The following is a 71,703-nucleotide window of genomic DNA, read 5'->3' on the forward strand; positions in this document are numbered from 1 at the left end:
TCACCACAGCCCACTCACTGCATGACGGGCCGTCCGTTCCCCTGTCTCTAGCAAATGGTCGTTCATTCCTCCAACTGTCAAGCGGCCAACTTATTTCACAAGAGTGGTGTTTTCTGCAACTGCCACAGAGCACTAATTCTTTTATCGTTTTCTTCTCGGATGTTCCCGCTTGGCTGACACTGAACTCTGCTTTTCAGTCTTCCACTCTCACAAGCTTCTGGAGGTTAAGTATCTCCACCCTCCCCATTCAGCAAGGCTGCACGTTATGGCCACAGAATGTAGTGGATGTAGCCTGTGATTATCAAAACAACACTTTAACACAGGCCTAACAATGGGGCCGGCCCCTTATCAGGTTTAATCAGTTGGGGATATTAGGAGGGTAACTTGGCCATCTGCCCTGGGTAAAAAAATCAATTAGGCTCTGGATGAGAAGACTAAAGATGCCTATATAAACCACATCATAAGGGAAGAAGCGTTAATGGGGATTTGGCCTCGTGAGGCTTTATGGATGGGAAATTTCTTGTTAGGATCTTCGCAGATTATACATAGGCTTCTGTTGAAGCCTATGTATAATTGCTAGAAAGCTGTGTGCATTTCGTATATATGCCTTGCTATGGATATATACAAACCCATGTACATAGATTAACAAGGGGAGGGATTATTTTTTTTTAAAAAAAAATGTGAGTGCATGCAGGCACGATGTTGGGGAGCCCCTTCACGGGCACCACTGGAGGTGCCTGCATTGGGGACCCCCACCCCACCCTGTTTTAAGCATTTGCATGCTCCAAGTCCCAGCTGGGTTCCTCACCATACCTGGACATCTCATTGCTTTCTGATAGTTTCTTCTCTCACTTCCCTAATAGCCTGTCTACAAGTGTGACTATAAGCGAGGTAGGAGTTACATGCCACAGATCTATCAGCATTGCAAATTTAATCAGCCATAATAACAATCCAGTGGATGGGCTCATCATGGAGCTGGCAAGCAATTGCTTAAGTATCCCTTCTTGTCACTTGTCCTGCTTTTAACAAACCGGGGGGGGGGGGGGAACCAGAGCTTTGATTAAAGACTTCAGTCTTCAGTCATGTGAACAGGCCACGATCTCAGCCTCGAATGCGAACGCAAGCAGGAGAGCGTGTTTTCCGAAAAAGCTTACAAGTGCTCGAACATGTGTTGATGCTTGAAAAATGATGCCTCTTCACATGCGCACTTACTCTTACTCTGCGAGGGGAAAGTGCCCATTTTTAGCACGCTTTCTCAAAAATAGGGGGGAAATCCTGTTCAAATTCAAAACGCACACTTTTCTCACTCATCCAAAACAAAAGGAAAGTGCATGAATGAATGCAGGAAATGAGATTAACTTCAGACTGATTTCCCGAGAATCTGGGCGATGGCAAAATTCCCTTGGTTGCTCATTTCCAATATGGACTTTTCTTTTCTCATCTGTGTGTGGGGTGGGTGGGTGGAGACTTGTGGTCCCCAGATCTTGTTAGGCTACAACTCCCCACCCCTTCCTATTTGCTGAGCCAGCTGGGTGCCTGGGCATCGCACTCTGGCAACGTCTGGAGGGCCACACATCCCCCACCCCTGGGTAAGGCTGTTGGCAGTGGAGGCTGGTGGCTCTGAGGTCAGTGGGGCAGATGATGGTGGTGATGATTTATTACATTTGTATACCACCCCATTGCCAAAGCTCTCTGGGTGGCTTGCAAAGATTAAAAACATTGAACATTTAAAAACCAACAGACAAAATTTAAAACCATAAAAAACGTAAAAACAGACTACATACCAACTATCCAGGGGTGAGTTAACAAACTCGACATATGTTGAGAAATGCCTGGGAGAAGAGAAAAGTCTTGACCTGGAGCCGGAAAGATAGCTATGTTGGCGCCAGGTTTGCCTCATTGGGGAGGTCATTCCATGGTTTGAGTCAGACCCAGTTAGGACTCTTAGGAGCTATCCAAGGTGCTGAACCTAGAGAACCCGGAACAGCTCCTTTAGAGTTCTGGCTGAAACCCAGAGCAGATTCACTGCCCCGTGACATGGGAGCCTCCAGCCTCCGCTGGATGTCAGACTAGAACCAGAAAGACCTGAGCAAATGTCTTCACTGACCCCAGAAGCTCATTGGGTGATCTTGGCCTGTCACGATCTCTTAGCCTAAGCTACCTTACAGGGGTGTTGTGAAGATGAGAGTAGTAGAAGGAGAGCCATTTAAGCTACCCTGAGCTCCTTGGAGGGGTCAGATAAACACGCAATAGAAACTTCCCTAACCTTGTGCCTTCCAGATCACCAGGCCAGGGAAGGCTGGGTAATAAAGCAAAGCCAAAAATCCCTTCGTTTGAATGACGTGCATTTCTCGCCTCCATGCCCCAATCCCTTTTATAGTCCGGTGACAAGAAACCCAAGGAAGTGTTTTGCATGTCTGCTTATGAAAGGAATCACAAAGTTTATTACCAGCTTTTCATGTCCCTTGGCATGTTTTCTTTAAGAGGGTCATAAAACAAGATGGCTGGAATGACCGAGAGAACATAGGAGCCCAGACAAAGGCGGATTCCTTCACCCTCTAAACATTCCGAGACATTCAGCCAAGATCACAGAAAACAAAGCAGAGATCAGCCACATTCCAACCGGACAAGCTCAGAAGAGAGGAAGGAAGGAACACAGACCCCCAGGGAGGGGGGGGGCTCCATTTCTGGCATCTGTAGGGGGGGCAGAGAGATGTCAACAAGGAGCAGGATGAATCCAATATACCAGGAATGGGGAATTGGTGGTTGAGTGTGGGTTGTTGAATGGTGGGTTAGCGTGTTGTCTGAACCCAGGACATTTCCTGCAGGGTGGCTTGTTAACCTTGCAGTGTGGTGTTTTTTTTTATTCTTGAACAAGTCACCTTGAGAACCCATGGTTTGTTGTTGGGTTGTGCAGGGTGGTTAATAAGCCACCCTGAGGAAACTGCACTGGACTCAGACAACACACTAACCCATGGTTCAAGAAACAACACACGGTTCAGAACAACCCTCACTCAACCACTGAGCATTTGTTCGTGTTTTGCTTATACCCAGCCAGTGGACACGGAATAATGGGCTCAAGTTAAAGGAAGCCAGATTCCAGCCGGACATCAGGAAAAACTTCCCGACTGTTAGAGCAGTACGACAATGGAATCAGTGACCTAGGGAGGTTGTGGGCTTTCCCACACTAGAGTCATTCAAGAGGCAGCTGGACAACCATCTGTCAGGGATGCTTTAGGGTGGATTCCTGCATTGAGCAGGGGGTTGGACTCGATGGCCTTGTAGGCCCCTTCCAACTCTGCTATTCTATGATTCTATATGAGCCACAATTAAAAAATTTCCACAATGCTTTGGCATACCTGATGTAGCAGACCATTACGTGAAGTTTAAAAATTGCAATGCATAGTCTTGGCTGCTGGCTGCCCTTTGCAGAGCACCACTGAGTAGGCTTCAGCACCAAGCCTGGTTTGCTGAATCCTGTACCTTCAGACCGACCCCTGGGCCCAGAATTCTTCCAAGCGATTATCACTCCCCATTTGTTTTTTTAATGTTTGCATACTGCCAGTGACTTATTGGCACAACTTATTCAAGATAATTCTTCTCATCCCAGTGTTTCCCTTTCTGATTTGATTTTTGCAGGTTCTGCCAAATATCTCAGCTAGAAGTTCATTTACATAACCATTTCTCTCCTCCCTGCCCCTATCATAATCTCATCATTAATTTCATTTTTGGCAGTTAACAGTTTTATTTTTAACTTGCAAACTGAATGCAATCAGGAAGGCTGCATGCCAACATTTCAAAAGGGAGTTGGGTGGGGAAGAATTAGGAAAGCCCTAATTCTTGGCAAATATCCATGCAAGTGACACTTACCCAGAACTCAAATTATTATTATTATTATTATTATTATTATTATTATTATTATTATTATTATTATTATCCTGCCTTTTCCCCAATACTGGGACTCAAGGTGGCTTTATAAATTTAAAACATATACAATTAAAATATATAAATAGAAATATACACAAGTTAAAAATATAATAAAACCTGCTGCAATATTAAAACTTTTAAAATACAAATAACAATTTTAAAAATCATATGCATAGACAGGTGTCCAGACCATTCGCCAAAGGCCTGCCAAAACAAAAACGTTTTTGCCTGCCTCCGGAAGCACACCAAGGAGGGGGCCAGTCTGGCTTCCCTGGGAAGGGAGTTCCAGAGGCGTCGGAGGGGCGTGGGCCACTTACCTTTTGTGATGCTTCTCTTAGCCAATGTTTTTAGGAGCTATAATGAGAAAGCATCAATTGGCTACATTTCAGGGAGTCAGAGGGGTCTCGTGGGTTGTACTAAGGTTCCCGCTGCCTTTCCTCTCTCCAGCTGTGTTCATGCTGCTTGCTTCCACCTATTCTCTGCCTGGATTTTTGTAAATAAGCCAAATATTGCAAAATGCCTCCAGTCTCCAGTGATCTTGCCTCCAAAAGGAAGTCTAGATAGCACTGCTGTCTCTGTAACATCCTACTGGTTGGAGAAATGGGATAAGAAAGGCACAACATAGGGTCTTTTGCAAAATAAAAAAGCAATCACCTGTATTTTGAGGTATTTCCAAAGTCTAACTAGGCCTCCGGATCAGTTATCAGCCTGTACATCTAGAATGGTGGGTTTATGGTGGTTCCTGCATCATGAAACATTATCTCTGATACACTGTGCTCAGACGTCCAGCTTTTTCCTACGCTGTGCGCAAACCAATTTTTTAAAAGCATTTTTTAGGTTGAGGTGGGGATGAGGCGGCCGAGGAAAGTTGTCCTCATTTATTTATTTATTTTTAAAAAAGAATCCCCCTGAATATTGCAAATTTCTGGATTATTGGTTTGTTTGTTTGTTTGTCAGATACAATCTCTTTGTGGACCGATGCAGCTTGTCCTGGCTTTCAAGTTCGCAGACAGCTCCAAAACCTCTTCCTAATGGGCCTCCATAAACATACCTCATTGCTGGAACATTCAATTAGCAGTTGTGCTGAAGCCTCCCTTCTCCGGGTAATTGCATGATGCAAGTAAGAAAGTAAAGGCTACACAAATGAAAACCAATTTGTTGGGGCCAGCCGTTGTAATTCACTACAGATTTTACTGAAGCATGGAGAGGTTTGCTTTGCTTTACTGCATTTCTCTCTCGCCCACTTCCCCCATCCTGTTTTGATATGCTTTTAGACCACAACTTATAAATTTGGATGAAGAGGGAAATTACATAATGATTTCAATTCATAATCTTAAGTCAACTTCCTGTAAAACTCAGTAATCAATTGTAAAATCAAGGAGGGACTAACAATAGAACCTTAAAGCATTTCTTTCTTTCTTTTTTGGTGGGGGTCTGCAAAAAAAGAAAATGTGGAGTGGATTCACTGCCCCACCAGCATAAGAGCCACCAGCCTCCCCTGTGTACAGTGCTGATCAATGCTTGTAATAAAACATCTCTCTCTATCTTCTTGTTCAGGAGGATGCAATGCCCATTGTGGACCATCACTGAGAAGGTGCCACTAGCAGTTCAGTTGGACCTCACTAGGCAGCACAGCTGTCCCCAGGTGCCGGCAGCTCCTGATACGTGGAGAGCAGGTGAAATGTTGCCTGGCCGTTTTCTCTGGGAACGTGCATCCAGAACATGCACACGGTGCTAGGGGTCCTTTCCAAGCCGCGGAATTATCCCTTCTCACATCCCCACCGACAAACTCCAGGTATCTCCACTGCCTTTTAGAACCTGAATGGCACAGAAGAGGCCACTTATATGCCCCAGCGCTGTCCATGGTTCTGATCACCCCGGAATAGTACTTGGACATTCACAACAGCCCCTTTGTGCGTCCCTTGTGAGAAGGGAAGAGAAAGGGGCTGGGGGCACACCTCTGGCCCCTCCCCATGACACCTGGCTCCCCTGGGCCCACCTCTGTTTCCCATGCATCAGCATGGACGTCAGGGGGGGGGGGAATTCTCCCCGTGTAGACTTCTGCTTGTAGTGGCGTGCCCAAGTCCTGGGACTCTGCTGCAGCACCAGGGTGCAGGGATGCAGAGACTTCCCTGCCTCAAACATCCACGCTAACCCATGAGGACGTGTTCCAGGGACAGGCGGAGCCATCAGGGCCGGGCCAGAAGTGGAATCCTGCAGCCACATACAAAACACTTATTTGACTTATTTAGTGAATTGCTTACTTAATTTATATCACACCTTTCCACCAAAAAAGGGGCTCAAGGCAGCTAACAATGAAATCTAGATTAAAAACAAAAACTTACTTAAAACATAAAGCAATTTAAAAATCAATTAAAAACACAACAATAAAAGAAACAAACCATTGCCAACCAATTGAACCCCCCTTCAGCAACAGACTATATGCCAACAGCCTGTTTGAATAAATGTGTCTCTGTCTGGTAGCAAGAGGGGGCCAACATGGCCTCCATCAGCAGGGAGTTCCAGAGGTTGGGAGCAGCCTCTGAAAAAGCCCCCTTTGCTTCTTCATGTGAGTAACACTTGAAGGGGGCTGATGTCATGTAAAGGACAAGAAATGGCGGAATACAGCCCTATGCATGTCTACTCAGAAGAAAGACCCACTGTGTTCCAAGGGGCTCATTCTCTGAGATGTGAGGATAGGAAGGCAGGCAGGCATGATGTTGGAAATGGTCCCGATGACCAATCAGTCCCAAATTCCTAGGAATCCCTTAGAATACTCTCTGCTTTCAGAGGCTTACTTGCTGACAAATGAGCACCAGTTTTACCCACCCTAGGATGGATGCTGCTCCAACTCATTATTGGAATGGATTATGAAAATGATGGCTTGAATGGAGGGGACACAACACCACGGATTTAGTATCAAATTAATGCATCATGGAAAAGGTTGGACTCAAAGGGTTAGGGCGGGAGGAAAGACTGGTTCGAGCAAATGTGCTATTTACCTAGGTTTGATGTTGTATTGCATAGAAGTGAAGAGGTGCAAAAATAAGACAAATTAAATCAGCAAGAAGTTACTTTGCCTGCACATAGTGGAGCCCAAAAAGACCATCTTGCCTGCATGTTTAGAACCACAAGACTCTTAGCACTGGGTTCTATGGTGGACCTGACCAGTGCTGTGGGATGGGATTGGGAAATTTCTTGCTGCTATATTTTTTTGCAGAAAATGTCTCATTTCCCATTGTTTTATAGCGAGGGGACAGTCTTTTTTCTTATATTAGCAAAATTATGGCTTTGAAGACTATTCAGAAACTGCAGTTAGTAATCTACAGCCCCAAAGTTTGCAGGAGTACAAAGCAATAAGCGTCTTAGCAGGGAGGGGATCAAAAGGGCGGAAACGCCCACCCAAGACTGAGTGTCCTGTCTAGCCACAGAATATTGACAGACTGTTGTGGGATGGGGGGAAAGGAAAAACGAGGTATGGAATAGAGTGGCTGGAATCCTGACCAGCATCACTCCATACTGCAACATTTTTTTTTACAGTTTCTACACCGGTCACTATCTAAAAACTGACTTCAAGCTCATTAAACAAAACAAAACAAAAATCTTCCATCGAGATATGCACACCAGTCTATGCAAAACTCAAACTATAACAGTTTCACAAAAAGTTTAATTTTCAGAGGGTTTGTTATCTGTGATCTCTTTCACTAATGAAATTACTGTGGGGAGTTTCTCAGGAGAGGAGAGACATCACAATCTCATTTGATGCATGGGAATTCTTTCAAGGCAAATTGACTTCCCTTCATTAAAACCAAGGAACGCCATTAACTATCCAGGCTCCTTCTTCTCTGTCAGTAGAATATAGATTCAATAATAAACACAGCAGCCTATTTTCAGAGGAAGCAGGCGATGATATCATTGAAAAGCAGGGAAAGACACACTCCTACAGAGAACCAACTTGGAACATTTAGACTGTTGGCCTGCAGGCAGGAGCCACTTTTGTTGTTTTTAATTTTTGTACAGCTCTTATTGATTTTGGGCATTCTATAAATGAAGAATGGTAATAATAATAATAAACAGTGCAGTGAAAGGAGAGAGAGAGAGAGAGACAGAATAGACTCTCTCTTGTAGAAGATAATACCATAGTTTCCCCCCAATCCATTTTGAGTTGGTCAGAACCAAAACACATTTACCCCCTAACTTTCATATAGCACCCCAAGAACGTAAGAAAAACCCAGCCAGACAGTGCAGGCTGGTGGCTCCGATGTCCGTGCAATGGTGAATGTGCTCCAGGTTTCAGTCAGAACCAAGCAGAAGTCTGAAGGAGCTACACAAGTTGCTTTGTAAATAGGAAAATTTGTATATATTTTCATATTTGTGGAACTTTTATTTCCCCTAATATACACTTAGTTTTGCAAATACATTCCTCAAATATATGCTTTTTTGTGTGCATTTTCCCCAAATGAATTCAATTTTGTATGCATTTTTTTTTAATCAACTGCACCATAGAGTTTGGAGAAGTGCAAAAACTTCATTAACTGGGTAATTGTGTTCCAGTTCATGTAATACTTGAGGAAGTGCGAATTTGGTTGGTTAGAACAGGAAGCAGCTTAATTCCTCCCCCATCCCTACATCCCCCTCACCTGTATGCTGAAATGGTACAGTCCCTTCTACTGCCCTCTCCTCTATTGACTGTGTGTGCTGAGCTACAATGATTTGCCCTGCTTGACCTGCTTTTCTTAGAAAGCTCTTCCCAGAGATGAAGGCTTTTGTCAAAGCAGGTGAACCACGAGCACACGGAACGGAATGGAACGGAACAAAACCCCACAGATCTCTTAAAGCCACTCTCACCTCCTTGTTCTGCCTCACCGGCTCAGATGTTGCCTCAGGCTGAGCCGATGGCCTAGATATTTGGGATTCATGTCACAAGATCAAAGGCTCAGGCAGGAAAGACTCCCAGAGAGAAGAGCCGGCTGTTTGTCTCCAGGCCCCTGCTAGGCTGAGAAGGAAAAGTTCCATGGGTAATTCAAAACCAGGGACCAGCAATTTAAGACAGAAGAACTAGAGCATGGTGGCCCTCCTTTTGTGTATGAGGCAGCTGCCCTGTGGAGCAGAGCAAGAGCCCTGTGTGGGAAAAGCTGGGCTTGTCACAACAGGTTCGAGGAGAGGAGGAATGAGTTGCTGTTCAGGAGTAACACTCGGGAGCCCGCTGTGGCAGAATTTGCTAGGCCAGGGGATGCTGCTGGGATGCCAGGCCGCTGTTAGTTTCCATCCATGGTGGAAGTTGCAGGGAAGCAGATTTTGCCTAAACATCTCTATATATAAAACGCTTAGGTATGTTTCCGTGAAGGCTTCAGCTGATACAGGTTGCTAAGCAACAGTAACGTGTAACATCAGCTGATACAGGTTGCTAAGCCCTTCGCCCAACTCCTCCAGGCTTTCCAAGGTAATCCTACCCCCTTTCTGCCTCTTCGCTCCCCCCCCCCCCACGAAGGGGGCAGCACCATGGTCCGGAGCATGAGCGAGGCACAGCCGGGGTCCTTGATAGCCAGGTGGGAGGCCGCTCGCCTGCTGCGAGCCCAGGCCCCGGCCTAATCTCATGCGAGCTGGGCAGGCGGCCCAAGGCTGACAGGAACCCCGGGGAGAGGGGGACACCTGCTCCCCCTCCCCCAGACCTCCCTGCCCCCCAGGTCTGCCAGACAGCGCTGTATCAGCGGCCTCCAAGCAGCCCCTGCCCCTGCGATGATATTTAATTAATAAACTTTAAGATATACTACAACAGCGTATGTTACACCGGGTACAGCTAGTTAGGAGAAATGCCCTAACATTGAGAGCTGTTCACGAATGGAACCCACTGCCTCCGGAAGTGGCAGGCTCTCCTTCGCTGGAGGTATGTAGGCAGAGACCATGGCCTCCATCACACCTACTCTCTTTTTTTCCTGGTTTGCCTCTGCGACTTCCACCTCTGTTTCATTAGCACGTCAAGCTAATGGTCCCTTTCACGTGTGTTTGTGGTATCGCCACCGTACCGGTGAAATCTCCTTTTGTTTGTTTGCTCTCCCGCTCCGCCCTACCCCACCCTGCCCCTTCTCCTTCCCCCTCCAGGTCATTGGTTCTTGTCATTCAACTGACTCAGCACAAGCCCGTTCATTCGACATGGCGTGCTGGAGGGGGAGAACCGCCCTGCCTTCCTCTCTCATCAGCAAGACCTCCCTTCAAAGCTCATGCCCCCAACAAAGAACATAACATGAGGATGGAAATACAGTACATGGGGGGTAGAAGGGCCCTTTAATCCCACATGGAGGAAATAAACTGGACTTTCCCCACTCTAGAAAAACACAGAAAATGGAGGGGAAGAGGCAAGGTGACTGCAGGACAGGCACAGCATCATGTGAATACCACGCTGCAAAACAGCCAACCAGCCATGACAAGAGTGCGATAAAATGCTGGTGCGATGGAGCCCCATACAAACATCGGAAGAGCCTTGCTGGATCAGACCAAGGTGGTCCTTTAGTATATGATTCAGCTGCCAGGGTTGTTGGGTTCTGCAGGCACCATCTTGTCCTTCACCACAGGCAGCAAGATGTCTCAGGCAGCCCTGCTTCCCCGAAATGCCCGACAAGAATTCCTTTGCTTTATGGAGTGGAGAGTTGTAATGTCCTGCAAATAACTTTTCCCATGACTTCGTTTCATGGCCATGCTGGGATCTGAACCAGGATCTCACCCATCCACGTCAAACAGTCTACCCTCCAAGCACACCAGCTCTCAGACTTCTGCATGGGCCACACACACACACACACACACACACACACAGAGAGAGAGAGAGAGAGAGAGAGAGAGAGAGAGAGAGAGAGAGAGAGAGAGCAAGAACAGTCAAGGAAGCCTCTTGCACTAACAACACATAAGCAAACAAAGAAGATGAAGGCTTTGGAATAAAAACAAAACAAAACACTCAGTCCGTCTGTTAAGTCAACAGCCGACCTATCTCCGTGCAACCTTTCCATCTTTATTTTGATCTTCTCTTTGCTGGAGCTGATTACTAAAACTCTGCAGGGCTGCTGAGAAGCTTGTTCCTTTGTGTCCTTGGAAAATAAGGCACTTGGGTTAAAATTGAGTAGTTTTTCTTCCCCAGGAATAACGCCACTTTTTAAAAAAATGTTCAGAGGGTGTTTTTAGGGTTGCCGGCATAACAACAACTCTATGAAATGGTCCTGCACAAAGCCTGCAGGGAGACCAAGTGAGTACCAGCATGATGATATCATAATCAACACAGAGCAATATCACATCTGAAACCCAAAGCAGATGTGGAAGGGCTACATTCTAGTAACACTAGAAGCAGCAAGCAGACCAAGTAAACAGCCTTTGGGGGAGAATCGAAAGAGGCCGGCTGGATTGCCTTTCCAAGCTACGATGCAAAATGACACGGGGGGGGGGGGGGAAATGACCAAATTAGGGATAGAAACTTTAGGCTGAAATCCTAAACATGGCTGCCTGTTATTGTATGGAGTAACTCCCATGGAACACTTCTATGCATAGGATTGCATGGTTAATCAGCGTTCTGATTTATTGATAATTCTAGTCTGGGCGATGGAGAGTTTAGTGACATTTCTTTTCCTTCTAGGGATATGTTCATATTTTACTACTGCTATTTGTTCATGAAACACAGAGGTCCCCCCTTGCATTCTTCCTTCCTTCCTTTTTTATTCCCAACATTTAAAAACAACTCTTGCTATTTTTATCTGCCTATGAAAACCAGGAGTGCACACACCTTGACTATCTAAGAAGCTCCTCTTGTAACAGCTGAGCAAGGGATACTTTGCCCTTGATTGATATGCAAATTTCAGCTCAGCTAATTGCCTCCAAGGATTCCATGCATTATTCATAGAGTTCCAGAAGCTGCTGAATTGGCTACGTTAGAACTAATGTGCCGGAAGCCCGGGCCAAATTCAGAATGAGCCTGAATGAGCCTGGCCACAATCTCTGTGGCCAGGCTCGCGGGATCTATCGTTAAGCCAAGTGAGGTGGTCGCCTCAGGCGGCAGGTGCTGAGGGGTGGCTGCAATGCGTTGGGGAAGAGAGCTGTAAGTCCAGTGGCCTGCCACGTGCCCCTAAGATAGCTTTCAGCCTTCAGGCATGGGAAGGAATGCCGTCCAATCATCAGCATTGAAGAACAAATCAATCGCATCCTTTCAGCTTTTAAACATGGAATGGGAGAGGCTGCCATCTTGTTTTTTGCCTCAGGTAGTGAAATGACTTGCTCAGGTCCTGGATCATGGACAAAATAACCCATCCCTGATTGAGCTGAAATGTTAGGAAACCACTGGAAATTGTTGCTCTTGAGCCTTGTTCTGGCATACATTTAGGTAGAAATCCATGTGTCTGTGGTGTGTGTATGTCTGGTGGTGTTCATGTTTGCTGTTGCAACTGAAGTGGTTACACACATGAAACCCAAACATACCTAGGCTCTTGGGTTCAACCTGTATCCTCCATTTTTCTAGAGTAGGGCTCGCTTGTGTGGGAGCCTTCACACATTCAGGTGTACACATGTATGCTGTCTGAAAACAGGGCACCTGAAAGGTGCAAGTCAGCCTAACCTACCTCACAGAGTCGTTGTGAAGATAAATTGCAGGGGTACCATGTACCCTGCCCTGAGTTCATTGAAAGAAAGGTTGGATTAAACATAAATCATGTAATGCATAGTCCACTTCAAATGTGGTGGGAAAACTCCATGATGGAATGAAGTACAGAACCGGCCATCAGAGATCCCCTCCAAACAACCAGAAACCCAACAGCATCATGGTTAAGGGAAATCACTCAGATAGTAGCAGGTATATCAAAATAGTTGGCACATTGTATCAGACCATAATAGTTTCCAGACGTGCAATGTATCTTGTGAGTGTATACTACCTACCCAACCTGAGCTTTTGGGAGAGGTGGGCTATGAATCTAAGTAAAAAAATGGCCCAATGGAGGAAAAACGAGGGATAAATCTAGTTTTTATCACTGGTGCCTCAGCATATTTTGTGCGGTGTTGACAACTTCTGAATAATACATGGCAGTGCCCCTCCTATTCAATTTCTCTTCACTGGCGAGCTTTTCCCTTCCACATTCAATTTAAGATTCCATTACTCGCTCTCAAAGGTATTTCTTCTCTAACTCCTACTTATCCTTAATCTCTGACTTCTCTCTATTCCCTTCTTTGGTCTCTGCAGTCTTTGGGCACTTTGTTGTTTGTTAATTCCCATACCTTTCCCTCTGTTTCATATCGTCTTCATGCTTTCCCTTATCACCCATTATCTATTGGCTGGTTTAAATGTCCATAGTCATTTAAGGCACTATTCTACGCATGTTTAGACAGGAAACACTCCTACAACTCCCAGCTGGGAACTGTAGGACATTTTCTCTTCAAACAAAATAGGATTGCATCCTTAATAGATCCATTCTCTCTCTCTCTCTCTCTCTCTCTCTCTCTCTCTCTCTCTCTCTCTCCATAAATGCCTCATTTATTTCAGTTGGTTCCTTGGTTTTGGTTTTCTCTTCTTCTGCCCATCCTCCAGGAGAGCCACCATCTTTAAGAAAGATGATAGTTCTGGCCTGCTGTAGATCTCCTTTTCCAGAAATGGCCTTTCTGGCCGCCATAGTGTGGAACAAGAGAGCTACAGCAGTCCAGAGCCACCACCTTCCTTAAAGATGGCAGCTCTCCTGGAGGACAGGTGACTCACTGGCATGAACAGAGGGTTCAGGTAAGTCCATGCTGGGAGTTGTAGGCATTTTTTCCTGTCTAAACACACATAGGATTGTGCCTTAAGAATTCTAATGTGGATGCCAGAAAACACATGACAGTCCAGAATGAATTATGTTCATCAATAATACAAAACTTAAAAAATTAAATTGGATTGATTTATAGTTACATTGCTACAGAATAGGAACAAGATATATTAAACACAGGAAAATTCTTATGGCCTGTAAACCTTGGAGCTAATTTACAGTCATTTCCACCCCACACCTTAATGAGATAAAAATAGAATGCATAAATTCAGGATAATTAAGCATGGCATGCAAGCCATCAAATGAATTTACAAAGGTTTTAACAAAATGTTTTATAAACATGAACTTCTTTAAAAAGTGCCAACTTTTAACCCACTGCTATCATTTCTAAATCGGCCGAAAGAAGTTCAACACCCCTGTCCCTGGGTGGGTAAGTTTCCACCTTTGTAGCTATGTTGGGATCTATGTGGGGGGGAGGGAGGGAGAAGTGCTTTACCAATTGCAGGATCAGAACCCTGTCCCATATGCTTAGCAGCCTTTTTACACTCCAGAAGCCCTGCATGCATGCATGCAAAAAAAAATATCCTCCACTTTCTGCCCTCCGATGGCAGTCACTGGATCGGGAGCCTTGCATCTGCATGTGTGAGAGACTTAGACAACAAGACCTTTTGCCCTGCATTCTTGCCATTTGCATTTTAATGAACTCTCAAAGGCTAATTGCACTGCCAATGAGGTAGGGAGTTGCATAATGCTCTCATTAACCAGGCTGGAGGATTTGTCAACCGAATATTCTCTAAACCAGCTGTAGGTTTGTAATAATCATTTTAATTGGTATGCAAACCAGCTGCTAAATAATATCTCTTTGCATAAACTCCCACCCACCGTTCTATGGGAGAGATTCGGTAGGATCGTTCCCTGTCAGTATTCATCCAGGTAACAGTGCAGTCCTATGCAATGCGCACTAAAAAAAGTGAGCACTATTGGATTCAGTAAGTTCTGTGGCAGATGCCCTTTTACTCCCAGGTAAAGCTTTCAGCTGGATGAGAGAGGTTGTCCCAACGTCCCAGCCCCTTCATATCCTATTCCAGCCTTCCCCCAACCAAGTATTCTCCAGATGTATTTGACTACAACTCCCATCATCACCAGGCAGCATAGCTATCTTGGTCGCTCTCCAAAAGACCAGCTCCTGGTGGTGGTAAAAACTGCTAGGAATGTGTGTGTGTGTGTGTGTGTGTGTTTATATGGGTCCACACAGCTGCCTGCATGTTTGGACTCTTCTTGCTGTGGTGGCTACGGAGATATGTTGGGGTGGGCGCTGCTCTTCAAGATTCACTACTGCATTCCGAAACCTGCAATGGGAGGCGCGTGTTTGTAGTGAGCATTTCCACATTGCCCGTTACCTCTTGCCCGAGCCGAAAGGAGTAACTGCAGCCGCTGCGGCTTTATCCATCACAAACAAGGCCATCACTTGGGTGATAGCCAAACACAGCTGAAATGATGTAGCACTTAGAAGCCATGCAAACCTATGTGCTACAGAAAGCATATCTATTCTCTTATAGTCTCTTCTGTGTGGAAAGAAACCCAAATCTGATCAGAATTAAAGCTACCAACACAAGTGAAAACCACACAATATCCACATTAACACTTTTGGGAGGGGTGATTTTTCACATTGAAATATTGGCTGATATTACACTTGCTCTGAAAATGAGAGATGCTCAACTGCACGCAGCAGAAGCCTCCGGAGGCCTGTTCTGATTGCTGATCCGTTGAGAAAAGCTCCTCATTTTCCACTAAGATGCTGCGGCTCCTTCCACTTCCAGGGAATTGTAAAAGTTAGAAATGTCCAGGGCTGGGTTGGCCGTAATGCTAAGTTCTCTGCAGCAGCCATCTTACCGTCGTCTGAGTTGAGACACACCTTTAGCCTACATGTGCGTTATTAGGAGCCACTTCTTAATTTAGACCACGTGTGCATATATGATGGCAGGGCCGCTTGCGTGACCCACATTAGTTCAGCCTGCAGGCTGTTGGCGACCTGAGGCTTGAGTAGCCTTACTCAGCCAGCCAGCATGGCCATGATTACGCCCTAAGTTAACAGACTCCTGGAAACAGCAGTTAGTAATGAAAAAGCAGGCAGATCTTTGGTTACCCAGTGGAAGCTGTACTAGTACAAGGAGTAACCAAAATCAAAGTCGGAGTTGAGCTCATGAGCTTCCACCTTTGGCCTTCTGAAAAACTAGCTGCAGACACATCAGAGGAAGAGAAAGATGAGAGATCTTTGCGGTCAAATTTCATAGGCAACGAAGAGGAGCAAGAGAGAGAGAAAAATGATGCATTGAAAGATGCACGGATGCATAATTCAAGCAATGTTTCACCGGGAAAAATCCAAACAGTTTAAATAAACACAGCAAGCTAGATCAAGAGGAAGTAAAGTAGTGTTCTGCAGTGAAATTTAATCTATGTCTACTCAGAAATAAGTCCCACAGAGTTCAATTCCCACTGCTTCTTCCATCCTTTTTCTTTCCAGAAAACAAATACCTTATGGAGGGAAAGGCGGAATAGCGAGGAACCAGACCATCGGCTAGCAGGCAGCAATGCTGCTGCTGAATGGTTCCCACCACCGCTCTGGAGAAGGTACATCTGCCTTCATCCTTGTATGTGCAGCTGTTTCGGCGGGCCGACACCATCTGCATTCATAACCACACCACAAACCAATCCATTCTCATTCCTGCCAACTCCCTATTGCCTATTCAGATTATCACTGGAATGACTCCCACAGAATTCCATCTACAACACTTCTCTTCCTCTTCTTTCATTGTTTTTGGATTATTAAATCCTCCTTTGCTTCCTTGGGCAGGGATTAAAGTGGCGGTGGAGGAGAGAAGGGGCAGCAGAAGGAGAGAGAAAAGGGGGGCGGCCCCGCCCATTTGGGGCTTTCTGGCCCCACACCCACTTAGGGCTTTGGCCCTGCCTGCTGCAAGCATGAGAAGTTGATTCCTGAGGGGATACGACCCTGAGCAGAGGAAAGTTTCTCCTCTCCCTGGTGCAACCGCTTCTGTCCTGCTCTGGCTGTAGCAAGCCTTAGATGCAGCGGAGGCAGCAAATAGGCCAGCCAGCCTACGGGGGGGGGGGGGGGTTGGCTAGTGGGGTTCAGGCTGCAACAGACGTGGTCTAAAGCCAGGCAGAAGTCAGAGCACAGGCAGGTAGGCAGGCAAGAGGATCAGGCAACATCCGGAGTGGTCAGGATAACAGGCAAGAAGTCAAACACAGTGGCTGAGTTCAGACCACACGCTAATCAACTCGGGGGGGGGGGGGGGTAATAGGAACAGAATGGGAAACAACTGTTTATTAGTGTGTGGTCTGAACTCAGCCAGTAAATCAGTCAGATACATTACACACTTGAGAAGTAGGGTCTTTAGGCCGTCCAAAAAGTCAGGAAGAGGGGCACCCATCACAGGCACAGTTCAGGACGCAAGGCAGGATAGACCCAGTTGTTCCAACACTGGCTGGATTTTCTTTGAAGGCATTTAAGCCCCAAACCTGCTGGAGCCCACCCAGAGCTCAGTTGCAGCCATCAAGCCTCCCTTTACAGAGCCTTACTTTCTCCTGAGGAGACCTTTGCCACAGGCAAGCATTCTCCACACTGGAGCCCTAGTAGCAATGACAGGCAGAGGCAGAGGCCCTTTTCCCCTGCCAGGGATGGCCCTGCAGCCATCTCCCCACCAGGGCTCAGGGTCCTGTGGGTCTGCTGGCAGTCCCTGGTCTGGGGTGCCCAGGGTTTCTGGGGCCGCTCCGGGGGTGGGTGGGGAGGGGCATGGGACTGTCAAGGGTGCTGCACTGGCTGCCCACATGCCCATAGTATCACTTAACTCGGGCAGGTGGGGGTGAGGACTTTCAACCTGAGGGCTGAATTCAATTTGTGAAAATCCCTGGTGGGCTAGGTGAGCAGCGGTGAGCAGCAGGGCCAAGAGCTAAGGCAGCCGAAGCAAAGGCAAAGAGAGGGGGGCAAAAACCCACCCCCCAAATCTCATGGTATTGTATCTTCAGTCTCTTCCTGCCAGCAACTAAAGCCTTAGGAGGTGCAACTCAACGTTTCTGAATGGGGTGGGAAGAGGAACCTGTGCCACATCAAGGGCGAAGGGGAGAAGCGTGGCTATCTACTGGGGGACCCCGGAAGGCTGGCCTGAGCCCCCCAGGGCTGGTACTAGACTATTTTGTGCCCTAGGCAAGGTGAGCTACTTGCACCCCCCAAAATTGCCAACTTTGATTCAGCTGTTCAAGAAGAGTTTCTGAACTATTATATTGCCCTTTTATGATGTTTTTGTCTTAAAACAGCTCATTTGTATGAAATTGTGACCCTCAAAGGGCTGTGCTGAGCCCCTCTGAAGTCTGCGCCCTGCCTAGTTGGCCTAATGGCAGCGCCAGCCCTGGAGCGCCCCACCCCACCCCCACCAGTCCTTACCCAAATGCCACGAGCCGCCATTTCTGGACCCGATGTGTTTCTAAACACAACACTCTGGTCAGTGACGAGGCCTCAACTGGGCCGTTCTTTTCAAAGCTCCGTTTCACATTGATTGTTCTTTGCCAGAGCCGTTTATCACGTCAACGTCTTCATGGGAAGGAAAGCATGAAATATGCAAACATGTAAGGATCATGCCCAAAGAGCTGCATAATGCCTTCAGCTGAGACATTCAAAGATGCTAATGGCTGAAATTCCCTTTTTAATTGCTCAGACAACTAAACGAAATTCCATCTGGCAGAGAGCGAGGAAGAAAGGAGAGCATATATTGTGCAGTAACAGAGAAATAATCAATTTAACTAGCAGCAACAAGACGGAAGCTGAAATCCCATGCCCAATTACCTGGGAAGAAGCCCCATTGAACGTAGTGAGACTTAGCTTTGAGTAAATGTCCATAGGATTCTGCTATTAGTGGCCAATGTTAATTTGATTGCTCAATACCAGAATCAGTAACCCTTTCCCCAACACTACAGGACAACTGTCCAAAATCTTTAATCACCACTTGTTGTTTTAATGCATTTGGCTGGCTTGTTTAGTCCACAAACGCCTTTTCATGCTTAAATGTCTGTTCTGCTTCTGGATGGTTTTTTGTTGTTTATTTGTTTTATTGATTTATTTGCAGCTTTTTTACCCCCTCTTCAGCCAAAAAAGGCTCCCAATTTTAAATATCATTTTTATTTTCAGAAGAAATAAAGCCAAAACATATTAAATTAGGCCATTATGATAATTTAAATCAATCCGGTGGTTTCCATAGTAACTAGATTCATTTCATCAGATCGTCCAAATATCCACTGGTGTTAACTTACTGGGCATCTATCGGTTCCAGTATTGAATAAAAGAAGCCTAGTTGTTCCCTAAAATGACACTGCCGAGTTATTTCTTCCTTCCCACAAATGCTTGTAGCTGGTGAGCTTATTAACATAATACTCCACTCAATATCTATAAATAACTAATTGCCCGGATAGATCCAAGGAACTACCACAAGGGCGCAATCCTAGGCATGTTGACAGACGGGGGGGGGGGGGGAGTCCTACAACTCCCAGCGTTCCCCAGCCAGCCATGGTTTGTTAGAACAACCCAGAGTTAAATAAATCATGGGTCAGTGTTATGTGCAAACCAGGTCAATGAACAAGGACTCATTTGCATTAGTATAAGAAATCAGTCTCTGTTGTAGCTCTTTCTTCTATGTTTTCTATGTAGCTCTTTTTTCTATGCCAACCAGATGACTGCAGGAAACCCACAAGCAGGACCGGAGTGCAACAGCACCCTCCCGCCCATGTTCCCCAGCAACTGTGTGTGAAAATAAGCCCTATTGAACACAATGGGGCTTTCCTCTGAGTAAACATGCATTGGATTGCACTGACAGGCCAAGGAAAGAGTTTCTGCTCAATTTTGCCAGTTACAAACTAACTCTGCTCCACGTTTTCTCCCATGCAAGCCAAAATCTTGAGTGCTTGATGTGTTACAAATGTCCCCATTCACCCCCCACCCCCCACCCCTCCAGCCCTGCGGAAGACTTTTGGAGTGAGCTCCCTCATCCAAATCTTTTCCCAAATCACGTCCAATGTTTATTTTTAAACAAAATGCCACTTGGTGGCAGCATTGGGAACTGCAGCTGTCGATTTAACTGAAACAGCCCCAATGCACATCAGCTCACACTGGCCAGTCCGTCCGTCCGTCCGTCCGTCCCCCCTGGCTCTGGACAACACAAGAAGCCCCGCCCAGCCCAGCTAGTTATGTCAATCGAGCCGGCACGTGCAAGGTGGTTAACAAGCCATCATGGCTGACTAACCAGCCTCATGTTGTCTAAAACAGCCCAGAGAATCAGGAGACCCAGCTGAATGGGGCCTGGTATGGCAGGGAGGGGCTCCCCCCCTAAATTGGCCAGAGGGGCCTTCCGAAGACGGAGCCCTTTGTCTCGGGGAAAGCAGACCCAGCACCCAGGCTTGCTATCCTGCCCTGAATGTCCGTTTAGCACCAAAGTGCTCTTTTTTCCATTTATCAGCGCAGTCATATTCTCGAAGGAGCAAGAGACAGATGATCCAGCACATGTCAGGCAAAAGGAATACATCTCTGTTTATTAACAATGCCACCAATTGCACTTTAAAGTAAAGCATCTGTATTCCTGAGGACACTACCTACAGTACAGATTATTTAAATATAATTTTATTTTCCCCCTTTCATTTATTTTTTTAAAAAAGTTTTGAATAACAGTCATCAGCATCCTTTTAAAAAAAAATCGCAAAAGCTTGAAAAAGCATTGTGGGATTACATCCTGGGCCAGGGGAAACTCTGGCTCTCAGAGAGAGAAATCTAAGACAGTACTAAGTTGGCCATGCGACTTAAGAGTTGACTTCTTCAGTAAAGGCATGCCAGAAGGACGGAGCATGGGACGCCTGCTGGCAGAACAATACCACAGAGGGCCCGTGCGCTCTGGGTTCCTCCAGATCGCTCGGTGCACATTCTGAAGCTGCATGCGCCCTTCCTGGAATGCTCCTCATCTCAGAGGGCCATCGCAGAGGATACATGCGATGTCCAAAATCCGTCAGGCACATTGTGGGAAACAGCATTAAAAAAATAAGACCGCTTAGAGAGCTCTGCAAATCCTTACTCAAACCCATGGCTTCAGTGGGAATCAGGATTGGGGTGAGGGGCTGAGGCTCAGAAGAGAGGGACTGTAGCTCCATGGCAGAGCATGTGCGTTGCATGCAGAAGGTCCAGGGTTCAACCCTCAACACCACTCGCTCAAAGGGTAGGAAAGATCCATGCCTGAGAGCACTGCCAGTCAGAGCAGGCAACACCAGGGTTGATCAAGGGTCTAGTCCAGTAGAAGGTAGCTTGCCTGGGGCCATCTTGCAAGTTTGTGGCCAGGGCCAAATTTGGAAGAGGAAACTTCCGGCCTTACAGCTACAGCAGCCTTCCCCAACCTGGTGCCTTTCCAGATGTGTTAGACTGCACCTGCCGTAATTCCTGGCTGGGAATGATGGGAGTTGCAATCCACATCTGGAGGACCTCAGGTTGGGGGAAGCTGGCGTGCACTCCTCTGCCAGCAACTCAGGTGAAGGTTGAGAGCCTCGTTTGAAAGGAGAGGTGAGAGGGAGAAGGAGGTGGGATTGTTTGCATGAGTAAAAGGCTTGGCAGGGACGGGCCCTGTGGGAGCAAACAGCGCAAGAGCTGGACGTGGCATTATTCAGACGTAACAGAACAAATCATCTCCCTTCCGTTTACAAGTAGAGTTCAGCCTGGTGGTGGTGGTGGTTGGTCGCAGCCGGGGAGGGTTTGCTTTTCATTCCCTCTGTCCCGCCTTTTGAGGCATCGACAAACAGCAACCGTGGAACCCAGAGGGAAAGAAGGATCTGTTTGTACTCCTTCCGGAAATTCTGGTTGAGAAGGCCGTAGATCACAGCGTTGAGGCAGCTGTTAAAGTAAGCCATGAAATAGCTCACCACAAAAAGCCACTCTGGAATCTGCGGAATGATTTTGGAAGGATTGATGGAGACGGCCAAGCCGATCAAGTTCAGCGGCCCCCAGCACACCGCGAAGAGGACAAACACCACAAACATGGTCAAGAAATTCCGAATGTCGGCTGCTCTCACTTTCTGCTTGCCGTCTTGCCTCACCCGGTGCTTGACCTGAAAAACCAGGATCCAGATCCGGAGGTAGCAAAACGTCACGATGGAGAGAGGGATGATGAAATGGACCGCCACCACGGCGATGGTGTAGGACGCGCTGACTGACTGAGCAAAAGTGCAAGAATAAATGCGATGGTCATACTGCAGGGAGCCCACGAAGAAGTTGGGCACGGTCGCCACCAAGGTGAGCAGCCACGTCAGGCAAAGGTAACCATAGGTGTTCTTCAGGTTGAAGAGCTTGTCGTACCGGAGGCTATGGCAGATATAACAGTACCTGTTGATGGCGACAGCGGTGATGTTGAAAATGGAGCCAACGACGCTCAAGCCCATGAGGAAGCCGCTGATCTGGCAGTGGACGGGACCCATGGTCCATTCATTGCGGAAGATGGCGGCCAAGGTGAGAGGGTAGGGATACACCGCCACCACGAGGTCTGCCACGGACAGGCTGACAACAAAGATATTGCCTGGATGTTGGAGGGAAAGAAACACAGAAATGGTTAAACCACGTCTTACGCATCTGCTTAATTGTTATTACTCTCCAGAAAGTGAAATACTACGGCCAACCAACCAACGCTGAAACAGATTTGCTGAGATCCGCCATAGAAACCCCCACATAGAAGGACACACCAGTGCACGCTGCCCATGGAGCCGCAGTCATGGATCCACGCTGGGCTGCTCATCCAATGATGACCGTGTGCTCCTTCGTATAGCGGTAGGAGTGCTGTACGGCTATGACTATTCCGTACGCACAGATTTTCCTCATGTGATTTATAGTTGCTGTTATCAAGTCTGCAATCATGCTGGGTTTCCCCTGCCTGCTGTTTTCTTCATCTTTGCTCTGAGACATTTAAGATCTGGTCATAGATTCTGGCTACCTGTTTATTTTTAAGTCTGTTTCTATTTATTATTGCCTGCCGAAACGAGAGATGCAAGATTTACTGGATTAATCAATTAAAACCACGTTGATCGACACAAAATATTTTTTTTAAAAAAAAAATTGAGAGAGCAATCCTAACAGTCCCAGACAGACATCAGTGGAGGATGTGGGAGGCCCCCTGTCCACGGCATAAGTGGGAGCCCCCGCCGGGGGACACTCCACAGATGTGCCTGCCTTGCTGTCAGTGTTCCTGACAACAGCAGGCCCCCAAATGGGCCATTCTGGGGCCCACAGAGGGCCACGATCCAGAGCCCATAGAGATTAAAATGTGCAGCCACAGCCTATTTTGCATTTATTTTATTTTATTTTATTTATTTATTATTTAAAGTATTTTTATTCCACTCCTCAGATAAAAAAAGTCCCCAGAGTGATTTATATATACTCAGTAAAACTAGACAGTTCCTGCCCACAGGCTTACAAACTATAAAAAAGGGGATGGGAGTGCGGGTGGAGAGTAAGTCTTCTAGCAGGCTTGGTTGCATGGCCCCGCATGGCCCCCTCCGTAGAGTCTGACAGAATGGCACCTGACTGACTCCGTTACGCCAGCGGTTAGTCTCCTCCTTGGACAGGAGCAGGCTGTAACCCCACCAGAGACAAAAGTCTTCGAATGGGTGGATCCCTGGCAAATTCCTCCCCTCCCTCCCTCCCCTCCCCCATCCCCAGCACAAATGTCATTTCCATTTGGTTCCTAAATCCACAGTGGGTTGAAGCACAAGTTCTACTTCCTTTTGCTTGCCAAATACCCTGAAAATCAAAATTTGCATAAAAATCCTTATTTAGGGCTCATTCTGTGCTATCCACACATATGAAATTTGAATGAAGAGTTAGTAAATATATATATAGGAAGGTCAACAAAGTTTAAGCAAGTAAATGGAAGTAACAGCATCTAAAGTAAATCATTGGTGCCGACTGAAGGGGGAATGCAAAGGGAGGGAGGAGGTGACGGACATGTTCTGCAAATAGAGACTCAAATTCCACAGAGCCACCCAACGAAGCCCTGCCATGTGCTCCTCGAAGCCCAAAGAGAAAACCATGAGGACACTGCTGGGGCCAGACAAAATTGGAGAACATCCAAAATAACCCAATGGAATGGAGAGGCAGAGCAAGCCCTAGCCCTGAGAAGGTCTGCCAATTTTGGTCCCATAACCTACTTGGATGAGGGAGACCAGGAAACCATGAGTAGCCAACTCTTGAGGTCTTTGGAGGAGGAGCGGGATGTAAATGAAGTCAAATTACCTGGTGCTGACATTCTGACAACAGCAGGGGGCATTTGAAGAACACATCCAGCCTTTGAATGTTCAACATTTGCAGCTTATCGGACAGAAATTCAATCTGCGGGTGGATTTCACTGCTGGACTCCCCGATGCCAACTGAACTTTTCAAAATTCTATAAAGGGAATTCATCACAGCTCTAATATAAATCCTCCTTCTTCCCACAAAGGTGAAGAAAATCTGTGCATAAAGTTAGATCATTCCCTAATGTCAAAAAATGCTTGTTTGGAATTCAAACCCATCCGTTTAGAACAGAGATGGGGTGCCTCAGATGTTGTCGGCCTCCAGCTCCCAACAGCCCCAACCAATATGACCAATGGCCAGGGATAATGGGAGTGGTAGTCCAACATCTGGTTCCCCATCCCTGATTTAGAGTATCATGAAAAGAATGATCCATTCTTCTGATGTCACGACTTCATCAGACTTTCGCATCATTGGACAGGCAATGTAAATGACAAGCCAGATAGTCCAGAACAATAGCCGCACAGCACAAAATGAAATGGGAGCCGTTGCTGATTGATCAAAAGGTGCCACACTTTGAGTTTTTGCTCCTGCATGGTGAGAACATAGGAAGAGCCCTGTTGCTGGATCAGACCAAGGGTCCACACAACACAACAGACAAGTCAAGAGTAGGCAATTTCATGGACGCAGGAATTTGCAAGATTTAAAGGTAGAATTACTTATGCCACCAAAGTTCATAATTCCCAGCATTTCCCCTCATTGTTCTTCTGCTGACAATTTAAACGTGAGCCTCCCTCTCTGGTGCATTCAGTACTGCCATGGTAGCATCACAGGTGCCAAGGACCCTGGGAAATGTTGTTTCCCAGGGCTCCCATATCCCTTGTAAGGACTCAGGCATCCAGGGGACTACATGTCTCATGCTCATGACAACATCCCAGACACAGGGAGCCCTGATCCCTGGGTGCCTGATGACTATCCTAAGGACTGAGGTGCCCTGGGAAATGACATTTGCCAAGATACCTGGGCTTGCAACTCTTCTATGGAAACATTTAAGGCACCAGGGGAAGAAGAAACGTAGGAAGATCTCCAAGTCACCATGCTGCCTTCCAGGGGGAAGAGAAGGGGAAAGGGTGGGGTACAGGAGCTTGCAGGGGTGAGTCTTGGGGGAGGTTTTTGACCCTAACATGATCCCAGTTTTGTCTTTGGTGCACAACAGGATCTGACTTATGGAACTGGGCTCAGGGGGGAAAACTGAGCTGTTTCCTAATTTGTGGGGGAAACAGCTCAGTTTGTCAAACCCCCATTCCAAATCAAACAGAGTGGAGTTCACCCATCTCTAGTTAGAGGACTGCATAAACATAGCTGAATTCAAGGAGAAAACTGAAGGTCATCACAACTATGAAAGTTCAACGCACTTAATTTAGACAAATGCGCCTCTTCCTTGCAGGAGAATTCTACAGGGAGCCCTCAGCAACTTTTCAAAAGTAATTGCCCAACTAGATGGTCCATCTCGGGATATTCTCTGGAACAACGTCTCCCCCCTTCAACAAATCACATGCCCTCAGTACAAAACCTATTCTTATCTTTATAGAACAAGCACAGCTGCCCCTTGGGCCAAAACCAGTGTCTCTGAGTCCATGGGAATAGGAACAACATGTAGAAATGAGTTCATAGCAGCAGGCGGCATGGGAACAGTTGGGAGCTTTTCTGCCTACAATTACAGAATATCTAGAGCCAAGCTAGAGATGACGAGGCGGGAGAAATGGATGGGTCACTGTGTGCAACAGCCATACGTTGAAAGAATACGAAAAATCACTCTTGGATTCAGACTGAATGGGTTGGGCTTTCTGGGAAGACCCAGGAAGTATTTAAGAGCAACACCCACAGCTTCCGGCCTAAGGAGAGAGCAAGAGCACTCACAACCTGAGAGAGCTCTGTAGAAAAAACTATGTTTACATGAAATCGAAAAGTTTATTTATTTGTTATATTTCTAATCTGCCCAATGACCAACATTCCCTGGGCAGATCCCAACAATTAAAAGACTAAAATACAATAAGAACATAAGAAGAGCCCTGCTGAAGCAGACCGAGGGTCCATCTAGTCCAGCACTCTGTTCACACAGTGGCCAACCAGCTGTCGACCAGAGACCAACAAAGCAACAGCACATGGTGCAACAGCACCCTCCCACCCATGTTCCCCAGCAACTGGTGCACACAGGCTTACTGCCTCTTGAGGCTGGAGGTGGCCTCTGTCAGAGAAGCTTTAAACTGGACTCCTGCACTGAGTAGGGTGCTGGACTTAATGGCTAAATGGTCCCTTCCAACTCTGTTCTCATTTGCAAATGACCAAATGAGACCAAATGCACCCAATATTATGCTACTGACCATGATCACCTTCTTCGTCCTCAAAGTGCCATCTAAAGTTCAAAAGAAACACTGTTCAGATACTTTGCTAATATTTGCCAGCTTAGATGTATTCACAGCAGAGTCGGAAGGGGCCTACAAGGCCATCAAGTCCAATCCCCTGCTCAATGCAGGAATCCAACCTTAAATGCAGGAATCCAGTCCTGTAACTTGAGCCCATGAGTCCCTCTGGGAGGATTGAGAAGCAATCCTGGCATGGAGAAACACTCCATAGCACATTTGTCTATTTCAAACCTTTCAGAAAAACAGAAAACGAGGAGAGTGATCCTAAATGACCCCCCTTTTGCCAACTTGGTGCCAGCTGTGCTGGACTACACCTCCCATCATCCTTAGCCAGAAAATCTGACCCAAATCAAAGAGTGGGAATTAATGGAGTGTAAATCCAGAAAAAGACAGAAATGTCAGTAAACTAACAAAAAGCAACGAAAAGGCTTCAGCAGTTGAGTAAACATGCCTTGGGGTTGCATGGAGTTCCATCCTGAATTAACCATCAATTTAAGCACCTTTTGTGTGTGCCTTGCTTATATTAAAAACGACTTTCCCTCCTTGGGAATAATAGGAAGGCCACAGCACTGCTAATTAGGTTGGCAGGGACCCAACACAAACAAATGGGAACATTTTGCTTCATCGAGTCCAAGGATGATGCAAAACCCAGAGGTCTTTAATTTTAGCACAGAGCTATCCCAGGGCAACACTGCAATCCATGTGACTTTCAAGAGGATTCCAGCAGTTTTGCATCAGCTGGGGTTCCACGGAGGATCCGGAAAATATGGTTAAACATGCACTGATCAAAGCTGACCAACGTTTGCCTTTAGCATTGATAGATACCATGGGGGATGAGAAAGCTCTTGTGTGATTGAGGTACAGTGACCCTGGGCCATTGGTGAGGTTGTAAACTCTGGGGTGGACCTCCCTGGTAGGGGTGGCAGAGCCACTGTTACCCTTTCGATCTGGAGTGCGGTGTCATGTCTAACCCTACTGCTCCTGTTTAGGGAGAAGGTGTTTCAGGTAATCAATCATAACACCGATTCTGGCCTGCTTGCACTGGCTGCCTATACGTTTCTGGGCCCAATTCAAGGAGCTGGTTTTAACCTATAAAGCCCTACATGGCTTGGGACCGCAATACCTGATGGAACGCCTCTCCCGACATGAACCTACCCGTACACTGCGCTCAACATCTAAGGTCCTCCTCCGAGTGCCTACTCCGAGGGAAGCTCGGAGGATGGCAACAAGGGAGAGGGCCTTTTCGGTGGTGGCCCCCCGACTGTGGAATGATCTCCCCGATGAGGCTCGCCTGGCGCCAACACTGTTATCTTTCAGGTGCCAGGTCAAGACTTTTCTCTTTTCCCAGGCATTTAACGGCATTGAACAACACTAAGTTTGATTTTTAATGGACCCCAGAACTGTTGTTTTAAATGGATGCTTCTGTTTTTATACTGTTGTTTTTATGCCTCTGATGGTTTTTAAATTTTGTATTCTTTTAATGTTTACTGTTTTTAGCTTTTGTGAACCACCCAGAGAACTTTGGCTGTGGGGTGGTATATAAATGTAATAAATAAATACATAAACTAGAAGACGCAGCGCTGGACACCAGCCAGCCTTTACCAGTGGAGGAGGAAGCTCTCACGGGTGATTCCCCAGCTGGGAGCCAGCCCTCTCCAGAGCTTATCTCCTCAAGGCCAAATCCTACACATTCAGTGGGAAGTGAGCTTTCTTCCGGGGGCAAGCGCCCTGAAAAACTAACCGCCAGAAGCTGAAATGCACCAGGCGCTCTGAAGTTACGGGCATTTGAGAAGTAGCTTCTTATTCTTGAACGGACAATTTCTTGCTTAGTTTGCATAGTTTTGCCTAGGGGGACGTTTCCAAGAGGTTATAGTCTCTTCAGGTAGAAGAGAGGTTTGTTGCTTAATAAAAGCTTTGTGGATGACTTAGCGAGCCTCGTCATTTGCCTCCCATCGAGCGCACAAGCGCCTGAGAGACACACGACATGCAGAACCACTTTCAGCCCCTGAGGCAAATGCTACCCAAGAGCCAGGAAACCAACAAAAGATGGGGAGAAAAGGGCCAATCTTGGAAATGCCAGTGGGCTGGATGGGTGGACCAGATTTGACAGATTTGATAAGAACAGCATCCAAGCCAAGGCACCCATTTACAGGCCAAAGGCCTTCTTGAATAAAGCGCCTTTGCTGGTCGGTGGCTTGATTACGCTAAAGCCTCCTGTACTTCCTGCCACCAAATTCAGCTCCTATGCAGTTGAGGGTAGAACTGGCCAAACTTCCATAAAATGACGTAAGAGAGGATAATACCGCTTGCAGTTACGGCAGCTACCAGTGGAGGTCCACCAAGGGGAATCACTTGATCCACTCTGGCCTCTTGGTGCAAAGAGTCCTCCTTGGCTGTTTGGCCTGCATCTCCTTTCTTTGGCCAGGGCTGGGTGGCGTGGCGCATGGGCCAAAGCCCCAGCTGACGCATCCCTCGGGTTACGAGCCCAGGACCTGCTTGAGGACTTGACCCTTGCAAAACCGAACTCCCTGAGAACTCCCTTGCAGACAGCAAAGGCAGTCAGGGTTCCATCATTTGTTAGGCAGATGCAAAGCCCAAGACTGTGGAACCTCCTCGCTGATGGAAGCTGCATGAAGCACCTTGGAGCAAGCTCTAAGCAGAGTGTGCGGGTGCTGCCTGTTTCACTTATCAGGCCCATTATCAGCACTTTGTGAACAATTTCCCAGACTCTTTAGTAATTAGGGCAGATGTGGGCCGGTGTGTTAGTGTTGTGGTTAATGGCGTTGTTTTTACTCTGCCCTTGAAGGGTAGGTAATTGCCTCTTGGGGCGGTGCGTAATAGTGGCTCATTGCACTGAACCATTACTAGTGAACAAAGCCTTTGCTCATTTCCCCGTCTATCTCTGCGATAGAACAAGGAGCAGTTCAGGTCATTTGGACAGAAGGATTTTCTGCCACAGCGAGAGGCGAGTGTCTCACATGGCAGGGATGTGGCAGGGGGCATCCCCCATTGGGAAGTGGCTTTCACGGAGCACACGCTCTACACGAAGAAGCCCCCTCTGGCCTAACCTCAGCTGCCTTGCTTAAAGAATCACGGGAAACAGAATCATAGAATCATAGAATCGCAGAGTTGGAAGGGGCCTACAAGGCCATCGAGTCCAACCCCCTGCTCAATGCAGGAATCCACCCTAAAGCATCCCTGACAGATGGTTGTCCAGCTGCCTCTTGAAGGCCTCTAGTGTGGGAGAGCCCACCACCTCACCAGGCAACTGATTCCATTGTCATACTGCTCTAACAGTCAGGAAGTTTTTCCTGATGTCCAGCTGGAATCCGGCTTCCTTTAACTTGAACCCATTATTCCGTGTCCTGCACTCTGGGAGGATCGAGAAGAGATCCTGGCCCTCCTCTGTGTGACAACCTTTTAAGTATTTGAAGAGTGCTATCATGTCTCCCCTCAATCTTCTCTTCTCCATGCTAAACATGCCCAGTTCTTCCAGTCTCTCTTCATAGGGCTTTGTTTCCAGACCCCTGATCATCCTGGTTGCCCTCCTCTGAACACGCTCCAGCTTGTCTGCGTTCTCCTTGAATTGTGGAGCCCAGAACTGGACACAATACTCTAGATGAGGCCTAACCAGGGCCGAATATAGAGGAACCAGTTCCTCCCAAGAAGCCTCCCAAGATCTCCTGCAAACAGCTGGGGAGCGTCAGCCTCTTGGAGCAGGGTCTGGCAACTCGGGGCCTTCCAGGCAGGGTTTTTTAGTGTGCAGTTGGACACAAAATGTGCAGTAGGGGAAAAATGCGCAGTTGGAAATCTGATAATGTGCAGTTGAAAAAAGTGGTGAAAAATATGTCATGTGTTATGTGTTTATTAAGAACTTAACAATAGACAAAGTCAGGGATGGCATATAACACAAATTATATAAGGATGCAGGTGAAAGAGCCTTGATGGTGTGACTGATGTTGTTGGGTCCTGTGACTGGCTTGCCTGAACAGATGTGGGGGCAGAGTTGGCACTTGGGTCTATTGCATGGTGTGGTCCCTCTGTCTCTGGGCGGATCTGCACGTCGGCCCCAGAGCGCATTTATGCGACTCTAGGGCACCCCAGAAACGATAGTCTGTACTTGCCTGTAAAAAGAAACTAGGAAGAGATGGAGACGCCGACGCCACCATCCAGCTCTCACCGGCTGGCTCAGAGAGTTCTGTTTGAAGAAGGCGGGGGTAGAGAACTTCTTCCGCTGTCCACCCAACCTTCTTCCGCCGAGCTCTCCGTCCCGGTCGAGGAGCCGGCCGGGGAGAGCTGGGCGTCGTCGTCGTCTCCGTCTCTTCCTAGTTTCTTTTTACAGGCAAGTACAGACTATCGTTTCTGGGGTGCCCTAGAGTCGCATAAATGCGCTCTGGGGCCGACGTGCGGATCTGCCCTGTGTCTCTGTCCTGTGTACTGTTGCTTGTGGGAGAGAAGCATCTGTACTGATGATGGGTTGGAGTTCATTGATGCAGTGGTTTCAATTTGGGCCTGTATGTGACAACCAATGGTGTACTGCTCTTGGTCTGTCATCCTTCCTGGGTATCCATATGGCCCTGTCAATCTGTCTTTACGATTAAGGTGCTACTAGTGTTGGTGATAATCTGTCCAGTCATGAAAGAGAAATAATGTGTTTGGCTGGGGCGGAGGTGTGTGTCTCACAGGGCATTTGTGCATTTGGAAAATTTGCTTTTAAAAAACCCTGCTTCCAGGAGCTTTGGACAGCAACTCCCAACATCCCTGACTATTGGCCTTGCTGGCTGGGGCTAATGGGACTTGTAGGTCCAACACATCCAGAGGGCTGCCGTGGTGGGCATGGCTGCTCACAGACCTCTCATTTCCCAAAAGGCAAACTGGTGAGACTAAAAGAAAAACAACTCGGGCAAGAACCAAAGTGCAAGGCAAATGCAGGGGCTGAGCTCCATTAACACAAAAGCACTCTCTGAATGCCCATCTCACAGAAAGCAAACTGACGAGGCTCAGAGACAAGTAACACAGCCAAGAATCTGAGCTCAAGGCAGAGGTGGCAGCTGAGCTCCAAAGTGCAAGCTCTGTTTCAAACCCACATAAAGATGGGGCAGGGGAGCAGCCCTTTGCTCTGCAGCAGGCCAACCTCTCACTTAAGAATAATACATTTCTAAAACTCTCAGGAGACAAAATAAAGACCAGGAGGGCAGGAAACCTGGTGGGCATGAAGAGAAGTGTCCGTCGGCTCATTGGTGCCCAGAAATAAAGTGTCAACCAGGAGAGGATAATAGCAAGCGTTTCTCTGCCGCGTGGGAGACTCCAGGTGGTTACAGACACTCTGCAAAGTGTTTCTCTCAACTGCACTGAAGGTGGGATTCCAGCTCGCCTTGGCTGGAATGATCACAGGAGAAGTCAGGCTTGGGAATGTGCCTCCAGGAACTGAGAATGGGGTCCTTTGAGGGATTAGCCGGTCCGTCACACAGAATAAGCTGCTGATGTTTCCCCCTTTTTTGAGTAACTCCATCTTAAGCTAAAAATCTTATTGCTAGGGCGAAAGGAAAGGAAACTTTGTTGGCAAAGCTGCATCCCTCTCTTGCTGTTAATCTCTTCTTTTGAAGTGGCAACACCCATTCGACAGAACAAAACAGAACAAAAAGACCAGTGGAAGGCCTTCCCCAGACCTCCTCACCCACCCTTCTCTTGGCCTCCCATTAATAATACCTTCTACCTCTTGGGAGAGAAGGAGGAGGAATCTCACACACTTGGAGCCAGATCTGTTTGCCATCAAGGAAAGAGAAATGATCTTTGGTAACTATATTCTCCTTCCAAGAGTGAAGTCTTCCAAATAGTTTAGGCTGGGATGCGGGGCAGGGAAGGCACACCCAGAGTGAAAGACGGCAACAAGGCCAGGCCAAGCAAAGGGAACAGAAGAGAAATCAGCAGCCAACTGAGACAAGAGAGAATAGCCCCTAGTAGTAAGCGTATGCCCAAAGGATATGGTCTTGTGCCAGAGTCAAAGCCAACAACTATATAACTTCCTGTGGGGCACACCTCTCCCTCCCTCCCTTTCTCCCCTTTTCTCTTTCTGTATTGTTCAAATGTGTGCATGTTTCCAGCTTCATTGACTGCCAGCCCAGGTCCGGGCCCTATTAAAAGTGCTGGTACTAACATTTAAAGCCCTAAACGGCTTGGGGTCAGGCTATCTGAAGGAATGCCTCTTCCCATATGTACCTGTCTGGACCTTAAGCTCATCCTCAGGGGTCCTTCTCCGTGAGCCCCTGCCAAAGGAAGTGAGGCAAGTGGCTACCAGGAGGGAGGGCCTTCTCTGCTGTGGCACCCCGGCTGTGGAATGAGCTCCCTAAGGAGGTTCGCTTGGCACCTACATTATATTCTTTTAGATGCCAGGTGAAGACCTTTTTATTCTCCCAGTATTTTAACAGCCTATAAATTAACTTTAACTTTGCTGCTCTAAATTTGTATTTTAAATTTGTATTTTTGCATTGCTGCTGTTTTTATCTTGGTTGTGCTTTTATACTGTATTTTATATTATGGTTTTATACTGTTGTTTTATACTTTGAATTGTCTTAATTTTGTAAACCGCCCAGAGAGCTTTGGCTATTGGGTGGTATAGAAATGCAATAAATAAATAAATATTTAGGGTTGGTTTTTTTAGAAATGCATCGCCAACTCAAACATGGATGGCCCATTGCGCTATTCCGTCCCAGAAGATGCAAAGTGGGTAATCTCACATTAAATTGATTTCTCACCCATCCGTACCGCGGACTAGAAAACTGAGGAACAAGTAACACTCTTCTTTTTCTGCACAGAGTTTGTGAACTTGTTAAGGCCAAATAAAGCTAAGGAGGAGGAGGAAAGTGCTTCTGCCCAGCGCGATACTAACATGTTTTCCTAAACTGGTTGAATCCATGTTATTTGCTTCGAGTTAATTAGCCCAGCAGTCTCCATTAATGCCTACGCTATGTGCCATGGGAGAAGAGAGGAGAGTCCCCGTTGCATCTCTGCATGATTCACAGGCCTGAGCTTGTCTTTGCTGCCATCTCCACACTGGATACAATCAGATGTTTACATTATTCTCCTTCAGGAACCACTGCAGAACTAACCATCCTCACAGGAGGGTGTTTGTTGCACCTCTACAAGAGTCACTGCCTTGCCTTCCCTCATTCCAACCAGGAGGCACAGTCAGCATTGGGAGCTCCGATATGGAGCAGAAGAGCAAAGTGGGGCGGTGGGAACAGGAGCAGCACACCTGTCCTCCTGCAAGGTGAAAAGCAACCTGAGAAAGGGTGAAAACAGAACGCCAGAGCGGACGGGGTTGGGAAGGGAGCCCCTCCACCACTGAAACTGACAAACCACCTCCTGCGTTTCACTTCAAAAACAAGAAAGCATGGAGACTGTTCATTTATCTCCTTTATATCATGTGGTTTGGTTTCCAGCTGTCAGATATTTGGGAAACTCTGGCCCAAATAATTCATCTTAAAAACTGGGCGCACAACACTCTTAAAACAACGACGACAACAACTCTCTAAAACGTATTTTAACTATGGTTTTGGCAGCACAATTGCCTAAACCCCCAAAAGTCCCCAACTCTCCAATCCTGGGAGAAAACATTTCTCAGAACAGAGAGGCTTCAGAATTACACATGGCCGTGCGCTGGTGGCCAGCATGAGCGAATCCAATTAAGAGTTCCTTACTTCGCAAGGGTCATCCGGAAAGTTGACATTCAAAAGTGTGATTTTGGGAGCTGCCTGACACACAATTAGCATTTTGTGTAACGATACTTAGAAATAAATTTGTGCAGATGCCTTCAACACATCCAATAGCTTTCCGACGTAACCTGCCTTGCACCTCATTTGATGGAGGCAGGCTCAAACTCCCACTTGAGCCACGTGGTCCTACTGAATTAAAAGTCTGCCTTGTAAAATGCAGCCTCCTCGAATGAGAAGTCTCGGTAACCCTCATGTGAACCGGCATCAGGGCCAGTGATGCAACAGCTGCCAGCAGCAGAGCGTAAAAGACGGCGTTTATCAAAACCGACAGCAGCGGAGACCCCAGATTTGTGCTAAAAATGCACATGCCAAGCTATAGATGGAAATTTAGAATAAACTTCTATAATTTAAATAGGAATGCAATACATCTCATGAGAGCAGGGACAATATGAACCAGATCTAGGGATGTGCAAATCAGCAAAAGCGGAACTCACCAAATTTTACCAATTTCCATCTCAAAGCTCATTGTGATTTGAGTCCATATCAAATTGTGAGGTTTGGGTGGTTGTTTTTCCCCCTTTTCTTTTCACGCGAAAACCTGTGTCCATGAACTTCTAGCAGCATCTGGACAGCAGACTTGGTGCTAGCCTTCCACACCATGAGGAAGGGTTGTTTTGTACTTCTATTTAGATTCCAGGAATTCTTTCTAAATTTGTGCCTATGCGTAAAAATGTGCATATGCCAGTATTATGTAACTATGTACCCTCCTCTCTGGGCACAGTGGGAGTGTCCACCCTGGCAAGATCCCTGGCTGCCCCGCCCTTCTCCTTCGCGGGCTTTGCTCTCGGTTTACACAGCCGTTTTATTGACATCACTGTAGTTCCAATAAAGTGAAGATACACAACTGTGTCAGCAAGAGACACTCCTCTCGGTATTGTTGTTTGCATATTTCTCCTCTTTGAACGTGGCTCTTCTGCTGGCATCAGCACTGGCACGCTGCCAAGCAATGGTTACTTCGGCTGTTTGGAGCAGAGGGCTGTTTTCCCTTAAGTGTGTGTGTTTGATGTGATTTATGACCGTTTTAAAAAACACCAACTTGCTTTTCCACCACGATGATGGGCCAGTCAGATGAACTAACGCGCTGGAACTGGGAAATGGTAAACTGAAGACAAAGGAAGAAAATGGGTGGGGTGTTGTTGTGTTTTGACATGCAGCCAATGCCTTGTCAGAGACAAAAATAGGGACCAGATACCTGCTGGACACCAAAGCACAAGCCATGAGCCACAGACGCTGCCGCTTGCCAAGACGCCATCAACCGCCTGTGTGTTTTGGATCTGCTAGGAAACAGCCTCTATTGGGGCTGTTGCTGAATGCTGCCCAAAACAGGGGTTTGCCAACAGATCCAGGATTCGTCAAAATTGTGGTTTCCAAATTATGTTCCAAGGAGCCCTGGGGTTCCCCAATTAGGAGATCGTTCACGGGGGAGGGGGGGAAGCTCTAATCAAAACCAGCTCGTGCACTGTTGACGTTCTCAGTCCAGGCCCTGCAGGGTCAGACAGTCAGAAGGCACCAGGATAGAGACACTGTCCCCTACTTGGTCTCCTCCAGATGTTTTGGACTACAATTGCCGTCATGCTGGTTGGGCTCATGGCTGTTGTAGTCCAAAATATCTGGAGGGTACCAGGATGGAGTTGACTAGATAAGAGCACCAGACTGGGACCTGAGAGACTGTCCTGCCTGCCTGTTGACACATTCCCCATTCATTGGCTTGCTTTATTGCATTGCCCGCTCATGGCTATGAAACAGCTCATCTCATTTCAGACAGAAGCTTTCAAAACCACAGATTATTTAGAATTAATAGGCTAATTATGCTGCTCCCTGCCCATATTGATCAACAGCTAGAAAATTTCCTGAAGACAAATGGTGCTCATCAGGCAAAAGTCACTCCATCTAAAGTGTCAGGTGCGGGTGGAGATGGGATGCTCAAAATCAACAAATGCAGGGGTGGTGCTGTCCCATTTCTTTCAGGTCAAGGGCTGAATTTAGTTTTGAAGAAGCTGCATTCCAGTGGGGGGGTGGGGTGGCGGCGGCGGCTATCGAAAAAGGGGCAGCGCTAAAGTCGGGGGCAGGACCAAAAATACCCCCCAAATACACCTCCCATATTTTAGTTTAAAGCTCTTATTGCCAGTAACTGAGTCTTAGAAGAGGCAATTCAACAGTCCGAACTTTGGGAAGCTCATCAGCCCTAACATAATGTAATAGTTTTCCATTCAGGGAACGAGAGCTAGCATGGTGCAGCCCGGGGGTGGTTTCACAGTTTTGCACAAAACCCAGCATCCTTTGAAATTTGCACTGCTCCGAATTTTGAAACAGAATTCTCCAATTACAAAAAGGCCTACACAAGTGCATATATGTTAGTGAAAATAACACATAAGGAAAATTGCTTGCAAAAATGTGCATATTGAGCAAAATTGCAGACAAAGAAGACAGTATTGGGAGGAACACACACAAAAATGAAAAATGTTTATATATTTTTGTACAAAGTTTAAAAACAAATTTGCAAAGTTCAGGATGAACTGAATTTAAGACTGGAAATAACGAGGGACCCAAACTGACAGATTTGTCCATCCTACTCGTGTGTGTGTTTGTGTGTGTGTTCTTGTGTAAATATTCTGGCATGGAGTTTCCTTTGCACACTAAGGATGATGGATTTATCTTGACTGAAAGCAGAGATTGGCTGACAAACACCAGCTTTGGACCCAGGATTGGCAACAGCAAACACAGCAAGACAATGAAAACATCAGCAGCTAGCCACGTTTACACCAGGAATGTCTATTTTAGTAGAAATGTAGACCAAATCCAGATGAGCCTGCAGTTTAAGCCAATAAATCAAGTCTGAGTCTGGACCGTTTAATCTACTGTCAAATCAGCCACTCTGATAAAGACCTTGGGTGCAACCCAGAGCCTAATTGAGCATGCCTTTGTCCTCCTATTGGAGAAAAGTTGGAACAGATTCAGAGGAGAACTTCAAAGATGGCAAAGGATGTAGGGTGCAAACTCTAGGAAGGAAAGCTAAAATAATAAGCTTGTGTGGTGTAGAAGTATAGGCTTTCATAGAATAATAGTTGGAAAAGATGCAACAACCACCTCCGGTCCTATATAGGAGGTCCAGTGCTAACCAATACTAATCGAAACCTAATCCCCCAATGACAGATTCCCACGTGCTTCCAGAAATCCTCTCCACATTTCTTTGAAAATATCTGGACAGTTGACTCCTTTCTCGCGTCATGCTAATTTAAGCATGTTCTGCATCCACTCACTTGAGGCAGGAGGAATTTCTTGACTTCCACACCATCAATCCTAAGCGCTTGGCTGTTGCCAGAGCTCTTGACGCTAAAGAACCCACTTAGGATACTCTCCGTTTCCCTGTAACCTTCATTCATTTATTGCATTGCTATGCTGCTGCCCCATAGACGAAGCTCTCTGGGTTGTTCACAAAAATTGTGATCATTATAATACATTATTCAAAGTACAAAAAAAAATTATATAAAAACATATAGACAGATAGCACACACACACGGCGAGGTGATGTTTGCCCTGTCCTGGACGGGGTTGCACTCTCCCTAAAGGATCGGGTCCGTAGTTTGGGGGGTGCTCTTGGATCCGGAACTGTCACTTGAGGCACAGGTGAACTCAGTGGTAAAGAGCACCTTTTATCAGCTTAGGCTGATATACCAACTACGCCCTTATCTGGACAGAGATAGCCTAGCTACATTTATCCATGCTCTGATAACCTCTCGTTTGGATTACTGCAATGCGTTATACGTGGGGCTGCCTTTGAAAACGGTCCGGAAGCTTCAGCTGGTACAAAACAGGGCAGCCCGTTTACTAACAGGGACTGGCTGGCGAGATCACATTACACCAGTCCTTTTACAACTTCATTGGCTGCCAGTCCAGGTCCGGGCCCGATTCAAAGTGCTGGTATTGACATTTAAAGCCCTAAATGGTTTGGGGCCAGGTTATTTGAAGGAACACCTCCTCCAATATGTGCCTGCCCGGACCTTAAGATCATCTACAGGGGCCCTTCTCCGTGAGCCCCTGCCAAAGGAAGTGAGGCAGGTGGCTACTAGGAGGAGGGCTTTCTCCGCTGTGGCACCCCGGTTGTGGAATGAGCTCCCCAGAGAGGTCCGCCTGGCGCCTACACTGTACTCCTTTCGTCACCAGCTGATGACCTTTTTATTCACTCAGTATTTTAACACTTAATTTTAACTTTAATTTAAATTTTACTGTTTTAACTCTGTATTTTAATCTTATATCAATTTTGCTGCGTGGTTTTATCCTGGTTGTGCTTTTTATACTGTATTTTGTATTTGTGCTTTTAATTGTTGGTTGTTTTATTATGGTTTTAATTTTTGTGAACTGCCCAGAGAGCTTCGGCCATTGGGCGGTATAAAAATTATATATATATATATATATATATATATATATATATATATTCCAGGACTTAATTAAAAACTCATTATATGCTGTCAAATGCCTGAGAGAAGAGGGCACTTTTAACCCGGTGCCAAAAAGTTGACATTGATAGCACCAGGCGAGCCTTGTCGAGGAGAGCTTTCCATAATTGGGGGGTTACCACTGAGAAGGCCCTCTCCCTTGTTGCCACCTTCCAAGCTTCCCTTAGAGGAGACAGCTGGAGGAGGGTCTTAAATGCTGGACACAGTGTACAGGTTGGTTCATGTCGGGAGAGGTGATCCAGATGATGAGCAAACTACTTTTTAAAGTCGTGTTTTCAAATAGTATTATTTCAGCCTGTGACATTGTTCCAAAACTCCTAGATCCAAGTAGTACTCGATTATGGGAAAGGGGATTAATGAAATCTATGTGCCTGGCTCCCCAATTTCCACTAATTGCAGCGAAGCCTTCATTAAAAGGGCTGCCTGTATTCCAAGCGCTTGGACTAGCAATAACTTTAATGATCATGACCCAGAGACCATATAGCTGTGAGTCTTGCAAGACCAGACCCCTTCTTTTATGCCTCATTCCCACCTGGCTTGATTGACTCTAGCTACTAATGCTCCTGCTCTTATTTTTCCTGCCTGTTAGATTCTTTTTTAAAATCTACAGATTCTTTTTTTAAAACCACTCTACAACTGGTTGGGGAACGCTGGGAGTTGTATGACTTTTCTTTGTCTAAGCTGTTGCTTTGTCTATTGTTATACTTTATAGTTGTTTTAAATGGATATTGTCTGTTTTTATGCTTTTAAATTTTGTATATTTGTTTTTAATGTTCGCTAAATTTTTGTAAACCACTCAGAGAGCTTCGGCTATGGGGCGGCATATAAATGTAATAAATAATAATAATAATAATGTGAGATGTACAATAAGTTATAATAATTCTCCGAGAAAACTGTGGACTTCTATATAAAAGCCACACTTAGTTCTTGGAATGAAAAACATTGGAATGTATTCTTATGAGTCCTAAGCAGAAACAGACGGGCCAATGCACGAGCAATGAGTTGGGCTACCCTGCTAAAGAGAAATGAATCAGCCAAATGCAACCATTTCTCTCATTAAAATTCAATAAGAAGCAATAATCAAATCTTTGCTTAAGATCCCAGTAGCAAGCTTGGCATTCTTGAAATATGCTATCAAAATATTATGACATGTAAGTATCAATTCCTGGCGCTGTTTTGGAGGTTTGTTTTCTGCTCCTTTATAGAGTTGCTAAGAACTTTCCTCACATGCTAAATCCAGCTGCTATTCGGTGTTGACCGGACTGTGAATTATTGCAGAAAAAGCAATTGCACACTGCATTTAGCTGGGCCTCTTCACACATTACCTTTTTTGGATGTACACCTAAGACCGCTTAAACATGTAATGTGTGAATGCAGCCAATACACATATCAGCCACATAGAACCAAGATAGCCATGCTGGTTCATGAGAGAGAGAGAGAAATCCAAAATTCCACAGTTGGGCAATATCTTTCTAACAACCATCCAAAATGCCACAAAAATTGTGCAAACTTTCAGAGCCCTTCATCTGACTGGGTGGTGAAAAACAGGAGATGGAGGAAGAATAGAATGGTTCAAAAACTAAGAAAGATGTCATAGCACTACATCCTGCAGACATTGAGGGTCAGTTCAGACTGGGGATGTACAGATGTTGTCACATCTGTTTGTTTGTGTGCCCTGCATTGTCAGGCTTCTTTCATCCTGTCACCACCCCATTGGCGGAAGTGGAATTTATATAATACCAGAATTTCATTCTAGTTGTGCTAATTTGCATTAGTCCTAATTCACGCTTGCACAAATGCACTCATCCTTTGCACACACCCTCAAGTGAAAAAACAGTCCGCAAGACCACAAAATCCACATGACTCGGAAACAGCAGGGCCGCTGTGGAATCCACATGTCGTATTCATAGAAATCCGGCCTCCTTTGCATCTGTGAAGTTTTCTCCGAGTTCCCTAACTTAGAGCGGATCTATTTAAATAAATGAGACTTAAATTAAGTCACTGGTTTAAATTAAATTAGTACAACTAACCCGGATCCAATCCATTATCTAGAAATCCATACAGCAATCCTGTCAGACAGGGACAGAGTTAATGATCTTCCCCATTTGCAAATGGGAGGGCTGAGAAGGTCCCAGGCCCCTGGAGGTATTGAAGGATAGGCTGGAAAGCCATCTATCCGAGACACTTTTAACGGGATTCCTGCACTGAGCAGGGGATTGGACCCGATGGCCTGAATGGCCCCTTCCAACTCTACAGTTCTATGAGGCTTGTTCAGGTCTTGTGGGTATGGCTGTGCCCAAGCTCTCAATGAGTTGACATCTGCGCGAATTAATTCAAATGCTGTTGACTTTTGTAACGTAGGACACGTGACTACTCTAGAAGCATTTAACAAAGGTATTTAGCTTATAAATAGTGTTCGTCTTTTGTGTGTCGGAGTGAAATCAATCATACTGCTACAGTTTCTCAAGGTTTTTTCCACCTGCTATATTTTGGGTAAACTTTCAGGTGCTGGTGGAAGGTGTTCAGGCATCTATACCTCCAAGCAACCTATGCCCAGTGTTTCTCAAGTTTAAAATATCCCTGTGGTGTAACAACAAACCAAGTGCAAATCTGTGCCCTCTTTTGCGGTGACGCATTTCCTCTTTTGTTGGCAATTAAGCGGCCACTTGCTGGTGACGATTTCTTTGCTCCTCCAAAGCCGTGCCAATAGTTGGGCCTGTCAAAGCATGTGCCGGACTCCATGCGGAGTGCAAAAATCCTGGACAGCTCTGCTTTTTATGCCGTCAGCCTTTCCATGCTCCTGGGAGTGATGGGAATTGTGGTGCAACACATGTCGAGGTTTGGGGAAAGCTGTCCTACATTAAAAGGAGTTCATTGTGTAGAAAAGGATTTCTCAGGCGGGGAAAAAGTTTAAGCATCTTTATTAGGCTGTCGACGGGGGACTTTTTTTAAAAAAAATAAATTTAAAAGAGAGGCTTCCATCCCTAAACAAAATTCCCTAGAGAAGCCATGAGTACTTGCTGGTGTGCAGCAAACTGTTTCAAAGGTCCCTTTAAGAAGGCTTGCATTTGTTCTATTCCTGTAAATGTCCTGCTACTGTTGGTTTTTAAAATAGTTTAATATATTTTAATGTCTGGCTTAGCCACTGCAAAATGGGGTACTTAGTATTCAGGGAAAGGCCAAGGGACAAGAAAGCTTTTGATCCAAAAAAGAAAGAGACTTCTGCCTTCATTAACTCTTCTCCCATTCTGTTTCCTCCATCGCAACCATGCGTGTTCTAGATTTCTCACAAGATGTTAACAACATAAGAACATGAGTAGAGCCCTGATGCTGGATCAGACCAAGGGTCCATCTAAACCAGCTCTCTGTTCACACAGTGGCCAACCAGCTGCCAAACAGGGACCTGCAAGCAGGACACTCGGAGACCCTCAGCGGATGGTGTCAGTGAGCAGGCAGGCTGGCAATGATAGGATCCGGTGAACCCAAAGTAAAGACCCAGCCAGGAGGCTGCCTGCTGTCTCTCTGCATGGTTAACTGCCTTCACCACTTCATAAGAGGGGGAGTGCTGCTCCCTCTCTGCTTCAGGTGTGACTGAACCACTCAGTCACTCCCAATCTGGAGACAAAGGCAGCAAAATAGCCAAGTGAGCAGGTGAAATGCCCCCCCCCTCCTGACTGCCTCTACTTTTGCCTCTAAAAGGTTGATCTGCAGAAATCGGTAGGGCAGGGAAGTGTGATCACTTGCTAACTGTTGCAGACCAAGCTGCTGTAGAAGGGGCAAGACCGGCTGAAAAAGTGGCCGCTCTACGCCAGGTCATGCTGGATGGGAATGCAGGTGCTGGTAGGACTTTTGTAGGTGTAGGATGGCACCCTTAGGGTAAAATGTGCAGGTAGTGCCCCCTCCCCACACCGCCTTTGATCCTACCCAGAACTGGAATGTGCCCCCCAAGAGCTTAAGAACGTAGGAAGCTGCCTCCCTCTGAGTCAGAGCCTCGGTCCATCTTGACCAGTCTTGTTGACACTGACTGGCAGCAGCGGTTCTCCAGGGTTTGAGGTAGAGGAGTTTTTCTAGCCTTATCTGCAGATGCTGGGGACTGAGCCTGCAGCCTTCTGGGTGCCAAGCAGGGCTGAGCTACGGCACCTCCCCGAAAGGAGGTCAATTCACTGCCTCCTAACTGGGTGAGTAGAGAGGTAGGGACATCATAAGCTGCCTCATACTGAGTCAGAACACTGGTCTATCTAGCCCAGTGTTGCCAACCCTGATGGGCAGCAGCATCTCTCCCGGGCTTCAGGCAGGAGCTTCTCTGAAAGCCTGCCCAAAATGTAACTGGGTTGAACACAATTCTTCAGCCGCGCATTCTGAAGAAGAGAGCAGAACATCCACGTGGTTTCTCGGAACAATGGCAGCCGGCCACCCTGCGCTCAGGATATCCCAAGGGCAAGCCGGGATCAGCTTTCGCTGCCATCTCGAGGCAGCTATTAAAAGAAGCGAGCCCAGTGGGAAGGTCACTGGATGCTCACATCGCCCTTCGCTGTGCAAAGGGACACTGACTTGGGAGGCCTCGCGTCTTCTCCCTCCTTTCCTAGGGGCAGGCAGCTTTGCACCCACCCCCATTCATAGATGCGCCTTGGGCAGTGTCCCACGTTAGTACTACTCAGAGAAGACCCCTTGAAATGAAAAGGACTTATGTTAGTCACGAGTAATCTAAGTCCAATTCATTTGAATGGGTCTACTCTAAGTAGGACTAACAGGGGGCACTACCCCTTGATCGCATTAAATGCATTTGGAGAAAAACACACAGCCATGCTTAAAAAAATATGTAGATTCCACCTGTCATGGGCTGAGCCCATGGTTCCTTTAAGAGAACATCTTTTGCTTCATCCTAGGGAGAGGAGTTTCTTTGTGTCCGAAAAGGGAGTAGCACGAGAAATGCTGGGGCCGCGCTGGGCGAGAGGCGCCTGGCATCTGATGGCGCCTCCCCAAGCTGGTACCGGGGAGACTAATAGGTTGCAGCTGTGCAATGTCTGGGAGCATTCCCCCCTCCCTTCGGGAGTGGTGTGGGTTGCTATGGGGCTTCTATTGGTCAGAGTGGGTCTGGTGATAAAGGGGTCCCAGAAAGGGATAAAAGGCTTAGGCACCTAAGGGTCCAGTCTCTTTCCTGTGGGTGTTAGGAGTCCAGTGTGTGTGTGGTGAGTTAAAGCATCCAGGCCGGACCGGCTGGATGGCGGAGGCCCCACGCGGCCGCTGAGGAAAGGAGTTTAGCTCGAGTGGCGTAAAGCCAAGTCGGAGTGAGCAACAAAGGTTGAGTCGCAGAGTTAAGTGTTTGTTTTGTTTTAAAATAGGTTTGGGTACTGTTTTAGGGCAAGGGACCTTGCCGGAGTTACGGCCGGTGGGGGTGGTTAAGCGGGGAGCAAGTGTGAATTCTGTTAGGCTTGAGCATGTGGAAGGGAAGGTTAAAGTGTCAGTCCCTGCTGTCTTATGTGTGTTATTCCTTTGTCCGTGTTCTTTCCCCAAACCTCTTAAGTGTCAACCTTAAGGTGTGGACCCTTATGAAAGTGTGTGTATAAAGAATAAAAGTGTTTGGTACCTATTCTGGAGTGTGGCGTAGTTTCCTTGAGAACCTAGCCCATAAAGGGTTAACAAGCAGCAGTGAAGGGGCGCATGTCCGGGCTGGCTGGCTCAGACTCCCTTCTCTGGCCGGGGAATTGCTAAGCCAAACGGAGCAAGTCCACTACACCACCTACTTTCTGCAGACGTGTTTGAGGCAGGAGGTTTTGCTCTATTTTAATCATAGTTCAAGTGTGCTTTAATTCAAATAACGAAACTAATAAATGGGGTGGGGTGGCGGGTTAAGAAAAGATTGGCACAAGTCAAGTCTTGGGCAGCCAGGTTCTGAGGGCTCAGTTTGTGTGTGGGAGGGGTGGCTACTTGAAAAGTGGTTTCCTCTCACAAGGGTCTCCCCAAATCCCTCGTTCTTCATCCGAGTCCCTCATCCAGGTCCCCACTTCATCTGACATTAGGCAGGTGGTGACTGGGTAGGACCTTCTCAGTCATGGCCCCTCAGAAGATCCGGAATACTCTTCTCAGGCAAGCTCACCAGACATATTTTTCTGCCCTAGTTGAAGACTTTAAAAAATGCCCAGCATGTCTTATAGCTGGCTCGTGTGTGTAGCTTTGCTAGATTTTAGAGGATTTTGTTGTAGCTTTTATATTTACCAACAATTAATTTATTGTCCCTTTTAAATGGCATGCCACTCTGAGAGTCCTGTTACTGAAAGACGGCTTACAAATAGACTAATAGATAAAAGCCAAGGATGTCCCATCCTCCTCACAAGGCATCCCATTTGCTCTTCCACCCACGCCGCGTACCCATAGCTGCTGATGGGAACGAGGGGCAGGTTACGGCCTGCAACGGATCCAAACAAGTTCAGATGTCTATGAATCCGACCTGCAGCTCCCCAGAAAACTGCCTTTTTCTGAGTCAATGCACGTTTGCACTAATATAGACTTGTGCAAATGCGCTAACTAATGTACATTGCATGGCTGAACACTATTACTAATGTGAATTAGTGCAAGTAGAATAAAATTCAGGTATAAAAAGGTCTGATTCCATCAATGTGGGGCGACCGAAAGAAAGACACCTCACTCTCAGAAAAACACAGATGCTACACTCGCCTGGCACAATGAGGTCGTAAACACTATTTGACGTAAAATCAGGGTTTGTCTCCATCGTACAGCAAAGGAACAGCTCGGGTACCACTAAGACAGCTTTCCCAATCCTGAAGCCCAGCTCAGGATGCTGGGAGTTGTAGTCCAATGCATCTGTAGAGGCCCCAGTTTATACTAAGCCAAATTCCAAGCCTAAGGCATGTACAAGTATGAAAACAAGATCTCTCAACCTTGGGACAAACGTGCACTTGGCTTACTTTGAATATCAACTCCAAGAGTGAATATTTCGGAATGCCCTCTAATCCATTTTCCTTCAGGCCAGCCAAGAAAAGCAACTGGGTCTCACTTGGAAAGTTATCACATCCCCTGATGACCCACGGGGAAGGGCGCTTCATGGGCGCTGCCAACCCCGGCCTCCGTCTCATGGCCAGGAGGTGTGTTGTCCTTGGCAGAACATAGAATCATAGGATAGCAGAGTTGGAAGGGGCCTAAAAGGCCATCGAATCCAACCCCCTGCTCAATGCAAGAATCCACCCTACAGCATCCCTGACACACGATGCAGCCGCCAGGGACTCTCTCCCCCTTCCCAAGAAGGGCGGCCACTGGGACCACGGCCAGGAGGACACCTCAGCTCCTTTGCCATCCTCTCCAACCAGGCATTCCAAGCTGTCAGACGGAGAAGGACCCTTCCTGATGGAGCAACCAGTTCCAAAGGTAGGCGCAGAGGTCCGGGCTTCTTCCAACCACCCTGCTGTGGTCCTTCTTTCTCCACCATCGTACCCTCCCAGCCTGGAGCCCTGAGTCCAGCCTCCTCAGGCAGCTGCCCAGGGCCACCACTCTGGGCCAGCTTCAAAGGTGGGCATGACCCCTGGACCTGCTCCTCCTCTTCACCCTCACAACCTACTTATTCACCTTCCTTTTGCTCTGGCCCAGGCAGGAGACGCATAAAAAGTCCCATAAAAAGAAGCCAGTTTTATCTGCCGGAAGTCAGATTATTTATTTATTTATTTAATACCGCCCAATAGCCAAAGCTCTCTGGGCGGTTCACAGATGCATGCACTAGAGGGCCACCAGATTCCTCAGGCCCAGGAGATGTAAGAAAGTATATCCTATACGCTAATTGTGAACTCTTTTCCTTAACGACAACCCTTTAGAAGGCAAAATACATCATTCACACACAAGGAGGTATCAGCAGTCTTCTGGGAACCCCAAGATTTGTAGAAGTACAAAAATATCTTTTTGGAAAAGAACCCCTAAGTTTGGGGAAGCCCCCCAAAACAGCCCAGTGTGGAGTCAGTAGCCACAGAACACAATCTGTTGCTGTGGTGGCAGGGCGGAAAACAGGACGAGAGAGGAAGGCATGGCGTATTGTGGGAAATGGCACGGTGGCCTGGCTGGCTGTGGCTGGAGGTGCGAACAGGGAAATTCAATGCTGCAACATCTTGTTGCAGGTCCTACTTGTGCTAAAATCAATCTGCTAATTTTTAAGGTATTGCAAGACTCTGGGTTTGGCATCCTCTTTCTCTCTCTCCCTCTCTTTCTCTCTCTCACACACACACACAGATTTTGCAGCTGTTGTTTGCAAATTGGATTTCACACCCGCTACTGTTTGCAGTCCTCAAAGCAATCTCACAGTCGAGGTATTATTATTATTATTACTATTACTATTCAAAGCCGGGGTGGGCTGCTCGCTGCCCCCATTGGAATGGCTCCACCGACGGCAGCGCAGCATGGCGCGCAGCGCTCTCGAGGCGAAGGCCGCCAGCCATCGCGCGACGCGCCCTTCCCCAGGCCACCCTCGCGCCTTGCAGCCGCGCAGGCCCCTGCGGGTGCGGAGCGCTGCCTCCTTTCTCTCCCGAGGCGCCCCTTGAGACGCAGGAGCTCCCGCGCTCTACGGCCGGGCAGGGCTTCAGCTCCCCAAACGGCACAAGTTCCTCCCCTCCCCACGGAGAACCCAGGCTAGTTTTGCTGGCTTGAGCGGAGGGGGAGCAGCACTCTGCATATGCTCGGGGTCACCTTATCGTATGCTCTCCGGGCCTGGGGCCTGGTATGAAAAACGAGCCTTGGGACCAACGGCACAACCCTGCCCGTGGCCGCTCGGAGTTGCAAGGGCGCCTCCGGGCCCGTCGGAGCGCGCAGCCGTCGCGCCACCCAAGCCTCCAGCCTCCCGGTGCGCGCCAAAGAGCTGCCAATGCGGTCCCGCAAACTCTGGAGAAGTCGCGAAGTCCCGCGCAAAACGCCCCTCGCCCCTCCACGGGCGAGGCAGACGCGGGCGCAGGGAAGCGGGGTGTTCCGCGGGAGCCGCCGGCAGCGCCCGGCTCGAGCCCAGCAGGGGCCGGAAGGCAACCCCGCGGCAACAGCCCAGCGGCTGGTGCGGCGAGCCCAGGCCCGCCCCCCCCCCACGCCCCGGAGCCCGCCGGCACTCGCCGCCAAGCCCGCGCGCCCGGCCCTGCCGCGTCCCCCGGTGCCGCCGGCCCACGACTTGGCGGCCCTCAGGGCGAGCCGCGCCTCCTCCCCTCTGCTGGGGAGGGGGCTGGCTCCCGCACCTCCGACGGCGCCTGGCGCGTCCTGCCGGCAACCCGGAGCCGAGCCGAGCGGGTCTGCCACGCCCGCCCGCCGGCCCGAGCCGGTCCCCTGGCCCAGCCTCACCAGCGTTGCGGAGTTTGCGGTTCCTCAGCACCGCCAGGATGGCCAGGACGTTGCCCAGCAGGTCCACCACGATGGTGACGATGAGCACGGCGGCGAGCGCGTGGCGCGCCTCGCGGGGGACGCGGCAGTCGGGGCAGCTGGCGTTGGCGCCTGCCGGCATCTCCGCCGCGGCGGCGGCAGCAGAGGCACCGGCGGGGGACGCCCTCCTCGGCGCGCCCGCCCCATCGGGCGCAGGGCAGAGAGCAGCCCGCGCTCGCGGCGCCTGGGCTGCCCGGCGCCGAACGCCAGGGCCCGCCTCCGCGGCCAGCGGGAGCCCGGGAGCGAGCGAGCCGCCCCAGCCCTGCCCTGCCCCTCGCCCCACCTGTCCAGGCACGCCGCCCGGGCGGCGCGGGCCACAGCGGCCGCTCCGCCCTCCCTCTTCGCCGCCCGGGCGCAAGGAGGCGGCACGGCTGCCGAGTCTGTGGGCTGGCGGAGGGGGAGGGGGTCTGGCTGCCCGTGGAGGCTGGGGGGGGGCTCAGGGGCCTGCTGAGCCCACGTGCGGGGCCCGGGCTCCTCCACAGTCCTTGGGAGGGCGGGGTCTCGCGTCGAAGTTGTGGGCGACCCAGAGCGGGGAGGCCTGGCCGTCCCCCACGAGGGCAGGCTGAGACGGCAGCCGCAGGTGGGCAGAGAGGGACGAGGCGGCCTTTGACACTGGGAGCAGCGCCGGGCCTTGCATCCAGGGAGGAGAAGTGCAAGCGGGGATGGGGGGGGGTCCTGGCTTGGCAGCCCTGCAGCCCGGGGGGGGGGTCGTCGAGGGCGAGCTGGGCGGGGGTCCGCAGTGCGAGAGGGCCGCTGGAAGGGCGGGCGCGGCTCTGGGCTGCATCAGAAGCAGTGCGGCCCCAAGGACGCGCGCGAAGGCGGCATCCCTCTGGCCTGGGCGCTGGCGGGGCCGCCCCTGCAGCGGCGCCTCCGATTCTGGGCACCCCGGCTCCAGAAGGCCGTGGACCGGGTAGAACAGGCTCGGAGGAGGGCAACGCGGATGACGACGCAGCGACTTGGGGACATCCCAGCGGCCGAAGGGGCTTGGGTGTTCAGTCCGGAGAAGAGAGACGGAGGGGAGACACGTCGGCGTGTTCAGGTACACAAAAGAAGGCCACAGAGAAGATGGTCAAGGACTATTTTCTTTGAGTTGAGCTCATGCGTGTTTGTCAGGAGGCACGGGGGGGGGGGGGAGGCTGAGTCCCTAGTTTCAGCCCATTTCCAAGAAGCTCTTGGGCCCACGCTCCGGCGCTGGCCAGAACCAAAGCGGGTGAAGTGGGACCAAAGGCCCCGAAGACCAGCCTATTGTAGACATGCAAAAGCAATGGGGGGCTGGGGGCTCCAATGTCAGTGGGGTGGTGAATCCGCTCCGGGTTTCAGTCGGAGCCAGTCAGGACTCTAAAGGAGCTCTCCAGTTAATCAGAGAGAGAGAGAGAACCAGAAGGGTCCCCTGCCTCATCAATTCATTTTAATAGATTAAACTTCCCTAATTTTAACAATATTTTACTTCAGGAAAATAGGTACCGAGTGCTCACTACTTTGCAGCAACAGGTTAGAAGTACTGCGGCATTTTTCTTTATATCTTTGTAAGTTTAAAACAAACCTACTAGAGAATTACTTTAAAAAATAATGCCCAAGTCCATATAATGGTTTTTAATGCTTTATGTTTGTATGTTCTGTGTTTTAGAATTTTAAATTTTGTATACTTGTTTTTATTTTAATTTTAGAATTTCTGTAAACCGCCCAGAGAGCTCTGGCTATGGGAGCGGTATATAAGTGCAATAAATAAATATAAATAAATAAATAAATAAATAGTGTACTATATTTACTAGGCCAAGCCAAGGTTCACCAAAATGAGCAAGCTTTTGAGACCTCCAGATAACTTCATCGGGCAAGAGGACGCAAAATGCAGGTGAGGGGGGGGGGCGGGGGGGGCCGATAGATCACTACAGTCAGGATGGCTGCAAAGTCCGAGTCCAAAGACGATGCGGAGAAAGAAGAAGGGTTTAACGTTCAGTGACCGGGCAGGGATGAGCAAGGAGGGTTTCTCTGTGCTCTCCTCCTCCTCCTCCTCACACCGCCCCTGTGGGAAGTCTGGCACGTATGAACACATGTTCTCTCCCGTTGCTGCTTCCCCTTCACCGTCACTTCCAGATACTAATTTGCATTAATTAATTGCCAGCTAAAAATGCCAGCAGTGTCTGTGCTCATTCTTCAAAGCATGGATCTCATTGCCCAATATGCTGGCACCTATATTTAGCACCTAGCCCAGAGAGGGGGGTGGGGTTTGAAATCTGCTTCCAGTTTGCAGGTGCTGTTTAGCATAATTCTGAAACACGCATAAGGAAAAGCTACTTCCTTAATTGCTCCACCACTTGGCCAAATGACTCTTCTGTGAGTGGGGAGTACAGTAAAGAGAAGATGCAAATCGGGAGAGGTTCTCGCTAAACAAGGTGCTAAACAAGATCGATAAAAAAAGAGAGAACATATATGGTTTTTTTTTTAAGAATTAAGAAGAAACTTAGGTGCGTATTTCATTCAGCAAGCGGAAAGTCCAGGGGAGGGAGAAAGCTGTTTGATGCTGCCACCGTGTGGTCTTAAGCAACTATGCTCTGGGAGTTTTATTCACCAGGCTTTGCTTTGTTTCTTAGTTCAAGTCAAGGGAGGTCACCCATCAATTGCGTCTCACTGGAACCCAGACGTCCGCCAATTGGAGCCATGTTTGGCAATGAGAGTGAGTAAGAACATAAGTGCCCTGATGCTGGATCAGACCAAGGGTACATCTAGTCCAGCGCTCTGTTCACACAGTGGCCAACCAGCCATCGGCCAGGGATGAACAAGCAGGACATGGTGCAACAGCACCCTCCCACCCATGTTCCCCAGCATCTGGGGCACACAGGCTTATTGCCTCAAATACTGGAGATAGTACACAACAGTAGAGAACAAGGATGCTCTGTATGCTGTCAGGAAGAGACTGAAGTTTCAGGTTCAGGTTAGATTTAAGCTTCGGCTAAGGATTAGTAAAACTTCGTTCCCTGTGCAGGAACAGGCTCCTGGGAATAGCCCAGCTTTGGCAGACAGACTGGGTGGTCAACTAGGACAATGTGTGTGCTGACACTGAATACACTGTCAGGATGTAGAGAGGTTTAAGGATTGAGTTAAAGTTTGTGTTAAGCTTCTGCTTAAACTTAGGGCTGGTAAGTCCTGGGTCCCTGTGCAGGAACAGGGGTGCAAATAAAGCCTAGCTTTGGCAGACAGACTGAATGGTCAACCAGGACACCATGCAAATAGACATCCATGGAGTGGACTATAAGGGCAGGGTTGACTATTGTGTCGTCCGAACGCGCCCTATGAGTATACCATGTGGATGGGGAGAAGTTTCATTTCCTCCCCTACACACACAACTAAGGGCCTTGATAGACCAGGCTGGCTGAGCCGGCCTGGAGGCGGGGCGCGGCGCGCTGACGTTAGCGCGCGCCGCCCCGGCTTCCAGACACGGGATGAGCAGGGACATCGGGATCCCTGCAGCGCCGCCATTTTTGTTTTAAGTTTAAAGGGGCCACGTGTGGCCCGAAGACTGCGGACCAGGTAAGTCCATTTTTAAAAAAATGAAGCCCCCCCCCCATGCCAGGCCTTGCCCTGGCACCACTGCTTGTCCGGGCGGCAGCGCACCCCCCCCCCCATGCCGGGCATTGTCCGGGCAGTGGTGCCCGCCGCTCTCTCTCTCCCCCTCCCTCCCCCCTTGCCATCCCCAATGCCTGCTTTCCCCCTCCTCCTGCCGGGTCCGGCCTTTCTCCCCCCCCCCCGCCCCTGCCCCGATGGGCACAGCGAGTAAGCAAGTAGCCGCAAAAAGCCACGGACCTTGCTAGACGTTCCGTAGCCCCGGCCTCAGGCGCGCCATAAGCGACTTCGCTTATGGCGCGTTAAGGGAGGCTTCGGTGCGGCCTGGGCCCGGATTCCCCTGTGCGTCATGTGGATGCACAGCAGGGAAACCGGCTCTCAAGGCGCGTTAACACCTCATCTAGCAAGGCCCCAGGTAATTTCTATTTTTTAAATTTAATTTAATTCATCTCTATACTGCCCAACAGTGAATCTTCCTGGGTGGTTCACAAAAACTGATCCTTCTTTGTCAATCACTGCATCAACCAGGAAAGAAAGAAAAGCAGAATGAGCGTGATTTTAAAAACACAAAGACCCCTCTTTCCCAATCACTGCAGGAAAGCGTTGTGGATTCCATCATGTGAACTCGCCAACCTCAGTCTGCTTGTCTTCCATCCTTGCGCTTTCTATCCTCATTTCTCAAGTCCTGGGAATGAACGAAACAAAGACGACAGCTTCCTAATTTAGGTCAGGACTGTCAAACAATCATCAGGGGATGCCGGGTGGGTGTGGGTGGGGGATGTGGGATGCAGAACGCATTGGAGGAGGCTGCTGAGTGCCTTTGCTTCCTGCAGGCAGCTTTTCCCACCCGCCGCCGCCCCCATGGCAGAGGGGAGAAGCGGGTGGAGAAGGGAGATGCTTGTTCTATCACTCAGAAGAGAAAACACAGAGATGCCCACAGAAAAACAGACAGCATTAAAACAAATAGCAGCTGACTTCAAAGATTAGTTGTTAGCCATCATATGAGAAACACAGAACAGGTGTGGAGTTAATCCATGTTCTAATACAAGGGCAGAGATGGAGCACGTTTTGAGAGAGTGATTAAGGGAGCAGTCTGACGGCCCGTAGAACATGGTCTGAAGGGCCAGAGGATACTGGGGGTTTCCTCCTCCAAGGTCGGAGACAGTGCTCCAACCTCGGAAGTGGGGGTCGGAGATACTGTCCCCTGGCACACCCGGCCCCAACCGCTTGCAGCCAGCTGCACTCCAAGGTTGGAAAATCAACCTGAGAGATTTCGGAAAGGGAGGGCATTCTGGTGGATGGGCAGGGGACTGGAGAGGCCAGGGGATGAGTTATCCTGAGCCTCCACTAGCCTCCTTCCTTCCCCCTCTGAAGCATCATGGGGGTTGGACTCGATGGCCTTACAGGCCCCTTCCAACTCTACTATTCTGTGATTCTAGAAATATGCAGGGCAGGGAGGGGGCAGAAATCGCCTCCACTGCTCCTCCTGCTCTGACCAGGATGATCAGAAGCCTCTGGGTTTGGGGACTTCTGATCATCAAGAGCGCTATGGATAGGAAAGACACCCTTATTAAATTAATTAAAGGCAGCCCGATCAACATGTTCATGTATTATTTTGTTAAACATTATTAACATTTTCTTAAGGCTCCACCACCCCAACATATTTATTTATTTATTTACAAGTATATACTGCCCCGCAGCCGAAGCTCTCTGGGTGGTTCACAAAAGCTGAAAACAGTAAATATTAAAAATATACAAAATTTAAAAATCATCAGAGACATGAAAACAGTATAAAAACAGCAGCATCCAATGACATGTACATCTGCATTTAGACTGATATGTAGCACTTTCTGTATGAAAATACAAAATGGCTGCAGTGCTCACAGAAACTAGAAGCTCTTAATGAGACACTACTAGGTAATTTTAGGCCCTGGACTTAATGGTCTTATGTGGTGAGGGAGCTTTAGATGCCCATCTGGATTACTTCACTCATGAAACACACAACTTCTTCCTCCACCCACCCACCCACCCTTCTTTCAACCACCGTTCAACACTTTAAAACTGCTCCTACATTCCAGACCAGCTCTGGGTGACTGGATGTTTGGTTGCTCTCATGTACTCAATTTGTATACTTGTAAAAAAAAGCAGGTGTTAAAAACTCCCCGTTAGTTTCTAGTACTTCACAAGGAAACTGACCCCAAAACCTCCAACCCTTCGGAGTGTATGAATCACTATCCTAACTTCAAAACTCCTCCTTTATTTCGGAGCAAATGAAATCATGTTGGTGAAGTGCTCCCGAAGAGGCAATGCGTTACCCAATTACAAACCTTTACCCAATCGAAAAATGAGTGACTTGTTAATCTCCTACCTCAAGTCCTACTTAATTAGATTATAATATTGTTTCTTTACAGACGGCATTAATGCCTCTTAATAAATCCTTTAGAAATAGAAGCATTCTCCTGCCCACACACACATCTTAGACAGATGGACTAGTTGCATGAATTCTGCCGATAGAGAAGGGACAAATAATCTCTGCGTGTTTGACCCAAGTAATAACGACGGTTCTTTTAATTTCACATGCAAGGCTAAGTTCTTTTCCCGCAATTAGCAGAGCCGACGTAGTGAAACTGACACATATCCATTTACCTTTTGAATGATCAAGAGAGCAACTCCTTACCTTCCAAAATAATTGGTGCTTGCTTAAAATAGCAGACAGGAGGAGGCCTATTGGCTCATGCTGAATTCGGCAGGACATTCCCACTATATAGATCAGGGATTTCCAAACCTTGGAGTGCAAGGTTGGGAAAGAATAAATGAGAATGATTACAGAAATTAGGGTTAAGTCTTATAATTCCCTGACTAGCTGGGGAACGTTGGGCGTTGTACGGCTGTTTTTCTGTCTAAACGTGCCTAGGACGGCACCCTGACAGTTTTAAAGGTTAAAACTTTTGTAAGCCACCCAGAGAGCTTCGGCTATGGGGTGGTATATAAATGAAATAAAAGCCACCACCTTGGATTGAACCAGGAAAACCATTGGCCACAAGTGCTGATCTTCCAGTATCAGGCTGACGTGAGGTTCAGGACCAAGGCTTTGATGTGGGTCGGGATAAGAGTAGTTGAAAAAACCCATCCAATTCAGAACTGCGATTCCTACACAGAGAATCAGGAAACCAATGAGGTGGTCTTGGATAAGTACCCAGCAGATCCAGGGAAAAGCCACTTGAAGATCAGCTCCAATGCTCATCTGGGGAGGCGTGCATAGAGGAGGCCTGGCGTCCACTCAGTCACGCGGAGCCCGTGGGGTTAAGCCCTCCACTTCGAAGCATGGACATCCCCAATGTCACATGAAGCTGGGACAAGGTTGACAATGAGCCAGTCTCTTATACCAGACAGTAGCCCTCACATTCCTTCCCCTCATTCGGAATTTCCCAGGAAGAGTTGCCAGGAAATAATGCCCATACATTCGCAAACAGACACACTGGAGGAGCGCTTGAGTTTGCAAACAGTATCTCAATGCGCATGAGCACTGCGGCCTCAAGCACTCACACCCCAAGGAGGGCAGCCTCTAGCAGCGAATCCTCCGACCCAGTCCAGAGAGAGTCAACATCCCTTGATTGGAGGAGGGTCTCCTTCTTTTCCTCTGTGATAACCTAGCCCGGATCTACACCAAGCAGGATAGGACACTTTGAACACAGTTTGAAAACTGCACTTGGCGCGTGTGTCCTGGGGCCCAACAGTTGTCACTACGGTTTTAAAGCAGTAGTGCAGATCCTGCCTTAATTGCCAACTTGGACAGGACAGGATGAGGCCGAGGGGATGTACCGGAGGGTGGCTGGGTGGGGCTGTGCTGTGCTGAAGATGCAACCTCACATCTTGGGTAGCCCAGCTGCTCTCGGCCTTCTGAATGCTAAATCTGAGTCCTGACAGATGGGACGCGAAGGCAAACAGGCTGCTACAAGCTCCCTCCTCCTCTTCCTCACACAGTGCTGTCAAATATCCGCACACCTGCTGCCCCCTGGTGGCTCTTGACAAACGAAAGGCTGATCGCTGCCTGGTTTGAGCTGCCCAGAACCTGCTATGGAAGGAATTCATCAACCCACGCTCTCCACTCCTTTTGGTTCTGGCAGAAACCTTTAGCCTCACGTGGAGAGCCAGTGTGGTGTAATGGTTAGGATGTTGGACTGGGACTCAGTACTTTGGAGAGCTCCTTTAGAATTCTAGCTGCTGCTGACTAAAACCCAGAATGGATTTACAGCCCCACTGAAATCAGAGGCACCAGCCTCCACTGGTACAAATGTAATTAATAAGTACATTGATTGATTGATTGATACGTGCGGAGCCCACGGGGGCTCCTTTTCAGCAGTATCTGCCCAAAGGAAGCCAGTTTACAGGTTTGCAGATTGCTTCTCGTAATCCTTCCGCCAGTTGGTTGTGTGAATGCACCTTGAGGAGCCTCAAGCAGATCCCTTTCATACGCTACTCCTAAACAAAACTGATAGGCAAGACAATCCTGCTGATCGTACACAACCTCCTCAACACTGTGGCAAAGGATCCGTAAGCAAAGCAAACAAAGAATGTGCTGTTGTCTCTTCCTTTCTCAGCTTCCCGTATTAGAAAGGAAAGGAACCTCTCGTGCAAGCACTGAGTCATTACTGACTCTTGGAGGGACGCCAGCTTTTGCTGACATTTTCTTGGCAGGCCTTATAGCGGGGTGGTTTGCCGTTGCCTTCCCCGGCCGTTATTACCTTTCCCCCAGCTAACTGGGTACTCATTTTACCGACCTCAGGAGGATGGAAGGCTGAGTCGACCCGAGCCGGCTGCCTGAAACCAGCTCCCGCTGGGATTGAACTTAGGCTGTGGGGAGAGTTTCAGCTGCAGAAACTGCTGCATCTAAGGATAAAACAAGTCACCCTCCCTCTCTTTTTAGCTCAGACATCCCCAGGCGGGGTTTGCGCATTTAAGGCTGATTGGGGCATCTCTTTCAGCCCAAAGCCAACTTCAGTTTTGGGGGAGTTCTTGGGGGGACCACATTCCAGTGCTGGGTGGGGCCAAAAATCCCCCTAAAGACCAGCCTATGGTAGCTTCAACTATTCCTGCCAGTCACTAGGCCTTTGCAGAGGGATGTCAACATTTTAGAACTGCAAAAAAATGCAGGGGAAATGGCTGGGGTGTGTGTGGCAGGGGCATGGTCATGTGGGGAAAACCAGAGGGCCTGATTTGGTGGGGGGCAGGCCCGAGGCTCCTTGCCCCTGATTTAAGGAGATCCGCTTTTGTCCGTCTTCAGCAGGCACTAGGAGCCTCCAGCTGATGGCCATTCCCTGTCTGGCTTGCCAGCTTCTTCTCCACCCCCTCTCCAGCCAAGACACACTCTTATCTCCAATCAGCACCTCAGAGCCCCCACCCCCCACCTGGTGTGCAGTGAGAAACGGAGTGTTTGTGCAACTGGGGAAAGCTTTTATCTCTGATCAGCTGCTTATTGGAGGTAAGAGTGTTTCCTGGGGAGGAAACCACTGAGTGATTCCAGCCCTGCTTACTTGTGATACAGAGGCTTTGGTACTTGAGATGCTATATGAAACGGCTGCTAAGTGATTCAACCCGCTCACATCTGAGCAGGCATACACATATGCGTCCTGCTTACTTCTGAGTAGGCTTACAATTGGTAACGGTCACATTTGGGACTTGCTCACTTTGCTTCTGTTCTGCCCACAGATGGAAGGTGGTTCCAGAGACCTTTTCCAGATTAGAATTCAGTCCTTGGGCTGGCTGTTCTGCAGCTACACTCCCCCTTTGGCTCCCCTCAGGCTCTGGTGTGCTTCAAGGCAAAGCTTTCACTGAGAAGTTACCATGCCTCATTCACAGAATTTTACAGGGTGCCCAAAGGCTGTCGATTTCAGTGTGCAAGCTTCCTGTGTGTTCCCATGGCTGCTTTTGTGGAGGAAGGACAGGTACGCTGGGTGCCCTTTGGTTGGCAACGCTCAGAGCCCTCAGTTTGGAAGCCACCGCTGTCTACTGAGATGCATTTGAATTAGCCGCATTAGAAATAAACACATGGATAGACCCCGATTTAATTCATTGGCAAAGGAAGTGACTTTAAAAGGAAGCGACAGCAACTCTAATGCAAAGTTTTTTAAACACTGAAACCGCAGTGGGTGGTACATCTAGGACAAAGTGGGTTTTGAATTAATATTTTGCTCCATAAAGCTTTTACTAATTGAAGGGTTGGTAAGGTGATGATTGAATAATGCATGGAGTTTTCTCTGATTTCTCTTAGCCAAAGATGTGTAGGGCCACATTCACTGCTAAAGTAACCTCAGAATTAAATTCTTCCTGCTAAATGGGGATTGTATGTCACATTGTTGCTCTCGCAAGAGGCTTGGCCTGGCATTTTGAACCTCACAACAGCCTTATTGTGAACCGCCCAGAGAGCTTCGGCTATTGGGCGGTATAAAAATGTAATAAATAAATAAATAATTGATTCAAGCTGCTTCTATACCACTTGATGTCCTAAGATCTCCAAGCGCATCACATAAAAATGCATATAATACACTATTAAAAAATTCAAAACCAATGTAAAATAATAAATACATTAAAAATGTTTCAAGAAGAGGCATTGTTTATTGATAACCTGATATCAATGTAAAGGATGAGATGAAACAAGCCATGATGTGTATTAATGTGGCTTGATTGGCTGTTGAATACAGGTGCTGATTCTTAATCCCTGTTCCAAAACATCCTTATACCAAAACATTTAATATTGTAAAATCTCTCTTTGTGTGTGTGTGTATATATATATATACACACTAGCTATAAATTTTAAAGTGAAATTTTAAAATTTCACTCTCTCGACGTGAATATACCCGGTCACTACATTCAACATCTAAGGTCCTCCTCCGGGTGCCTACTCCAAGAGAGGCTCGGAGTGTGGTAATGAGGGACAGGGCTTTTTCGGTGGTGGCCCCCAGACTATGGAACAATCTCCCTGATGAGGCTTGCCTGACACCAACGCTGCTATCCTTCCGGCACCAGGTTCTTTCCTCTTTGCCCAGGCATATGGCGGCACATCTTAATCACCCACATGTTTAGTTTTTTAACAGTTTTTAATGCTTTATGTGTGTATGTTCTGTGTTTTAGAATTTTAAATTTTGTATATTCGTTTTTATCTTAATTTTAGAATTTCTGTAAACCACCCAGAGAGCCCTGGCTATGGGAGCGGTATAGAAGTGCAATAAATAAATAAATTTAAATCTATAAATTTATAAACTGGATCGTGCACATTGCATCGTCTGCATATCAGCTGATAAACAGCAAGAACAGAAAATTGGAGCCCTGTCCTGGTTGATTGCAAGTCAGGAGAATCCCGCGTAAGCGGTTGCATCTTCAAGAGGAAGGGGGCAGTTTTATAGTTAGCTAGCTATTGCATGGGAATTTGGCCACAGCTGGCCTTGGGATATCCATCGCCTACAATGGGGTTTCCTGCTCCTCCCCTCCCCTCCCCCCCTCTCTCTCTGAACTTCTCCATTGCTGGGAGCACACGTGTTTGCGCTCTCTCCTGGAAGTGTCATAGAACACAAAGAAATGGACTGAACAAACTTTGTCTGAACCTCTATGCTGTACCTACATTTTAATGCAAGAATACTGTAAGCAACCATTCTCCTTTTCTTCATTAAAGAAGCGTGTGCTCACCCTTTGTTTGTTTGTCTGTTTGTTTGTTTTGGCCTTGTTTGTATGTGGGACTGGCAAACACTCATTCTGCTTTGCCTTTTCTTTTTTTCTCTGCTAACTGCCTCTTTGATAGGAGGAGGCAGCAATACCAAATAAACCCATCAGTGTTTAAACCCATCACGGGAGACCAACAAGGTCAGAGATAACAGCCGGGATTCATACGGGGCGGGAGGGTTCCTCCACAGGGCAGGGCCTGGAATTGCATCCCAACACATCTGGAGGGCACCAGGCTGGGGAAGGCCGTTTTGGTGATTTGGCAAACACTGTCTTAATCTCAGCTCCAGCAGAGAATGAGTCAAGAGAATGAGTCTTTGGACTTACATCCTGCACAAGGAACGGATCTGGAAGTGTGTTTCTTGTGCTTGGGTGTTCTATTTATTTTGTTGGCATTAGGTTGTTGTGCAATGCAAAAAAATAATAAAATGTTAATTTTCCTCCGTGACAGAGCTAAAGAAGGACGTGTTCGCCCTGCAAGGGGCAGTGGAGTGAGTTTCGGGAGGAGCTGTGCCCTGGGTTTTTCAGCGGAGCGTGCAGCATTCCCAGCTGCCTGGTGTAACTAAGTGGTGGAACGCTGCGATGAGTCAAGGCCTCTAAATAAGTCTGTTTATACTTCAGAAAGGAGAGGGGGGTAATGGGCAGAGAGCATCTGCCTGCCCCGGTCCTCTGCTCTTGCAGACACCTCACCAGGAGGAGAGCCGGCAGACGCATTCCGTGTACTGACCATCCCGTAGCAGAGCGGCACCCCAAGCCTAAAACAAATAGACCCGTTTAAATCAATCCATGGAAAACAAAACGCTGCCTGATCAATTGCCTAACAATAGGGAGTTTTATTGCCAGCCTAAAACTGTGTCATCGTCAACACACCCCTGTTGCAAAGGGCAATTCTCCTGCTGTCCTGACAGAGCTATGCTGGTCACGGGAGGCAGCAGCCTCCTCCTCCTCCTCGGTGGGAAAAGACAGTGGCCCCATTTGTCTCCAGGGTCTGTCTTTAATTAGGGAAAGAGAAGGAGTTCTCCTAGCCGCTTGCTCCCCACTCCCTCGGCTTTTTCATGACGCATCAGGGGAGAATGCATTTAAAAGCGGAATGTGGAGAAAGGAGACAAGGGGGCAATTGTTTAGCCGCCGGGCTCACAAAAGGCCCGTCCAATTCCTCTGTTCGCCCTTCTTCCTTCTCCTAGCACAAAATATTTTAAAAGTGCCCTCCAATGGGTATATGACCTCTTTTACACTAGGGGAGAAAAAGCGCTCCTCACCCCCATGTGCACATGACTGCCACAGAGGCAGCCAGGGCAAAGGTGCGTCTGGCCCAGCTCTCAGTCTCCGCCATGGACAGCTGCTCCAGGCTAGTTCGCAGGCAGGGCTAGACAGCAAGGGCGCCCTCCACTGTCCATGCCCAGCAGAAGCATACCCATGGCAAAAGATGAAAAGGGTGTTGAGGGAAGCTGAGAGAAGCGACCCTGGGACCCCTCTCCGTGAGCTTCATCCCATCTACCTGCTTCCCTCGGATCATCCCCGTAGCGCTAAGCTTTCACGGTTGTTGTTGTTTTTGCTACTGGGCGACAGCGATCCTTTGCATACCAGGAAGTGAGTTTAAGGGGGGAAATGTTAAAAAATCATAAAAAATCAACAGATGACCCAATTCAATTCAAATTTGGTATGCTTAAAGCTCTCCCTAATATCTATTACTGTACCAAATTTTGTGTCTTTATCTTTAAACCTCTTTAAAGCAGATGTAAGAATTTCTTTTAAATCCTGCTCCTGCGCCTCAGCAGCGGCTCAGAAAATTTGCTCAAAAAGTAGGGGCTAAATACGGTGAATCTTTTGGCTTTATAGCACAATGAAGGCAGGATGCCTGGGAGTACTTCACAATCAAAGCAGATTATAAGGTGGAAAGCTTCTGAGTCCTTTGCATGCAATTCGCAGTGATTGCACAGTATAACGCTGGTGTGATGAAGCTCTTTCGTACCTCCCCTAGTAAAGGGTGGCAGAAGATACAGGACGTCCCATTGTTGTGCTCAGAGACTTTGCCTCCCGCTGCTCCTCAGACTTCACTGGCTGCAGCCTCCAATGCAGTGTTCTCAGGCCCAACTCACGTTCCAGATTTTGCTTACTTTGAAGAGCTGGTCATCCTTTGCATCACCAGGGCCGGCCTCTTGAGCTTTAGACTCTGGGATGCTAAAAACCTGGTACCCAAGCCTGGATACCCAGGCTCCCAGTGTGCTCATGGGATGAGGCCTTGGTCCTGGCCATCAGCTTCCCAGTTCATCCTGGAGTTCCTGGCAGCAGGGCCCACTCCAACTAGACAGACAGGTTCCCTGTGGCGGCTGGCCATGAGCCCGCTTCCCAGCCTACTCATTTGCTGCCTTAGCCGTTGGCTCACCTGGTGGTAGTGGTCTGGGGAGGCTCCTGCCACTTGAAATTTCCAAAATGGCTTAGAGCCATCCTGCATCAGGCGCACTGTGGGAAAATCAAAATGGTGGACAGCTTCCCTGCCACTGGATAAGCGGGTGAGCTTGGCAAGACAGCCACGCCCGTGGCCCCTGCTGCGGCAGTTGGGCCCCAGGACCGGTCTGAGGATGCCGAGTGCTGACGGGCCGCCTGCTTGAATGAGAGCTGTCGGTGCCTCGTTTCCCCAGCAAACGATCACGGCTCCAGCGAAATTTTAAATTTCCTCCCAGATCAGTGGCTTTGGTGGCTGATTTGCAAGCCTTTATTGGAAACTTTACGAGCCCTTGACAGCGAGTGCCCTGCGTAACTCTGCTGCTAACATGCCCGAGAAATTTAGGCAGGCGTATTTATACACTCCTACGTAGAGACCCCGAGCTCTTAATTAGCGAGCACCGTCAAAACGGCCCCGACGTGGGCTTGGGTAAATAGCTAACATTTGCCGCACATCACATTTTTGATGTTGCTCTTTATTATCAGAATCCAACTGATAAAAGCAGGTGCCTATTACTGGAGAGGATTCCGCTTAAAGGATTTATTGCTGTTCTCCCCACCCCGCCACACCTCCCACCCCATCAATTACAGGAACCGAGCTTTACGGTCCTGAACAAATTGCTTTGTGAAAGCGAAGTAGATGTACACAAGAACATATTATGTTCTCAGCAGCAGCCTCCGTTAAAAAGCCTGACTGAAAATGTATAGGTCAAGAGAGATAACGAATGGCAAAGTCATTCCAAAAGGCAGGAGCCGCCATATTGATGGCTGTGTGACCCACCTTGGAGGAATACCTCTACGGGGGACGGGTCTGAGTTCAGTGGGAGAGGACAGGCCCTGGATGCAGAAGAGCCCAGGTTCAATCCCTGTCAGTGGTGCCGGTTTGGGCAAGACCCCCTCCCCTCCCCACCCCCCACCCTGCCTTCAGTGCTCCTCCCTTCCCACCCCCATTGAGCTCCTTGCCCTCTCTCTCGTGATTGCTCCTGCCTGCTTGCTTGACAGGCAGGGAGCCCAGGAGCAAGGTGGCCGCGGCATCTTCTGCTGCTGCTTCTCCCCACCACCATTTTCTGGGCCAGAGCAATAGGCAGCTTGCAAGGGTGAAGAGCAGAAGCACGTCCAAGGGGATCCTTGCCAATGGGACCCTGCTGGACGCTGGTAGCTGCATTTAGCTGGTTTGATTTGTACCCTGCCTTTCTATCCAGGAAAAAATGCACTATGTGTGTATGTACAGCCATGGAACTGTATTAAGGAAAGTGATCAAGCCCAGAACTCAGTCACTCGAGAGAGAGAGAGAGAGAGAGAGAGAGAGAGAGCCTACTGCCTGCACATTGACTGACTCTGGAATTAATTAAAACAATAAAATATAACAAAGATGTCATGGCTGGGTTAGTTTTGCCACGAATATTGTGGGAGAACCCTCTTCCCTCTTGGGGGCTCCTGCAGAAAACTGTGCGATCTGTAGGTGCCAAGTACGGGGGGGAAAGGAAACTGTAGTTACCTGTTACAACCTACTCCAGACAGGATGGCCGAACCAACCCTTTCGTGGTCATTCCAGTTGGCGTCAGGGAGGTGAGCAGACCTCCCAGCCCATTAATTCATTTGCTGCCCCTGTCCAGTCTGGAAAGCCGTACGTGGATCAAGAGTTGGATTTTTATCCTGCCTAATCCTGGGGCAAGATCTCTCTCTCTCTCTCTCTCTCTCTCTCTCTGTGTGTGTGTGTGTGTGTGATCAGTTTAAATGTACAGCAGAAGACAGAAGCCGTAAGAACTTAAGACGAACCGTGTTGGATCACAGCAAAAGCCTATCAAGTCCAGCATTCTGGTCCCAACCAGACGCCTATGGGAAGCCCAGAAGCAGGAGGCAAGAGCTATGGGACTCCCTCTCTTGTGTTCCTCAGCAACCAAGACTGGAGGGCAATGGTGCAGCTGGGTAATTTCAGAGCCCAGATTGCCAGGCGGGGTGGGGTGGGGTGGGGTGGGGTGAGGTGGGGATTTAGATGGCGCTGTGTATTACCTCTCCCAAACCACCATCCCATGCTTTACACCACTTCTACATTCCTCATAAATCAGAATGTTTATCAACTCTGCTAAAAGAATAATAACAATAATAATCTGAGATGTGCAATATTGCATTTTAAACTCACTTAAAGCATAGCATCCACATGAGTCCAGAAATACAACGGGGTTTGCTTCAGCTACCTTGATGCCTTTATCACTTGCTACTCACTTGCAGTGATCTCTCTGGTCATTTGCCCACCCGCTGGACTGTAGCGGCCTGGGCTTTGGAGCCCGGTTCCAGCCTTAGTTGTGCCATGGCTGGGAGGCTTCTGATACTGAAGGTGGCATATAGCCATCATGATTAATAGCCTTACCCTCCACGCATTTTTAAATCTGCCCCTGTTGGCGGCCATCGCTACATCTTGGGGTAGCAAATGCCATCATTTAACTCTGTGCCTTGAGAAGGAAACTTCCCTTTTATCTGTCTGAATCACCCCATTTGGTTTCATTGGAGGACCCTACTGGGTTCAAGAATTACAAGAGATTATGATCCACTCTTTTTGACCCCAGATTCTAGTATTCTGAGTATGATTACCCACATTCATCCCAGCAGATATCATTTTCTACAGTTGTGCCTCTGGCAATGATCTCTTCTGGCAACTATTACAGTTAAAGGACTTCTCCTTTGTACCTGGTGACCAAAATACCAGACTCTTTAAAATGACAGGTAAACTAGCAAAGAGAAAGTAGAAGTAAGCACAAGAGGCAAAACATTCCTTTGTGAAACACACACAATCCAGGATGACTATGACAACTCTCACCTAATACTTTGGATCACAGAAGCTCATGCAAGTTTAGTGTATACTAGAGAAGTTTTCTTTTATTGTCTGTCCATCCAATTAAAGATTGCTCAATTTCCCGTGTGTTCCCCATGCTCTTTTCACTGGGGAAAGATCAGGTCTCTGGAGGCAGCTGATTGACAAGGGGGAGTGACAGAACCCAGAAGACGTCACCTAATGCAACTTTCCCCAGCCTGCTGCCTTCCAGACATGCATAACTACAACTCCCATAATCCCTCATGAGCATGGCCAACAGCTTCCCCCAAGGCAGGCCAATTACCCTGAAAATGTTAAAACTGCAGAATTTAGCTTGATCTGGAGTTAATTAAGTTATATATACCCTTTCCTGCATTGCCTTGTAGGAAATATTGAGAACCTCTCCAGGAGACTGTTGCATTCTTAACATCTGTGGCAAATTTGGTGCACTCATCAAACTGTAGTTGGTTTGAACAAAGAAATACATCAAGCCATTATAGAGAAGCATCCTCTCCAAGATATCAGGTGAAAACAGGGACACTCCTGTGTATAACACCTCTCTTCTTACGGAAAGGATCACTGCCCAAATTCCACATTGCTGAAGAGCTTTTCTACATGAGGCATTTATTGTGCACTTGTAATTCCTCACTCATAGTTGTTTGCTAGTGCCTTACACAACATCCTCTTCCTCCAGGGACTCTCCCATACTTTGCAACCATAATAGCAGGGTGGTGTGTGTGTTTTCTAATGAGGAAAGTCTGGCATTTCTGTGAATGACAACAAGAACCCCTAATGTATTTGTGCAATTCTGCTATACCATGGTGCCACCTAGTGGTTGTGTAATGGAACACATACAAAGACAGAGAAAGAAAAAAACTCCGGGTCGGGGGTGGGTGGGAACCATGTGTAAAGGAGCCAATCTTAATCCCACAGAGAATCTGGAAGCTACTTTACTCAGTAAAGTAGCAAGTTAAATGCCTCATGTAGAAGAGCCCTAAGTCTCCAGTGGAAAGATTATAGAAACAGGCAGGAAAGGCCCAGATGGACTATTCGGCGGTATAAAAATTCAATAAATGAATAAATAAATGAATTTGCATGAGTTGAGACCTTCTCAAAAGAGTAAATGCCTCCAAACAGAGAAAACCTTTCTAGGCAAGAAACTGCTTCTCCCCCACCTACTTTTTTTTTTGTGTGTGTGTGTGTGTGTGTGTGTGTGTGTGTGAACATTAATACTTTTATTAATTTTCCACATAAACAGAACACATGAGGAAAGGTAAAACAACAATACAAACTATACAAACTACATCACAACATAAACAACTACTAAAATGGTCACAAATACATAAGGCTATATTCCATTTAAAGCGATCTTCATGTCAGACGGCAAGTATCATATTTCTAGTTTACCAGATCCAGATTTCATAAGAGCAAGCAAGTATATTTATCAAAAGCAAGAATACAAGTTATATATAAAATCCACATACAAATAAATAATCCTTTTGCAGTTCTTTTATATATTCAATCAAAGGTTTCCAGTCCATTACATATGAAGCTATTGTTCTTTCTTTTACTAACGCTGTTAATTTCGCCATCTCCACCAGTTCCAGCACCTTGAGGAGCCATTCTTCCATTGATGGGACTTGTGTTTTTCCCCAATATTGCGCATATAACAATCTTGCCGCCGTTGTCATATATTAGAATAACGATCCTTTCTCTTTTAATTGATCATCCACCTATTTTTTTTTATTATTTTTTTTTAATGACGTGTACAGCACTGGAGGTTCGAGTCAGGAAAACGCCGCGCTCTCTGCAGAAGCTGCTGGCCAAATTCACTATTTCCTCTCCCGTCATGGGATGGCTGGTTTTCAGCTCCAGACTGAAGGTTTCCAAGAAAAGCCTTGGCTGGGCCGTCCCTTAAAACCCTCAGTCATAATCCTGCTCATTCAAAACCGAGTGGGAGCGTTCGGTCACCGGCACCCCCTCCAAAGCCAGCAGGTGGTCAAGGTGGTGCCATGAGCACAGTGCACGCTCCCAACGCCTGCGTGTCGTGAAGAGGAGCTCCGCGAAGAAGCTGTTCCCAGCTGCCGTTTGCCATTTAGCCTCCCAGAATGACTGCTTACATGCCAGAGAAGAGACTCTGAAGATTATCTTAGCAATTGTACTATTAAACTCTCTTAATATTACACAATAGGTACTTCCAAATTACTACGATTTTTTCCCTACGCATAACACAATAACTGCATTTCAACAGCAGAAAACTGGGGCGAATCTGGTATCTGCACAATTAATGGATTCCAGCCCCACTATAGCCCTTAATGAAGCTGCTTACCATAATGGTGGCATTTAGCGGCAAATCATAACTCAATTAAATAACCCACAATTTGTAGAGATACGCACCGCACAAGAGGCATTTCTAGTTTGCAGCAACAAGTCCCTTTCACAGGTTGCTAGTGTAACATCTAACATCTGAACCTAAAGTTAACCCATGGTTTGTTCTTAGGTTTACTTTGGATTGTTTAACCTATGAATAACCCAAATATCCGGGTTCAGACTTCGTGGGAGTCTTGCAATAAGCTAACTGTTTAAACAATGAATTCTTGGTTTGTGATACCACTAAGCAAATAAAACCAGAAGCTTTCATGTAGTGGCACTGCATGGTCCAAAAGGTAGGTGGCTAGCAGTGCAAGGACTTTAGCACACCTGTGCCTCAGAACAAAGGTTTCCAGTAGAAAGGTGTAAGATAAGGAAGAAGACCTCAAGCGTTTCCCCAAGCAGCTGCATACTGTACGTGGCCCTGATGCATCTCACTGCCTTGCTAACTAAGCGGCCACTCCCAGCATGCCCACACTGAGCGTCAGGACAACCTGCAATTCACAGCAGCTACCTGAAGATGGCAAGATAATACCACACTCCTAAATTCATGTAAATCGGGGAGGGGGGATCAAAAACACTCAGCAAATAGGAGCGGGATTATTATTATTACTACTACTATTTTGCAAAACGCAAGATGCCGTGCAAAAACAAATGATAATTACTGTTTTTATGGCACTGGTCTGCTTTTTTAAAAAGAGAAAGAGAAATTAAAAAGCACTGTATCAAAGCCTGCATGCGAGAATGCATGCCGTACGGCTGTACTGCAGTGGCTTTTTGAACCCGTATGCAAAGTGCGAAGACAAAATTGCACTGCATCCCATTGCACGAGGGAGCCATAGAGCCACTCTCCGCTGGCAATAACTTACCCTAAGCCTTCTAGTGGCATTTTATGTCTTCTTGCTGTGGTGCTATTACGCCTTTGATTACTTCATTTTTATGTTTGTCAGCACAGCATATGAGAGGGATAATTTGTATTCAATGTATTAAACTCGTCATGTAAATTATTAAAGACCCAATTCATAAAGGCATTACACATGGCGGTGTATGTAGACCCCTTCTCCTTCTCCTCACTACGTACGCTTGGTTTTGCACGAGTCAGTGCTTCGCACACCTTTTCCGAGATGAGAAGAGAGGCGCTCCCGCGGGGCAGCCCATCAACGGCTTCGTGCTGTCTGTCTAAGGAGCTCCTCCCTGTCTCCATCCACAGAGTGACCCAAACCAGCTGGGATTGGGTGGGGGGTCTCTACTGTGTCCTCAGCTCACAGCTGGGCTGGCTGGGTGGGGGCTGCACACTCCTTTACTTATCTTTAGAGCAAGGCAGATGAAGGAATGATTCTCCCCTGCGCCCCCCCCCCCCCCATCTCCATTGAAATGTAGCAGGTCTGGTGTCAAGGGCAGGGATGGTCGGGGCCCTGCCAAGGGCCCACACCCCAGCAGGGGCCTCCTGGCAAGAACTTCCTGGAAATGGCCTCCTTTTCACCATGGCAACCTGCTTTTCCACCTGCATCGCGCTCAACGGTGGTGGTGGTGGTGGTGGAGGAGGAGGAGGAGGAGGAGATGCCGCTGCATACCTGCTCACAGGCTTCTCAGCCTGTTAAGCAACAAGTAGTATCAGTGACAAGGAGCTCTAGTAGCTGGTGACAATGGCAGAGAGCAGGGAGAGTCACTGAGGAAGGGGTCCCGTGGAGCGCAATGCGCAAGGACCCCCCAGAAACCTGTACAGAGCACTAAAATATAGGCCTAGTTGTTGCGTGGATCCGCCAGCTGGCAAAACAAACCACCCTGCACGTAGAAAACTAGCAGCAAAAGATAACAGCTGGCAGAGCCACATCAGTACCTTCACCAGCAGTGCCCAGTTCCTCTTTCTCCGAGCTTCCTTGTGGTAGATGCTGAGGTTGCAACTACGCCCGGCCTGGCTACGCTACGCCACACCCTCGATGCCTCCCTCTGCAGCAAATGGGCCAAACTAAAAGAATGCTTTATACCACCTGGTGGCAGCTGATTGCCACTCTGGTATCACCTGCCTGTTCAAGCCAGGAGGATTCTGGGCAGTGGTGAGAAATCCTGTCTTTGGCTCGCAACCTCAGCTGTGCAGGGATCCACAGGACCTACGGTCCAAGCCCAGCTGTGCCCACAGCTGTGGTTGTTTTCTCCTTCCCTTCTGTCCCAAGGTCTCAATTCCTGCATGAGTCGAGAGACCTCATCCCTCCTCTGCTTCTTAGCTTAATGCCTCTCTGTTCCTGCCTCCCTCTGCTGCCCAAGACTCCAGCACCAGGCAACAGCACGACAACTTTCAAGGATCGTTAAGGCAAATGAACAGATGCACACGAGCAAGCACCGGCCTTCGCCTTTGCCTTTTCTACAGGATTGCCTTTAATAAAGCAAATGCATCCCTGCCATATGAAGGGGGAAGCCCAGATTTAAAGGTTCAGCCAGGTCTTTGCCACCACCGGCCACCTAAAACTCCCTTTTGTCCTTGCAGGGCTTTGTGGTGGGTTCAGGTGTCTTTGTTGTCATTTAAATCTCCCCACCCCGTTTTCCAATAACAAAGCTCAGTACAATAGAGATGCAAAGCCGGGTGGTGGTGGTGGTGGGGGCACTGAGCTGCAATTAAAATGGGAAAACTCCAGCCAAGCCAACGCATGCTGTGTTTGGGTGAACATCACCCACCCATCCAACATCTAAAAAAGTCATTCTGGCTTGGAAAATAAGCGGAGCTATTTCCGACTTCAGAGAGAACAACTTGGCTTATTTCCAAGTCACTCCGACTCAGGCTTCGGAGAACATGCCGCTAAACGTCCGCGGCATCATGAGTCTTCAGATCATGCCTATGGCAGCCTGCTGCCACCTGGTGCCCTCCAGATGTGTGGGACTACGGCCCCATCATCCACAGCCAGTATCAATGAGAGCTGTCATGCTACAGATCTGGAGATTGGGGAAGGGTGTGTTTTTTCCACTCTCACCCTCTGTAAATCAGGGATAGGCAAACCTTTGGGGCTGTGAGCAAGTCTGGCAATTTGAGGAGCTGTCCTGGGCACCACCACAAAATGGCTGACATGGGAGGCATGGCAAAGGACAAGTGCTCTGCCCCAGAGGCTAAGTAGAAGGCGGAGGCGGAGGTCTGCGCTGCAACACAACTATTTCTTTTAATCCACTGTTTTCAGCATCAACAGAAGCCTATTTTACAGCAAAATGTGATAATTATTTTTTAAAAACTGGGCGGGTAGGGCACCTGGGCAGGCGTCAAGACAGGTGTCCAGGGCTGCCTGGTTGCCTACGGGCACCACATTGCCCTATCCCTGTTCTAAATCCACTAACTTCTCTTCGGGATGAACTGATTTTGGAATCATTGGGCTCTCCTTGCTAGCCAAACTGCTAAAGGGCAACTGCAAAGTCTCCACAGACATCCCCACCCCACCCCCTGGTCGCATTTCAAATGGGAGCAGCAGTAGGCAGTTTGTGCAATTGAGAGCTTCTACTAAACTGGCGGCGTTCACGTAAAATCACCAGTCCCAAATGCCACATCCAATCCCAGGTAAGGATACATCCCAAGCCAAATCCTGCAGCAAAAGAACCAGATCAGACCAAGAGGAACTAGTGGTGGATCACAGAAAGGATGAATCCATGGGTGTGGGTGTGGGTGGGTGTGGGTGTTTTCTAGCCAAGAAGCCTCTGTCTCTTGAGCAAATCAGCTTCTGTAGCTTGAATGAAAAGGTTTCCAAACAAATCAGCTATCAGTTATTGTGCAACATTAGGAGGCAAAAGTTTGTGAGGAATAAAAGGAAATGATTAACAGAGGAAAGGTGCTTGTGGTAACTTACACACACACACACACACACACATTTAACTCTTTCTGAAAAGAATGACATTATTTAAGATGAATACTTAAGTGTGTGAGATATTCTGTTCCTTTTACAAGCAAAAGATACCAGACATTTCGGACCCAGGGTTAACCTTAGAGATCCAGTGTGGTGTAATGGTTAGAGCACTGGACTGGGGCTTGGGAAATCCAGGTTTCTAGTCCCCACTCGGCCACGAAGCTCACTGAGTGACTTTGGACCAGACTCTCAGCCTAAACCACTTCACAGGGCTGTGAGGACCTTGTAAGTCACTTTGGGTTCCTTGCAAGAGAGGAAAAAACAGGATATAAATGTAATAACAAATAAAATAAATCTATACAAAACTAGCACCATTTGAATGCCAGCTGAAAGTGTTTCCCTCAGAGACTGGGTTCTCATGACTGGGAAAAGAAAACAAGTCATTGTATCTTATTTTCCCACCACATATGTGCTGGTGGCATGCTGTGTCATTATTACCGTCGCCGGGCGCAGTTTGTCGTGTCATCCAAACCCAGCAAGGATACACAGCAGGTGGGTTTACAAACCACCCCACCACCCATGGCTTGTTCTATGGTTGTCTAGTGGTTTGTAACCCACCCTTGCTGGGTTCAGACAACACAACAAACTGCGCCTGGTGAGGTTAATCATAGTAATGATGTTGCACATGCTGAGCGCAAGCAGAGTAGGAAGATAAGCCATGAAAATAAGCCAGATTCCAGCTGGACATCAAGAAAAACGTCCTGACTGTTAGAGCAGTATGACAAGGGAACCAGTTCCTCAGGGAGGTGGTGGGCTCTCCCACACTAGAGGCCTTCAAGAGGCAGCTGGACAACCCTCTGTCAGGGATGCTTTAGGGTGGATTCCTGCATTGAGCAGGGGGTTGGACTGGATGGC

At 47.9% G+C, this 71,703-nt stretch overlaps 1 protein-coding gene across 1 annotated transcript; it reads right to left on the reverse strand.

The window, feature by feature from the left end:
• Positions 1–21,054: 21,054 nt before the first annotated feature.
• LOC134409333 (melatonin receptor type 1C-like) lies at positions 21,055–49,891 on the reverse strand. The gene is made up of 4 exons (XM_063142043.1): positions 49,833–49,891; positions 48,544–49,046; positions 47,986–48,450; positions 21,055–22,303 (listed from the first exon to the last, which is right to left on the reverse strand). Exons 1-4 carry the CDS (start codon positions 49,889–49,891, stop codon positions 21,432–21,434), a joined length of 1,899 nt encoding a protein of 632 aa, XP_062998113.1. The 3' UTR covers positions 21,055–21,431.
• Between the last annotated feature and the right edge of the window lie 21,812 nt (positions 49,892–71,703).

This window comes from Elgaria multicarinata, chromosome 15 (genome assembly GCF_023053635.1).
Source record: "Elgaria multicarinata webbii isolate HBS135686 ecotype San Diego chromosome 15, rElgMul1.1.pri, whole genome shotgun sequence".
In the NCBI taxonomy this organism is placed as follows: Eukaryota; Metazoa; Chordata; class Lepidosauria; order Squamata; family Anguidae; genus Elgaria; species Elgaria multicarinata.

What these genes read in the sequence shown, in the direction of transcription:
- LOC134409333 (XM_063142043.1), bottom strand. Translation starts at nt 49,891, where the DNA reads ATGAAGTTATCTGGAGGTCTCAAAAGCTTGCTCATTTTGGTGAACCTT. An exon ending in GTGAACCTTGGCTTGGCCTA is followed by an intron (nt 49,047 to 49,832) that starts GTAAATATAGTA and finishes TGAACACCCAAG; the next exon opens with CCCCTTCGGCCGCTGGGATG. An exon ending in CCGCAAACTCCGCAACGCTG is followed by an intron (nt 22,304 to 47,985) that starts GTGAGGCTGGGC and finishes TCCAACATCCAG; the next exon opens with GCAATATCTTTGTTGTCAGC.